General features: G+C 38.4%; 2 protein-coding genes and 2 non-coding genes across 4 annotated transcripts; 1 reads left to right on the top strand and 3 right to left on the bottom strand.

Moving 5' to 3' along the window:
* Window positions 1-40,655: 40,655 nt before the first annotated feature.
* LOC109181086 (spermidine hydroxycinnamoyl transferase-like) lies at window positions 40,656-44,062 on the bottom strand. The gene is made up of 2 exons (XM_019330843.1): window positions 43,257-44,062; window positions 40,656-41,412 (listed from the first exon to the last, which is right to left on the bottom strand). Exons 1-2 carry the CDS (start codon window positions 44,060-44,062, stop codon window positions 40,848-40,850), a joined length of 1,371 nt encoding a protein of 456 aa, XP_019186388.1. The 3' UTR covers window positions 40,656-40,847.
* Window positions 44,063-50,509: 6,447 nt separating this feature from the next.
* TRNAD-GUC lies at window positions 50,510-50,581 on the top strand. Its single transcript has one exon. It is a non-coding gene; the product is annotated as a tRNA-Asp (tRNA).
* Window positions 50,582-50,630: 49 nt separating this feature from the next.
* Window positions 50,631-50,715, bottom strand: TRNAY-GUA. The gene is given in 2 exon segments: window positions 50,631-50,666; window positions 50,679-50,715. It is a non-coding gene; the product is annotated as a tRNA-Tyr (tRNA).
* Window positions 50,716-69,442: 18,727 nt separating this feature from the next.
* LOC109180988 (nicotianamine synthase-like) lies at window positions 69,443-70,718 on the bottom strand. The gene has a single exon (XM_019330726.1). It carries the CDS (start codon window positions 70,660-70,662, stop codon window positions 69,691-69,693), a length of 972 nt encoding a protein of 323 aa, XP_019186271.1. The 5' UTR covers window positions 70,663-70,718; the 3' UTR covers window positions 69,443-69,690.
* Between the last annotated feature and the right edge of the window lie 1,371 nt (window positions 70,719-72,089).

Genomic DNA, 72,089 nt, shown 5'->3' with positions numbered 1-72,089 from the left:
ATACCTTACACTGAGGCTCAAAACCTAGACCTCCCACATAAAGGAGCAATCGGATATCAGTGGACCACAAGCCACTTGGTAAAAATCTAACTAATTAATTACTCCCTCCGTCCCATTTTATGTGTCGGGTTCGGTTAACGAGGCTTGATTGAAGTTATTTTTAATTCAATTTTTCATAAAATTAAGTTTAATATTAGTATACAAAATTTATATATTTAGAAACTACACTAAAAGTACTATTGAACACAAAAAATCAAATTTAAAAATAAGTAAAAAATACTAAAGAAAATAAATAGAGGGAGTATCTACTAATTATTTATATCAAATCAGAAGTGTACTCCATATATATTTATACTACAAGTCACTTAAATGTCATTTATGCTAAAATTTCTAACAAAAATACCCCAACAATTACGAGAAAACACGCAGTCCACAAAGATATGGAGGGGATCTTCAACGTCAGTATCTCCATGAACACAACTTAAGTCACAATTCACTTTTTATTTTATTTTATTTTATTTTATTTTATTTTATTATTTTTTATTTTATCCACAAGGCATCTGTTGTGGACTTGTGGGGATACATGCTAAATTTTTACTTTTCTAAAAATAATTATCTAAATATTTATTGTAGTTATGACATTAGACAGTAGATACTATTTTATGTACAATTGAATTACTGGTGCTAGTTTACAAAAGGAACATATTTGAATGTAAAATAGGTCAACAATATTATTGTTAATTTTAGGTGATTGTTGTTTTAGTTACCTTCTTCCAAAAGGTTGAACCCCAACCCTAAGGGCCCCCACACCCCGGCCCGACAGAGTATTTGGGAGGATGTAAATCATAGTCACTCAACTGAACATGAACCACAGAGGTTAGACCTTTGCTCACTGGTCACTTTGTTGTTTTAGTTTCATAATTATATATATTAGATTTAAAGGTGTTGGCTTTATTGTATAAGTTGCAAACATGAATAGTGTTAGAAGAATGATTACGCATTACTTGCACAAATTGAATAATATATATATATATATATATATATATATATATATATATATATATATATATATATATATATATATATATATATATATAGGCGAGTTCAGGTGCGGCAGTGTCTTAATTACGGTGCGGCAACACCAATAGTTCAACAAATATGCACTATCAACGTTAGGAAAATACACCACAAAAAACAAAGTAAACAGAGCCCTGCATCACCAAACACACACCATTAGGTGTGAGTAAAAACACCATACACTGTTCAGAAATACACCATTGGGAGTGGTGAGTTATATGGTGTATTTTTTTTGAGTCTGTTGTGTATTCTCTGATGTTTTATTGCATTTCATTGTGGTGTGTTTTTCTAACACTGTTGGTGTATATTGTTAACACTGTTGGTGTATTCTGGAATTCCGCCGCACCGCCGCACAGGAAGACCCCGCCGCATTTGAACTTTATTCTATATATATATATATATATATATATATATATATATATATATATATATATATATATATATATATATATATATATATATATATATATATATATGTGTGTGTGTGTGTGTGTGTGTGTGTGCCAATACAAGTTATGTCCTTGATTTTTGTCCCTCTTTTATATGCTAATAAATATATACATTTTGCTTTATAAATTGTTGTACATTTCATTTGTATTTGACAAAACCACCCTTACACCGTTATAACACCGTTAGTATTTAATATATCCACCAATCTTACAATACACTTACATCTATCATATCTTTTTCCTATTTTTAATTATCATTTTATTAAAATTATCATATAACAATTAATTTAATTATAAATTATATTTTAATTAAATATTTATATGAATGTTAAATTATATGTGTGTATCATATATATATATACACACACGCGCGCGCGCGCACACACACACACACCAAAAGAAGTGATAGAGAATGAGCAAAATCATATCATGAGCGCAGTGGCGGATCCAGAAAAAATTGTCAGTGGGGGCAAAACATTATAGTTTGAAAAACAATGAAACACTTAAGAAATATAGTCATAAAATTATTGGATATAGACAAAAAATAAAACACATTAAAACTTTATAAAAATATTCATAACAAAATATGAAACATAATTAATTTAATAAAATAATTCAAATAAAAAACACATTATAAATTATACATGGTCTCAACACATTATAAAGAAACACTTATGTTGAAAGTAAGTGATTTAATGAAGCAATTAATGAAACCCTTATGTTGAGCCATAAAGAAACACTTATGTTGAAAGTAAGTGATTTAATGAAGCAATTAATGAAACCCTTATGTTGAGCCATAATGAAACAGAAACAGTTAGGAAAGGGATGGGATTAATGTTGAGAGAGGAAGAATTCGAACCACAGACGTTTCCCAAGCCCAAAAACGCCTTTACCAACTCGTCCAACTTAACTATTGGTCACCTTTATCAGTTTTTAAATATTTATATGTAAAACATGTACTATATATACATATATACATACAAAGGCTATATATGGGGTGGGGGTGGGGTGAGTGGGGGCAGCTTCCCCCACTGCCCCCATGCTAAATCCGCCCCTGCATGAGCGTATATCTTTCACTTATATCTGCGAGAGGGCTAAGCTAAAGGGAGCCAATGATGCACACTACCTTCAACCTGATACGCCCAACCAAAAAAACACTTGAAGGCTCGACAAATTTTCCAACTCTAGAGGAATCAATCTTGAAATTTGGTTTGTATAAAGCTGTAAATCTACAATGGTACTAAACTTTTTGCATATGATAGACTAAAGGGGATTGAACCAGAAACATTGTTGTTACTAAGGAAGAGCCACCACCATTTAACAAGTTGTTTGGTTGGATGTAATTGAAATTCTTTTCCAATGCAATTCAATAGGGAAAGAAACTACATTAATATTGTTTGGTTGGAGGGAATTGCAATTCCCTCCATCTATTGAATTGGAATTCATATATTACCCCTACCCATGAATTCTAATTCAATGGAAGTAGGAAAAGGGAAAAATGGGGAATTGAAATATTTTTCCTCTGTTGTTGTTGTTGTTGTTGTTGTTACACCACAAGGGCATTTTAGTCTTTATATCATTTCTTCCCTTCTCATTCTTAATAATTCTATGCATTCCTACCAAACAATGTAATTTGAATTCGTACTTTATTGTCATGTTATTCTTTCCCCACGGAATTACAATTCTTTTCTTTCCTAATTCCTTCCTCCCAACCAAAGATCTTGACTGGTGAGGCTCAACCTTAGATAATTGTATCTGCTGCATAATACCACAACAACTACAATAAGTATTTAGATAATTGATTTTAGAAAAGTGCAGACATTAATTTTAATGTCAACTATATATAATGAACTTCTCATATATAATCTTGTATGATATACTTTGAATCACTTATTTAAATTCAAACATTGGGCAATAAATCAGTCGCGCAACGTGTGTATAAAAATTACTAGTTATATGCATATAAAAGAAAATACTGAAATAATAACTCTTTGTGCTTCAGTAAATTAATAAAGTTGTTATGAATATATATTGCATTGTAACAGAGTTAGTATATATTACTCAAAAAATAATAATAATAACTCTTTAATTTACCCCATTCATGGATAGCGTTTTAAAACTTGTGTTAAACACTCAAACTAAACGATACAAAACTCTCTCTTACATATTGTAAAATATATATATGATAGCCTCCCGCCTTCGGGACTTAATATAGTTGATTCGTTGCCTGATTTAAAGATCATGACTAGAGATTATAATATGGGATTTGAATCTCACTGGAAACCTGTATGAAAAAAAAAAAAAAACATTAAATCCCTTATGTATACCTGAAAATTAAGATCTGACGGGTAGCGTCATTGGGCAACTCATAGTGAAAAATGATGGATTTACCCTTCAATGAGTCATATGTAATACACCTTATTGGGCAACTCACACTGAAAAATGATGGATTTAACCTTCAATGAGTCATATGTAATACATCTGGCATATCTTAGTTGCTAAGCTAGATGTCTTACCGGATGGAAGTTTCAGGCCTATAAAATTCCATAAAAGAAATAATGTATGTTGAAAATGTTTTGTGTTATTTTGTTTTATTCATTTTAACGCGAGGGAACATCATAAATTATTTAAAATATTTTAATATCAAGAAAGTTTAAACTTTTTAAATAATAGATCCAAAATATGTTGTGGAAAATGGTTTACTAGAAGTCATTCAATTAATTAAAGGCGGCTCATTTCACTAGAAACTTTATATTTATCCGGCTAAAGTGTCATCCCGCACCCTGAACCATTTGTGATTATTCATCCCGCACCATGAACTGTAAAAAGTGATATTTCGAGCCATCAACCAAATTTTTTTTTTCACCTAGCACTTTTTATAGGTTGTCCGGTAATAACGATGACATGGCACCGGTTTCAACTGCTGATGTGGCCTTTTTATCTAGTCAACGAGTTGTTAGTGTCATCCCGCACCCTGAACCATTTGTGATTATTCATCCCGCACCATAAACTGTAAAAAGTGATATTTCGAGCCATCAACTAATTATTTTTTTTCACCTAGCACTTTTTATAGATTGTCCAGTAATAACGATGACAAAGATGGAACCTATAAAAAGTGCTAGGTGAAAAAAAATAATTAGTTGATGGCTCGAAATATCACTTTTTACAGTTCATGGTGCGGGATGAATAATCACAAATGGTTCAGGTGCGGGATGACACTAACAACTCGTTGACTAGATAAAAAGGCCACATCAGCAGTTGAAACCGGTGCCATGTCATCGTTATTACCGGACAAACTATAAAAAGTGCTAGGTGAAAAAAAAATTTGGTTGATGGCTCGAAATATCACTTTTTACAGTTCATGGTGCGGGATTAATAATCACAAATGGTTCAGGGTGCGGGATGACACTTTAGCCTATTTATCCTTATGATATTAGGTGGATCCAATTAACAGATAAAGTGTTGATTATATTGATTGCATTTAAACTCTCAACTTTTTTAAAAAGATGAGAATGCACGACTATTCAGGCAAACTAAGTTGATTACGGAGCATTAGTTTTAGTTTTTATTAACTTAAGCAAAATTTCTTCTTCGCCAAGCACATTGTGCTTAGATGGCACGTAGTCACCTCTCCTATACGGGAGTTCATGAGATCGAACCTTAATAGAGGCGTTGTTGACTCTTTGTGTTTCAATAGGTTGAGAAAGTATATTTGAACAGATACTACAATGTAATAGAGTCCATAGCATTCAAAAAAAACAAAATTTCTTCTCCAAAAGGTAGAATCGTCAACTTTAAAGGCGTCACACCCCCCCAACCTGACAAAACATAAGATGTAAGTTCAGTAACTCAGTGGTTTAGTAGATATGGTCAAATGGCGGTGCACTAAAGAATCTGTTTATTTTAGATATAATTTCCATACTTTTGTTGTTTAATTTTACACATTAATTTATTTCCTCAAATACTATTTACTGAACTAGTGAGTTAAGTCTGTGCTACCAATTAAGCAAAATTTTTAGAGAGGCGGGAAGAAGTGTATCTGTGTATGATCCCTATGTCGAGGCGTATTTATAATTTTGAGGTTACAACATTGAAAGCTACATGGGCAACGACACTTGCCCTATACTAGTAGCATGATTATATATATATATATATATATATATATATATATATATATATATATATATATATATATAAATCACTTAAATACGTGTATAAATTAAATTATTAAAATAAAAAATGATTTTTGAATAAAAAGAAAAAATATTATATATGACAGAGAAAATGGTCAAATAAGTCCCTAAACATTACTCAAAAAGTTAATTAGGTCATATGAACTTTCAAAAGGTGTAATTAAGCCTTAAACATATTATTTTAGAGCAATGAGGCCCAAAAATCGGTTGGTGACCTACAATTATAGGTCAAAAGGGTTCTGGCGATATTCCAACAACATTCCAGCAAAAAAACTGGCGAAACGTTCGCCGGTGTGATTTGGCTGCCTCCTCCGGCGAAGGAGAAGGCAGACCAACTGCTTTGGTCAGCCTTCTCCAGCGAAAGAGAAGGCAGGCCAACTGCTTTGGTCAGCCTTCTCCGGCAACTAGAGAAGGCGACCAGATTGGTGGCCTTCTCCAGTTGCCGGAGAAGCCTTCTCCTCACTGGTCAGCTAGAATATTGCTTATTAGTTTGTGTGTTTGCACTTGAATATCTTGTTTGTAAATTTGACCAGCACCACATTCATACTTGAATGTAGGTATTTTAAAAACAATTTGAAATTTGTCCGTTCGAGGAAAAATAAATTTTAAATGTCTATTATCCTTTGTAAAATAACCAATTGTACGGAAGTTAGGTTGCTTTTTCAAATTTCCAGTCGTTGTGCCTACTTTATGTGCTTGCACCTTACTTTTTGCACTACACCTTTTGTCTAGGTCTTTTTGGAAAATCTTTCTTGGGATATGTACCTTTGACTCATTTTCTATGGTAACATTCTGGCCTCTTTGCAATTTCAGATTTTGAAGATGATAACTGTTCGTTCGTAGAATGTCCAAACAGTAGACACAAAAAGGTAACAAGTGACTTCTCATGGTTAACCTTTCGGATCTTTCATCAGCAATCATTTGGACTTGTCTTTCCTTAGTCAATCATTTACCTCTCCTAAGTTAACGTTTCATCTAAGTTAACCTTTCGATCTCCAACTAACATTCTGGGTATGGTTGGCCCTTCCAATTATCGGCCATTGTTCCTTCCGGTCCTCAACTCTTTGGTCTTTGATTCTTCGACTCTTCGACTTCTCGAATCTTTGGCTTTGAAGACTTGAGCTTTAACTTCTCATAGTTGACCTTTCTAAAGTTACCATTTAACCTTCCGAGTTTGAACTATCATGAGGTTACTTTTTGAACTTAGTTTACTTTCCGGTTAGTAAAGTTCATTCTAAAAGCGAACCTTTTGGATTTACATTTCGCAAAACTACTAAGTTTAGAAGAAAAAATAATTGTGGACTAAAATTTCCTAACTTTTTGGTATCATTAAAATATAATTTACACTTGTTCCTAACATAAATTGACACATATTCTTGCATAAATCCCTGAGACCTTCCATTTGGAATGGTAAAAGTGATGCATGCCATTAGATCACAAGTTACTTGGTCATTATTCATCTTTTAATAATTAATCCAATATATATGTGATATACAAAGTCCCAATTAATTTATAAGCCAATTGAGTATGAAGAGATATAATAGTATCAATCTTCTCTAGTAATGTTAACAGTTACTTATTTACAACAAACATAAGAAATTTTAAGAAATGTAATTGATGGGGTTATGGGAGATTGAGCTTGTTATTTGTTTAATTTTATTGGACTAGAGGAAGGCCCATGAGGGAGGGGGTACAAGAGCCCAAGAGAGAGAGGTGTAAGGCAGGGCTTCGAGGCGGTGGCAGGCGTCGGTGGGGTCGCTGGAGGGCGCGACCGCCGCCTGGGGCCGCAGTGCCCCAGGAGCACCGATTTTGCCACTCAGCGCCCTGCTGGCGCGCTCTGGCACCATGGTGGCGGGTGGTCGTACCGTCGCCCGGGGGCGTCCGTGCGCGCACACGTACCCTGCGCTTTAGTCTGTATAAGAGACACTTGAAGACATAGATACTCCTCTGGTCTCCTCCCTCATGCTGGTATACCTTAGTTTGTTTATTTATTCTTTTGGGTCGATCTATTGGGCTTTGTATATATTTTATCGGGCTTCACGCCCCTAGCAATAAGATTATTATTTTCGTACCCCTGTGTTATATTCCTATACTTGGTTTATGGTGGATCTAGTCCCGATAAAACCATCATTAGCGCCGTCTGTGGGGACCGTTACAAAAAGCGTAAGTTCCTAGTCTTTACCCATTCCATTTAAGTTTTTAGTACGTCAGAATGGCGCGACGGTGCTGTTGGCATGGTTGGCTTGCGATATGGTAATGTGGATAGGTGGTGTAGTGATCGTAAGGTCTAGTTGGTTGGTGGTGAATGATGTATTTGGAGGAGTAGTAAAGAAGGAAGTGAAGGCATACCGTGAAGGGGATTGATGTGGGTTTTGCGAGGAGTTGATTTGATTTGGTTCCATGGGATATGGGAGGTAGGTCAGATGGTTAGAGATGCACAGGTGGTTGCTAGATAAGAGGAAGACTGGGGAAATTAGTTTGGGGGTGAGGTATTTAAGGTAAGAGAAGGAGGTTCTAGGGTTCTCCTATTGGATTTGGAAAAAAGGGCTTGTTAGTGGGCCCATCTCTAAAATATACTTCTCCTAATCATTATGCAATGAATAGAAGAAGTGGGGGACTTATGATGGGGTTATGGCCTTATGGGAGAATGGGCTTGTTATTTGTTTAATTTTAATTGGACTGGAGGATGTCCCAGGAGGGAGGGGGTCTTGCCCAAGAGAGAGGGGTGCAAGGTAGAATGCCGCAAGGCAAGGCGCTTGGGCGCGCCGCGCCGGTGGGGGGTTTGTCAGAGGGCACGCCCAAGCGACGTGCTCTGGCGCCTGGGGTGGCGGCAAAAGGGGTGTGGGGCGGGGGGTCTCATCTGTATAAGAGACACCTAAAGACATAGATACTCCTCTGATCGAGTGGGTTGGTTTCTTCCCTCCTACTGGTATACCTGGGTTTGAATCCTTGGTAACATATTTAGTTTTATTTCCTTAGTTTGTTTATTTATTCTTTTTGCTTTGTATATATTTTATCGGGTCTCACGCCCCTGACAATAAGATTATTATTTTTCTATTCCTGTGTTATATTTCTATACCCAATTTATGGTGGACCCAATCCCGATAAAACCATCAGTAATATAACTTAGGTGCTAGATTTTTATTTTATTTTTTGGATTTTTGTTTTTTGTTTTTGTTTTGTTTTGTTTTTTTTTTTGTTTTGTTTTGTTTTTTTGTTTTGTTTTGTTTTTTTTTTCGTTTTTTTTTTTTTTTTTTTTTTTTGGTTTTTTAATGAAATTCAATCATGGCAAATGGCGGACACATGAACATGCAAATGATTCAGACGAATTCTTAGCTTGCTCGTGGTTTTATTCAAATTAAAATTAATTGATTACCGAAATTAACAAATTAAAAAGAAGAAGCTGATCAGAGACTGGCATGGATCATGCAGGCAAATATTATATAATGACCTCATCTAACTGCTGTCAAATCATTTGTTTTACTTCTGTCTTTTGAATGCGTAAACTATAATTAGAATCTTACTGAATTATACGTTCACATTCTTCTGTTCATACTTATAATTAATGATGAATGAAAGTGTGACATGTTTAAATGCATTGGCTAATATTTGTATTACTGGTGTAAGGCTATTGCATCCATGATCCATGTAACGAACTTTCAATTTTAAAATCAAACAGTATTACTATATTATCATATTTATAATTTATCACTATTCACAAGTGACGGTTTTCTTTGGGCCAGCTTCCGTGCCTCTCGGAGCAAACGAGAATTAGTTTGGTGGACCTGAACCGTTAAACATACAGAAAAAGATCCGGCGCACCTCATGGTTTAATTTACACCAAAAAAATAATAATTTATCACTATTCATCTACATTTATTAAGTTCCAATTTACTTTTAAAAGTGGATCAACTTTCTACAATAATAATAATAATAATAATAATAATAATAATAATAATAATAATAATAATAATTGCCCGTACCGCACAACTGAAGTATCATTTTAATTTAACTACTGTTTTATGTGACATTATACACTCAATATGCGAGACATGTTATTTAATTTCATTTTATACACATTATAATTTTATTAAAATTAACACTACTAAAGTATAATTCTAATTCAACTGCAGTTTTATTCGATAATATACACTCAAATATGTGAAACCTATTATTTAGTTTAATTTTATATAAACCGTAGTTTCACAACATAACTAAAGTATAATTTTAATATAACTACAGTTTCATTTGACAATATGCACTCAATATGTGAGATCTGTTATTCAGTTTGATTTTATACATACTATAGTTTCATTACATCACAACTAAAGTATCATTTTAATTCAACTAAAGTTTCATTTAACAATATACACTTTTAGTCCTTTCGATGACTTTTTCGGTGAAATCCTATTTTAGGCAATGGTATTTTTGTCTCTTCGATTTTTTTTTTCCAATGAGTTAATTCCATTGAAAGTCTCTTATCTTTGGTGGCAATTCCAAATTTAATTTAGTCCAAGACAATCGTTTTTGTCATTTAACAATCCAGACTATCATATTTTGAACACTTCCGGTCTTTCCGATAACTTTTTCAAGTGAACCCCTATTTTAGGTAAGGGCATTTTTGTTTCTACAATTTTTTTTAACAGTTTTTCGCGTAAGTTATTTTTTTCCAATTTTCGTCTCTTGAGTTGTGGATTGCGCCATCTCCTTCACCCGACTCTTGTCTTCATCTGAACTCCTTCAACCCGATCCCAAACCGTCCATCGTCAATGGCGATACCGAGTACGTGACGACCTCCGGGTGCGAGAGAATCATTTTGCAATGCAGTTGGAAAGCTCAGGATGTCGCCACCCGCTCGACTTCAATCTGACGCTATGGTTTTAGTCCATAATTATGTGAATCATCTACTATAGTGGTTGAGAAAAAAAAATATTTTTTTTAAAAGAGAAGTATTTTCTTTGTCATCGGAAAATACTCTTTCCTAAAATAGGGTTTCACCAGAAAAAAGTTATCAGAATGATCAAAACTGTCAAAAATATGATAGAGTGGGTGTTAAATGGCAAAAAGGGTAGTCTATGACTAAATTTGGAATTGCTATCAAAGACGGTGTGTGTGTGTGTGGACAAATCCAAACCATTGATCTAATAAATCTAACGGTTGAAAATAAACAAAACTTTGTAATATATATGAAAATGACTCCGCTCATTTTTTACTTGATTTTCCATCCATCAGATCTTGCAGATCAATAGTTTAGATTTGTCTACAAGTTCTTATCTGGGAAGTAGTTCTCATATGATTAGTGTATATATATATATATATATATATATATATATATATATATATATCCAATTGAAAGTTTTATTGATTTTTTAGCATAAGAGTTAACGTTGGCTGGAAATATTTCATAAGAGTTATCTACCATGCAATAATGACATGTTTGGTTCATGGAATATGTCAGGAATGAAATAACATTCCTTAGAATATACACATTCCATTGTTTGGTTGGTCATTTTGTCATGGGAATAACATTCCTAGGAATGAGCTATTACCTTTGCAATGGGAATAGTCATTCTTAGGGGGCCTTTGGAATTGGTATTAACTATTCTCATGCTCTTGGGAATAGCTTTTATATCACAAATACCAAAAATACCCTTTGCACATTATTTAATGTTTAGATTTAATAAATATAATGTATTATATACATGTATATATTTAATTAATTATAATTTTTATCTATCAATAAATATATATTTAAATAAACTACATGTATATGTATATATATTATTAATATTAATGAGTACTACTCACTCTATTACATTGTAGTACTGAATCAATCGACGGATGCGATGGAGGAGTCTGACTCACCACCGGACGCTAGATTGTTAACGAGACGCTGGTGGAGGAGATGGTGGAGGCTGACGCAACGGATCCCATGTAGGCGTCAAGGGATTCGAATGAAGAAACGTCGTTAACGATACATGTTTTGTCGCAGGTACCGACGCCACCCCAGCGGACGTACGCTGAGAGCATGACAGGTCATGTCGCTGTATCAATGTTGCCGGCCAGGGGAGATGCAGAGAAGGATCCGGTGGATGTTTCCGATGATGAGGATGACGATCCCCTTTGCCCAACATTCCGGCTGACGGAGGTGGAGGTGGATGTGATCTGGGCTCCATGGTGGAAGGCGCTCATTATTAAGGTGATGGGCAAGTCGGTGGGGTATGCGTATTTGATGCGATGGCTAACCTCCATGTGGAAGCTGAAGGGGAGTCTGGACCTCATAGCCATCGACAACGACTATTTTCTAGTGCGTTTTGGATCGGTGGAGGACCTAGAATTTGCTATGTATGAGGGTCCATGGATTGTTTTGAACCATTATCTAATCGTGAAGCCATGGGTGCCTAACTTTGATCCATTTTTGGATACCACGGAGAATGTGCTGGTTTGGGAAAGAATCCCATGTATTACTGATGAATATTATAACCTCATTTTTCTCATGAAATTAGGGAACAAAGTTGGCAAAACGCTCAGAGTGGATCAGGCTACAAGTTTGGTATCGCAGGGGAAATTTGCCAGAATCGGCGTCGAAGTGGATATTACAAAATTGCTGATTTCGAAATTTAAATAAAATGATCGAGTGCGATCAGTGGCCTACGAGGGCATCCACATGGTTTGCTTCACCTGTGGAATCTATGGCCACTCTTCAGAGGCATGCCCTACCACGATCAAAACTGCGGCTGAACAAGAGGGAGCCGGCTAGGGGGGAGCGTTGAGGTAGACTGGAGCTGCGTCACAGATGGCGAAGGGAAACCGTTCAGACCATGTAGGCGAGGCCCCTTTTGGCACATGGATGATCGCGCCTGGATGGAGGTCGAGGAATGGGGTGAAGCCACCGGAAAGAATCCAACAAGCAACGGGCGAAAAACGAGCATCGAGTAACGCCACTCGCGAAGGAGGTGTCCATGTATCCTGTTTTGTTCCCTTGTCTGTGCAGGGTGGTGGGGGAGAGATCCAGATGGATGCGGTGGTGGAGTCTGAGGCAGAGCTGGTGGCTGACGAGACTCGCAGAGAGACTGGAACGGAGCGACCGCGACGGGCGAATGTGCAGACAGCTTCGACCTTGGGAGGATGAACGCGAAGGCCGAATGTCATAGCAATCGAGAAACAAATATTGAACGAGCCAAATGACGGGAGTACTTCACAGGCCAAAGCGGCTAAACCTACTATAAGTGTCCAGAGAGGGAGTGGGGCGGGTCCTAGGCGTGCGGAGGAGGAGAATGAACACGTGGTAACGAGAGGCGAACAAGGGGGGTTAGTGATCCGCTCATCGAGGCTGTATATAGGTGAGACGGCAGGTGATCTACCATCGCCAGTATGGCAGCCAACCAGTGAGCGTCACGTCGACCCAGCAGGACGGTTTGATGAGGAAGGTGATGTGGTGATGGATTTTGAGGGGATCCTGGTGCAATCTGAGGCTCCAGGGGCCACGAGGGCCAAATGTGTTTTGTCTTCTTTGCGGTTTTTTCTCGGCTGTGTTTTTTTGCCTCTGCTTTTCTTCTTTCTATTTCTGTTTGTTTTTATGGATATGTTGTTATGGAATTGTTAAGGGCCGAGTGGAAAGCCGGTTCACCGCGCCCTTAAAAACCTTGTAAAGGTTTATAAGCCTAGTACCCTGGGGCTTTTTGAACTAAAAGTTTACGAGGTTCATGCTAACGCCATTTGCTGCAAACTCGGGTTTTTTGATTGGATCCGCGTGGAAACAATCGGCTTCAGCGGTGTCATCTGGGATTTCTGGAAGGACCCCTGGTGCAGATTGATGTGATTTTTACACATCCACAATTTATTCTTTTCCAGGTCGTCAAGGCGGGTTTTCCCCCGTGGTTTTTTGCCCCGGTTTATGCAAGCCCAGCCCACTAGGTGCGTCGTTGCCTTTGGAGAGACTTAGGACAGTCTAACAGACCTATCTCGGGGCCATGGTTGGTGGCGGGTCATTTTAACTCAGTAGTGCACTGGGAGGAAACTTTGAACTATACATCTTTTTCCATGCAACGGAACACTGATTTTGTTAACTAGATTTAGGAAGATGGCCTTATTGATTTGGGCTTTTCGGGCCTAAAGCTTACTTGGGTCAAAGACGGGTCCAGGGACCACCTTAAAGGGGCCCGACAAGACCGGGCTATGTGCAATACTGATTGGCGGACCAGATTCCCAAAAGCATGTGTTTATCACCTCCCCCGAATTGCCTCTGATCACTCCCCAATTCTAATTCAAGTTGAGGGGCAACGCCAACGACTTAAACCCTCTCGTTTCTTTTTTCAGGATGTTTGGTTAAGCCACCCGGACATTCGTAAAGTGGTAGATCACTCTTGGAACAGTGACCGGGGCATTCAATTAAACGTCCAAAACCTTGTAGGCACTTTAGCTGATTGGAACAAGTGTGAGTTTGGCAATATCTTTAAGCGCAAAACGATCCTACTGGCTAGGTAAGGGGGAATCCAATGTAGACTCACGGAATCCTATCATGGGGGTTTGATAAGGCTCGACAGAAAACTTCAGGAAGAGCTTGATGAAACTCTGTATCAAGAAGAATTGTTGTGCTTTCAGCGTTCTCGCGAAGAATAGATAGCTTTTGGTGATAGAAATACTGCTTTCTAGAATACCGTCACCAGGATGATGGATGATCACGGGAATTGGATTTTGGAGGAGGATGAGCTTAAAAGGCACAATCAAAACAATTATTTTCAACTCTTTGCTAGAGAAAGTGGTGTAGGTGTTGGAAATGAATTGGAGTCGGCGTTCCCTCAAGTCTTACAGTTGGATTGGCGCATTTTTAATAGGCCAGTCACAAAAGAAGAAGTTCACAAAGCCCTCTTAGATATGAAACCATTCAAGGCCCCGGGCCCGGATGGCTTTCTTGTAGCTTTCTACCAGCACATGTGGGAGGAAACAGGAGATAGTATGTTCAACATGGTTAATGAGGCCATAACGTCCGGCCAACTCCCCGGGGGAGTTAATGAAACGCTTATTCCCAAAGTTAGACTCCCGGAAACCATCAAGCAATTCAGGCCAATTAGCCTTTGCAACGTGAGCTACAAGATTCTAACGAAGACTATCACAAACAGACTGAAGAATATTTTACTAAGTATTGTGGGCCCTTTTTAGAGCTCGTTTATCCCGGGGAGACAAATATCAGATAATGTCATTATTGACCAAGAGGTCATGCATACCATGTGCGAAAGGCGGGGGTCGGTAGGTTTCATGGCAATAAAGTTGGATCTCGAGAAAGCCTATGACCGGCTGTCTTGGGATTATATTAAGGACACCCTTGAGCGAGCTGGTTTTCAAGACATCTGGATTAGGATCATGATGATGTGTATCCGGACATCGAGGCTGTCTATTGCTTGGAGCGGGGATCGTCTTACCTCTTTTAACCCAGGCAGGGGTATCCGTCAGAGCGACGCAATGTCCCCCGCCATCTTTGTGCTCTGCATGGAGCACCTTAGCCATTTAATTGTTTCGGAAGTCGGCAACAATAATTGGAAAGGAATTAAACTTGCTGCCCATGGACGAATCCTTTCTCATCTTTGTTTTGCAGATGATATGGTGATATTCTCGGAGGCTTTTATTGATCAGGTGGAAGTCATTCAAGCATGCTTAGATTGTTTCTGCCAGGCCTCTAGACAGAAAATTAGCCTGGATAAATCTCATATCCATTTCTCGCGCAACACGGAGCCGGTTCTTGCCACAGAAATCGCTAGCAGACTTGGAATTGCGGAAACGAGTGACCTTGGAAGATATTTAGGCGCGCCTTCATTGCACGGTCGGGTAACCTGCAACACCTTCAGTGGCCTACTTGACCGGGTCTCGGCTCGTTTGGAAGGTTAGAAGACCAAAACTCTATCAATGGCGGGGCGGCTAGTGCTCGCCAAGTCTGTCCCGAATGCCATCCCCGTGTATACTATGCAAACAGCTTTTCTCCCTAAAAGCTTTTGTCTAGAGCTAGAGAAAAGAACCAGGAATTTCATCTGGGGCGCTACCATTGTAGGAGGTAATAAAATTGGTCTCACTAACAGGCAAGTGGTCACTTCGGAAAAGGAGATGGGCGGTCTTGGCATTCTAGGCTCCATGACTTGAATATCGCCTATATGATCAAACTAGGGTGGATACTTCAGAAGGAAGCGGGAAGCTTGTGGGCCCGCACGCTTGCTACGAAGTACAATCATGCTACGGCTACTCAGGGATCAAACAAGGGAAGGAAAAATGCGTCTAACACATGGAGATGAATTACTACTACATGGGATTATCTGGAGGGTACCATTAGTCTGGTTCATAATGGAAACTCCATGCATTTCTGGATGGACAAGTGGTTACTGCCATCGCCTTTGTATGACCAGCTTCTAACCCCATTGAGCCTCCCGGATCTCTATGCCAATGTTGAGGATTATTGGGACTGCCATCGAGGGTGGAAGTGGGAGAAACTGGACCGTGCACTCCCGAAGGCAACTCAGGAACGCCTTGCAGGTTTTTTGCTAGCGGAGGAAAGCTTGGACGACAACATAGGATGGGCACCAAATGTAAATAGGCACTTCTCTGTGCGATCCGGTTGGGTCTCCGAGGGGATGCGAAGTTGGGTCTTGGAGGAGGATGGCCTGAACGGTTTGGCATTCGTCTGTGGTGGCTCTGGAAGTAGAGAAATGACGAGGTGTTCAGACACACGTTGATACCTTACGACTAGCGAATGTCGTGGCTCCTCAGCTACGATGCGGAGGTGAAAGCAGCCTTTAAAAAGTGCAAAATTGCTGGATCAAGCTCCGCACATCCTGCCGAGTTAACAGTCGCTTGGAGCAAGCCTTCACTGGGGTGGATGAAGATTAATGTTGATGGTTGCCGCAAGGAGAATGGAGCAGCGAGTTGTGGTGGTTTACTGAGGGATTTGAGCAGGAATTGGCGCGGAGGATTTACATATAACATTGGACGCTGTCAGATCGAGGAGGTAGAGGCTTGGGCGGTGCTTCAGGGCATTCAAATGGCGAAGCAGCTTGGTGTCGCAAAGTTGGAGGTTGAAGGTGACTCGCTTACCACGATTTGCAGTCTGTGGACTCGCCCCCAGTAGTGTAACAATATTATCCGTCGTTGCATTATGGAAGCTGAGAGTATGGATGAAGTGGTTTATAAGCATATGTTCAGATAGCAAAACAAGGTGGCTGATAGACTATCATCGATGACGCTCTTGCATCAAATTGGTCTTCGTGTGCTAGACACCCCGCCTCAGAGTTTACAAGACGCTATCCAACATGATCAGTTAGGAGTCCGTTTCCCTCGTCGGAATCCCCATGCTAGAGCAAGGGGAAGTGGTAGTTCTTACTGTTTTTTGATAAAAAAAAAAAAGAAGAAAAACATTGTAGTATTTGTTCATCTATACTTTCTCAACTTGTTGAAGCACAAAGAGTCCACACCACCTACATTGAGGCTCGATCTCATGATCTCCCATATGGGAGAATTACTATATGTCATTTGAGCACAAAGTGCTTGGATTATTATTATTATTATGATCATCATCATCATCATCATCATCATCATCATCATCATCATCATTCATCATCATCATCATCATTCATCATCATCATCATCATCATCATCATTCATCATCATCATCATCATCATCATCATCATCATCATCATCATCATCATCATCATCATCATCATCATCATCATCATCATCATCATCATCATCATCATCATCATCATTCATCATCATCATCATCATCATCATCATCATCATCATCATCATCATCATCATCTATCATCATCATCATCATCATCATCATCATCATCATCATCATTCATCATCATCATCATCATCATCATCATCATCATCATCATTCATCATCATCATCATCATCATCATCATCATCATCATCATTCATCATCATCATCATCATCATCATCATCATTAATATTATCATTATCATTATCATTATCATTATTATGCACATGTATGTTTATTTATATCTGAGTTGTCCTTAATTAATAACTCTTTAATATAAATATGTATTTCTTTTATAATATGACGTAATAATAATAATAATTATTGTTGGTGTGGTTGTTATTCTATCGATCACACACACACACACACACCACACACACACACACACACACACACACACACACACACACACACACACACACACACCACACACACACACACACACATATATATATATATATATATATATATATATATATATATATATATATATATATATATATATATTCATATTAGACTAGGACTATATTATTCGTGTTAGACTAGGATTCTATCTAGCATCTCTACATATTCGCTCCCTGTACTTTCAGACATTATTATTGAATACAACACAATTATATTCTCATCTGGTATCAGTTAGCTAGGGTTTTCTTTTCCAACATCCATGTTCCTCACTTCGTAGCTGTAACACCCCGTGTTACGGCCTTCAATCTCGGATTAATTATTTAATTAATTCCGATAATAATAATTAAATATGATTTAATTCGGTTAGGTTTCCCTCTAATTAATTAATAAAGGCCAACCATGAATCGGGGACCCTTGCCTAAATTAGAGTCTTAAGCCTACTAGGAATAAAGAAAGTAAACCTTTTACTATTCAGATTATGATTAGGATTCTCTTTAATTAATTAATATGATCCACTATGGACCATGGACCATTATCCCTAAAACAAGCCCTTAGTCCTATAAGGAATAGAATTAGTAAACACATACCATTCAGGCCCTAATTAGGAGTCTTAAATATATAAATAGGGACATAGGAGGCACCTAGAACCCCCACCACAATAATCTCTCACCACACAAGAAGTTCCAAGAATTCCCCTAGGAGAAATCAAGAAAGAAGGAAGCTTCAAGAAAGACCCTTCATAGCCAAGAAAATTAATTAAGGCTAAAAGGTAACCCATGTCTCAACAAAACCTATTTTTATAGCTATGATTTCCCTCTCAGGATTTCCCCATATTATTGTGTATTGATGATTTGTGATATTATTATTGATGATTAGTGTGATGATTCCATGGGTGATCTTGATGATGAGAGGTTCTTTATAATTATGGTGTTCTTGATGATTATATGACGTTCTTGATGATTATATGATGTTCTTGATGCTTGTAGGATGTTCTTGGTGTTTATGTGATATTCTTACCAAATCTTGATATTAGAAGATGAATTGTGTCCTGGTTGATTTAAAAGTGATTAGAACCCTAGGTTGTGTCGTATGATATTATTCTTGGTGTATTGGGTGGGAAATCGCATGTTTGGGTGTTAATTATGTTTAGAAAAGCATGATAGGTTATGTGCCGTATGTTTCTCGCTTTGATCCGTTAATTGTCTACGTGTTGTTGTCAATTGTGTTTAAAAGTGTCTAAGCTTGGTTCCGGGTTCCACAAAGGTTCCCGGGGCGTTTTTGGTGATGAAAGAGTCAGTGGGGGATAGGGGACCCGCCACCTACCCACGGCTAAAGATGGCGTCGCCGGCAGCGGGCAGCCGGCGGGCGGGCAGCTGCCCGCCGGGCACCCGCTGCCCGAAAAGGCTGCCACCGGCGGGTGAACCCTCACCCACCGGCTACCCGCTGGAAAATACCCCAACCCGGGATTTTGGCTTCCCCGTTTGATGTTCCCCCGACCCCCGTGGTGTCCCAACGGACTCCGTCTATCGTGCCTATGTCTAGTTTGATATTTCGGGTACCGTTCGTAGGTTGTACGAGTCTTATATATTGCATGCTAGTTGAATTGGTATCCCGTTGACCTAGGTGAAAGAAGTATGAACCCCTTAGGATTATTCTTAGTATGTGAAGGATCACGCATAGGTTTTGTTATACGTTTTCTCCCCATTCCCAATGTGTTAATGCGGGTTGCATGTGCTTGCTATGTGTTATGTGTGCATGATACCCCAATTTGGTTGCGATCAAATTGGCTATACGGGCAGTTGGATGGGTTGAGAACCATACTGACTGTTAACCAGGCCGGTTGCGATCGGTCAGGTATATAAATATTATATAGGGCTGCGGTCCACCGTTTTGTTGCGATCAAATGGATTATACGGGCAGTCGGATGGGTTGAGAACCATACTGACTGTTAACCAGGCCGGTTGCGATCGGTCAGGTATATAAATATTATATAGGGCTGCGGTCCACCATTCTACATGAGCTGCGGTTCATTTTCCTGGCTGCGGTCAGATGACATACTCTTGGGCTGCGGTCCACTGTTTGGTTGCGATCAAACTATGATGAGCTGCGGTTCATCGGTCGGTTGCGATCGACCCCTCCGTATTGTGAGACGGGGCAGGGTGGTGCGGGGCCGTGTCAGAGCTATATGCGCTGACCCTCATGTATGGGCATGCGATTGGTCCTGTGGCGCCAACAAAGTGTGCTTATGTGATGAGATATGGATGAGTTTTGATTATGAGTATCTTGGGGTTGTGACTACGGGATTTACGTTGGGGATTGTTTATGTTGGATTATGATTATTGATTATGCTCAGCCTTATCTACCTTGCCTGTTGCGAACTATATATGCTTGCTATAACTGCCGTTTGTGCTTAGCTCTATGTGTCGAGTCTATCCCTGTTTTAAAAGCTAGAGTTCGTAGGATATATCTTCATGTTCAAAATGAATTTCGTATATCTATATATATCTCTATATGTATTGTATTTCAACGCGTTGGAGTGGGTTACCAGCATCTCTCACTAAACAAATATATTTGGCTTTCAGGCACATAAGAGTAGACACTGGAGCGCGCTAGAATTGTGGAGCATAGAAGTAGATAGTTTCCCTTTCGGCCTACGTGCCACGGTTATGCATTTACTTTGTTGAGGATATTAGTTAGTTAGCATGTGCACCTGAGTTCTCTAGCTCAAGTGTGGCATAGCACCCCGTACTCTTTATATTATGTTTGGGATTTAATGAGATTTTACCTTCTTTATATAAGTTTCAAAAGTTTCGAAAATCTGGGGTGTTACAGTTGGTATCAGAGCCTAAGCTTGACCCTAGGATAAGACTATTAAGACAGACCTTAGGACATTAGGCTTGAACTCTAGGTACTTAGGAACATAGGATTCAGGAACCTTAGGACGCGCGGTGAGACTGTGAAAGCTACATATAACCTCCCCTCACTTTATCCCTCTCTAACTTAAAAGAACTTCCCCTACGCTTACCACACCAAGGTAAGGGTGCAGCACACTGACTCATCATTATAATAAATATTGGCCTTGAAAACCAGCAGCATAGCGCCAACAAGAAGACAGTCAAGGATCGCACACTCCTCGAAGAATGAATCCGAACCTTCAACAAAATCCTCGGGTTAGTGGAATGCCTAGAGGAACGCCGCGTAGAGATAGCCTCATTCTACTTCAAGACACGAGGCTAATCTTTGATAAATCCACGAAGAACCTACTTATGGGCAACAACCGGGGGTTCAACTAGGAGTGCCTAGGGGCACGGCTACGAGGACAATTCCACCCCGCACCCATAAGGGCAACCATGTACAAGGAAATTCTCCACCTAAAACAAGGGATGGCCACCATCAGGGAATACCACAAACAATTCCTCCAGCTGGCTCGTTTCGCGCCTGAATTAGATCCTACAGAGACAACCAAGATAAAGAAGTCGGTGACAGACCCCAAACTACGAAACCCAGAAGGCCCTAATTGTAAGAAAACCCTGAACACCCAACAAAGCCTACACCAGTAAACGCCAACTTCTACGAACGGGGAAATTCAGGAACAAATCCGAAAGAAGAAGTAACAGAAGTGGGAGACCGCTCCCTCCAGCATGAGCGAACCCTTTCGTAACTGGTTAAGAATGGGCGCAACTATCCCAGCTCGGAGACTGGGAACGCCAATTAAATGTAAGAAAGTAAAGTAGTACGTAAACAACATCTTTCCTTAATCGTTAGCACGAATTGTCGAAAGGGGGCTCAATATGACAAGAAGAGGCAACAGACACATGGAAAGTATCATACAACTAGAGCCTCCCGGCGATAAGGGTCTTACCTTGGAACAAGGACCTTGATGGTTTTAAGGCACCGTAAGAAGTACATGTAACACACAAAATCGCCAAAACACCATGCGACGTCAAGGGCAGTCAATCAAATGCATTCCAAGGAAGAGAAATGCATCGCCAAGCACTTGGTCACCAAAGGATTGAACAAAGGACGAGCGACAAGCCGAACACCAAGATAAACCAAGAAGGCTTAACATTAATCAAACAAGGAAAAGACAAAGTTGGCTTATAACCAACTACCCGATGAAGATGACGAGGTCGCTAAATTGGGAACCGGACCCGACCTACTGAAGGGAAAGAACATACGAGAGTCTTGACTCATCTAGAACTCGTACTTAAGGATCAATAACACTGTACGATGGGTCATCCTATGTATTCGAGTCCCTTTTTATTGTGCACATGGGCATGGGGCTTGTCGGGACTGGAATCTATGCATTCTTGGGATTTTTGCCGAAGGAATTCGCCCTTCATAGTCACCTTCCCGCGGGTCCCCAACGGGACCTTGATGGGACCCCAACGGGACCTTGACGGGGCCCTGACAGGAGCTTGGCAGGCGGACGACCGCCCACCTCGCGCCCACTGGTACAATGTGCTGATTTCTTGACTCCTCATTTTATTGATTCATGGCGCACTTGTGTGCCTCGATTGATGAACGCGAGTCTTGGGTAAGGAACTATGGGTTGCCCAAACATGGTGTCATCGGTAAAAGACCTTGACACACAAGACACCGTCGGAAAAGCACAACCGATTGCATTACACGTGGAGTTGAAGTTGGGCTCTACGATGCAACCGACTAGGGATGATTGGCATAAAGGATTGTGCAAACCAAGGAGGCGAGTTGGGAACTCGTGCTAAGGACTCACAGAAGGCCTTACAAGTCAAAATGCTAAGGATGGATCGGGACTCCTTCAAACCATAGATATCGTTCAAGCAAATCAGAGGACTCCTTACAAGTTGTATGGAATCAAGAGCGACGTAGTCCGTGGTGCTAGGCAAAAAGTAAAGAGCACATTTGTGCCAAGATTTCAAGGGTCATTAAGGACCTACAAGGAAATGAGATGACTCGTAAACTCACCGTGTCATTCCACAACGAGATTAGGTAACCAACTGCGCTTCAAGAAGAAAAAGAGCATGCAAGGACACCTTCATCACTAAAAGTAACACAAAAGGGCACAACAAGCCGAACCTCGGGGAAGACATGAAGTCTTACTAAGAATTTCATTCCCTAAAGAGGAGATGAAATTCAATAAGAAGAGCAAGTCAACCCAAAGTTTATCAATTCCCAAGAAACTTTGGGAAGAATTTGGGAAGTGCGCCCTAAGAGATTGGCTTGGTTGACCAAGCTTGGTCAAGACCTTGGACGCATTAAAGAAGTAAGTGTTAAATCATCACGGGAGATTCCCTCAAGATAGGAGAGAAGGACGAAACTTTAGCCTGGGAAGCAAGGTCTAACAAGGATCTTAAAGTCAAGCAAGTGCCAACACCAAGGAAGAAGGATCATCAATTCGTCAAATACGTCGTGATCAAAGCATCAAACCAGAATAGTCACTTAAGATCGAGAACCCTTAACTCATCCTAGCCGAATTCCTTTCCCTCCCTCGGAAAATCGGCCCCCCTCCTTATTTCAAAACCCTTTCTACCCTTCAAACCACATTCTTGATTCCCTATTTTAACGATTCCATACAAGGTGGCAACCTCACACCCTAAGTTGCAACCTTGAAAACTTTGATCCTAATTCCTGAATCCACTTTGTCCTCAAGTTTGAAACCCACTCTCTTAATCCATTTAACCCAATCGTTCCCAAAAAAAAAACCCAGTACACATAGATATACTATTATATATTCTCCCCATAGAATACATTCTCTCTATATGACCACCATATTACTTTTGACTCGTTATCCCTGAAATGATTTCTAAGCTTCGGGGACGAAGCTTCTCGTAAGGGGGGGGGGGGGGGGGGGGGGGGAGAGTGTAACACCCCGTGTTACGGCCTTCAATCCCGGATTAATTATTTAATTAATCCCGTTAATAATAATTAAATATGATTTAATTCGGTTAGGTTTCCCTTTAATTAATTAATAAAGGCCCACCATGAACCGTGGACCCTTGCCTAAATTAGAGTCTTAAGCCTACTAGGAATAAAGAAAGTAAACCTTTTACTATTCAGATTATGATTAGGATTCTCTTTAATTAATTAATATGGTCCACTATGGATCATGGACCCTTATCCCTAAAACAAGCCCTTAGTCCTATAAGGAATAGAATTAGTAAACCCATACCATTCAGGCCCTAATTAGGAGTCTTAAATATATAAATAGGGACATAGGAAGCTCCTAGAACCCCCACCACAATAATCCCTCACCACACAAGAAGTTCCAAGAATTCCCCTAGGAGAAATCAAGAAAGAAGGAAGCTTCAAGAAAGACCCTTCATAGCCAAGGAAATTAATTAAGGCTAAAAGGTAACCCATGTCTCAACAAAACCTATTTTTATAGCTATGATTTCCCTCTCAGGATTTCCCCATATTATTGTGTATTGATGATTTGTGATATTATTATTGATGATTAGTGTGATGATTCCATGGGTGATCTTGATGATGAGAGGTTCTTTATAATTATGGTGTTCTTGATGATTATATGACGTTCTTGATGATTATATGATGTTCTTGATGCTTGTAGGATGTTCTTGGTGTTTATGTGATATTCTTACCAAATCTTGATATTAGAAGATGAATTGTGTCCTGGTTGATTTAAAAGTGATTAGAACCCTAGGTTGTGTCGTATGATATTATTCTTGGTGTATTGGGTGGGAAATCGCATGTTTGGGTGTTAATTATGTTTAGAAAAGCATGATAGGTTATGTGCCGTATGTTTCTCGCTTTGATCCGTTAATTGTCTACGTGTTGTTGTCAATTGTGTTTAAAAGTGTCTAAGCTTGGTTCCGGGTTCCACAAAGGTTCCCGGGGCGTTTTTGGTGATGAAAGAGTCAGTGGGGGGTAGGGGACCCGCCACCTACCCACGGCTAATGATGGCGTCGCCGGCAGCGGGCAGCTGCCCGCCGGGCACCCGCTGCCCGAAAAGGCTGCCACCGGCGGGTGAACCCTCACCCACCGACTACCCGCTGGAAAATACCCCAACCCGGGATTTTGGCTTCCCCGTTTGATGTTCCCCCGACCCCCGTGGTGTCCCAACGGACTCCGTCTATCGTGCCTATGTCTAGTTTGATATTTCGGGTACCGTTCGTAGGTTGTACGAGTCTTATATATTGCATGCTAGTTGAATTGGTATCCCGTTGACCTAGGTGAAAGAAGTATGAACCCCTTAGGATTATTCTTAGTATGTGAAGGATCACGCATAGGTTTTGTTATACGTTTTCTCCCCCTTCCCAATGTGTTAATGTGGGTCGCATGTGCTTGCTATGTGTTATGTGTGCATGATACCCCAATTTGGTTGCGATCAAATTGGCTATACGGGCAGTTGGATGGGTTGAGAACCATACTGACTGTTAACCAGGCCGGTTGCGATCGGTCAGGTATATAAATATTATATAGGGCTGCGGTCCACCGTTTGGTTGCGATCAAATGGATTATACGGGCAGTCGGATGTGTTGAGAACCATACTGACTGTTAACCAGGCCGGTTGCGATCGGTCAGGTATATAAATATTATATAGGGCTGCGGTCCACCATTTTACATGAGCTGCGGTTCATTTTCCTGGCTGCGTTCAGATGACATACTCTTGGGCTGCGGTCCATTGTTTGGTTGCGATCAAACTATGATGAGCTGCGGTTCATCGGTCGGTTGCGATCGACCCCTCCGTATTGTGAGACGGGGCAGGGTGGTGCGGGGCCGTGTCAGAGCTATATGCGCTGACCCTCATGTATGGGCATGTGATTGGTCCTGTGGCGCCAACAAAGTGTGCTTATGTGATGAGATATGGATGAGTTGTGATTATGAGTATCTTGGGGTTGTGACTACGGGATTTACGTTGGGGATTGTTTATGTTGGGTTATGATTATTGATTATGCTCAGCCTTATCTACCTTGCCTGTTGCGAACTATATATGCTTGCTATAACTGCCGTTTGTGCTTAGCTCTATGTGTCGAATCTATCCCTGTTTTAAAAGCTAGAGTTCGTAGGATATATCTTCATGTTCAAAATGGTTTTCGTATATCTATATATATATCTCTATATGTACTGTATTTCAACGCGTTGGAGTGGGTTACCAGCATCTCTCACTGAACAGATATATTTGGCTTTCAGGCACAGAAGAGTAGACACTGGAGCGCGCTAGAATCGTGGAGCATAGAAGTAGATAGTTTCCCTTTCGGCCTGCGTGCCACGGTTATGCATTTACTTTGTTGAGGATATTAGTTAGTTAGCCTGTGCACCTGAGTTCTCTAGCTCAAGTGTGGCATAGCACCCCGTACTCTTTATATTATGTTTGGAATTTAATGAGATTTTACCTTCTTTATATAAGTTTCAAAAGTTTCGAAAATCTGGGGAGTTACAGTAGCAATAGCCGATGACATCGAACCAAGATACACCGTATGAGAAGCGGTCCGGTCAACGACGTGAAATTGATGATCCGTGTCAAATTTGTAAAGGTTTCGACAACATGGGAGCCAATTGTGTTTGGCGTTATGATGATCCGTGTCAAATTTGTAAATGTTTTGGTCACACGGGAGCCAACTGTTTTCGGTGTTATTCAGGGGCTCCGAGTTTTCAGGCTAATGTGGCCGTCTCTGGTGATAATGATGATTCAAACGGTCCTCATCAGTGGTTCCCTGACACTGGTGCTACAAATCATGCTACGCCTGATTCTTCTTTGATGACTTCTGTGACAAGTTATGATGGCCCGGAGACTCTGCGAGTCGGCAATGGTACAAGTTTGCCTTGTTAATGTTGGTTCTGCTTCGTTAGCTACTGATTCTATGTCTTTTAAGTTACATGATGTTTTGCATGTCCCTGGACTCTCTTCTTCTCTATTATCTGTCCAGTGTTTTGCAAAGGACAATAATGTTTTCTTTGAGTTTCGCCCTCTTTGTTTCTATGTGAAAGACATTTTGACCAAGAAGGTTCTTTTTAAGGGATATGCGTCTGGGGGTCTCTACACATGGCCTTCGTCTCCTGCTTCCCCTGCTGCATTTTTTGCTGCACGGTCCTCTTACGTTTGGCACATGTGGTTGGGGCATCCTCATTCTCGAGTCTTACGTAAAATTTTAGTGTCTTCGTCTGTTGGTACATTTAATTCTAGTGATATTCCCAATGTCTGTTCCTCTTGTCAATTAGAAAAATCTTCTCGTTTTCCTTTGTCTCATGTCGAAACTACTAGTACGCATCCTTTGGAATTAATTTATTCAGATATTTGGGGCCCTGCGCCATTACTTTCTGCGTCTGGCTTTAAATATTTTGTGTTGTTTTTGGATGATCACACTCGTTATATGCGGTATTATCCCATGCGCGCTAAATATCATTTGTATACTATATTTGATAAGTTTCGGTCACTAGTTGAACATTCCTTTTCTCACAAGATTATTTCTTTTCAATCTGATTTAGGGGGAGAATATAAAAAGCTTGGTTCCACTCTTGCGTCCTTAGGTATTCGTCACAGGCAATCCTATGCGTATACTCATGAACAAAATGGCAGGGTAGAACGTAAGCATAGGCATGTTGTTGAAACGGGATTAGCATTAATGGCTCAATGCTCTGTTCCGTCTCGTTTTTGGGATTATACTTTTGAAACTGCGGTTTATCTAATCAATAAAATGCACACTCCTGTCTTATCTGATAAATCTCCTCATTATCTTTTGCATCGGTCTCCTCCATCTTATTCATATCTGCGTGTTTTTGGGTGTTTATGCTTTCCAAATCTGTGTCCCTATAATCGCAACAAACTACAGTTTCGGTCATCCCCTTGTGTCTTTCTAGGATATCCTCCATCTTTTCGTGGCTATCGTTGTTTAGACACTAACACTAACAAGGTTTTTATCTGTCGCCATGTGCGATTCGATGAGGGTGTCTTTCCTTTTGTTTCTTCTGTGAATTCGCAGGTTCCAAAACCACGCCTGGAGACGTGGGGTGTTGCACCAATTGTTTCTGGTGGTGATCCGACTATTGTCACGGCTCGTGACCCTCCTGCCGCGCCCATAGCCGCTTCTGACCACCACCGCCAGCAGCCTGCTACTGCCGAGAAGGCGGCCTCGTGGTCGGTCTTTTCCCGCGCCCTCACCCGTTCGCTCTCATGAAATGAATACGAGAAGTTCGGGACCACATGATCATGTTGCTTTATCTGCTGCTGTTACTCCTGAGCCTACATGTTTTACTCAAGCGGTTAAATTTCCTGAATGGCGAGATGCAATGGATTTGGAATTTAATGTCTTGGTGCACAACAATACATGGAGGCTTGTGTAACACCCCGTGTTACGACCCCTAAGATCAATTAAATCATTTAATCAATTACCCAAAAGAAAGAATTAAATCACAATAATTAATTAGGAAGGCCCACCATAGTCCACGGGCCCTTATCCCTAAACCCAATCCTTAGTCCCAAAAGAAATAGAACTAGCAAGCCCATAATATTAGTTCCTAACGAGGACACCTAAATATATAAATAGGGGACTTAAGGGGCACCTAGAAACCCCCACCACAAGAATAACGCCCACCACCCCAAAGAGCTCCAAGAATCCCCCTAGAAGAAATCAAGAAAGCAAGAAAGCTTAAAGAAAGACCCTTCATAGCCAAGGAATTAATTAAGGCTAAGAGGTAACCCATGTCTCAAAAAAACCTATTTTCATAGCTATGATTTCCCCCGTAGGATTTCCCCATATTATTGTGTATTGATGATTTGTGATGTTATTATTGATGACTGATGGGATAATTCCATGGGTGATCTTGATATCGGGAGATTCTTGATAATTATGGTGTTCTTAACGATTACGTGGAGTTCTTGATAATTGTATGTTGTTCTTGATAATTGTATGGCGTTCTTGATACTTATGTGTTATTTGTACCGAATCCTGTAATTAGAAGACGAATCGAATTCTTGTTGGCATAAAAGTGATTAGAACCCTAGGTTGTATCGTATGGAATTATTCTAGGTATATTGGGTGGGAATTCGCATGATTGGGTGTTTATTATGTTTAGAAAAGCATGATAGGTTATGTGCCGATTGCTTCCTGATTTTGATCTGTTAATTGTCTACGTGTGTTATCAATTGCGTTTGAAAGTGTCCAAGCATGATTTCGGGTTCCACAAAGGTTCCCGGGGCGTTTCTTGATGAAAAGAGTCAGTGGGGAGTAGGGGACCCGCCACCTACCCGCGGCCTCCTTGGGCAACGCCGGCAGCGGGCAGCCGGCGGGCGGGCAGCTGCCCGTCGGGCACCCGCTGCCCGGTTTTGTTACCGCCGGCGGGCAGCCGGCGGGTGATCCCTCACCCACCAGCTACCCGCTGGTTTGCACCCCAGTTGGGGATCTTGGCTTCCCCGTTTGATGTTTCCCCGACCCCCGTAGGTGGAGTTCTTGATAATTGTATGGCGTTCTTGATACTTATGTGTTATTTATACCGAATCCTGTAATTAGAAGACGAATCGAATTCTTGTTGGCATAAAAGTGATTAGAACCCTAGGTTGTATCGTATGGAATTATTCTTGGTATATTGGGTGGGAATTCGCATGATTGGGTGTTTATTATGTTTAGAAAAGCATGATAGGTTATGTGCCGATTGTTTCCTGATTTTGATCCGTTAATTGTATACGTGTGTTATCAATTGCGTTTGAAAGTGTCCAAGCATGGTTTCGGGTTCCACAAAGGTTCCCGGGGCGTTTCTTGATGAAAAGAGTCAGTGGGGGGTAGGTGGGGGTAGGGGACCCGCCACCTACCCGCGGCCTCCTTGGGCAACGCCGGCAGCGGGCAGCCGGCGGGCGGGCAGCTGCCCGCCGGGCACCCGCTGCCCGGTTTTGTTACCGCCGGCGGGTGATCCCTCACCCACCGGCTACCCGCTGGTTTGCACCCTAGTTAGGGATCTTGGCTTCCCTGTTTGATGTTACCCCGACCCCCGTGGTGTCCCAACGGACTCCGTCTATCGTGCCTATGTCTAGTTTGATATTTCGGGTACCGTTCGTAGGTTGTATGAGTCTTATATATTGCATGCTAGTTGAATTGGTATCCCGCTGACCTAGGTGAAAGGAGTATGAACCCCTTAGGACTATTCTTAGCATGTGAAGGATCACGCATAGGTTTTGTTATACGTTTCCTCCCCTTCCCAATATGTTAATGTGGGTTGCATGTGCTTGCTACGTGTTATGTGTGCGTGTCACCCCGAATTGGTTGAGATCAATCGGGCTATACGGGCAGTCGGGTGGGCTGAGAACCATACCGGCTGTTAACCAGGCTGGTAGAGACCGGTCAGGTATATAAATATTATATAGGACTAAGTTCCACTATACGGGCAGTCGGATGGGCTGAGAACCATACCGGCTGTTAACCAGGCTGGTAGAGACCGGTCAGGTATATAAATATTATATAGGACAAAGGTCCACTATACGGGCAGTTGAATGGGCTGAGAACCATCCCAACTGTTAACCAGGCTGGTAAAGACCGGTCAGGTATATAAATATTATGTAGGACAAAGGTCCATCAGTCGGTTGCGATCGGCTCCTCCGTAATGTGAGACGGGGCAGGGTGCTGCGGGGCCGTGTCAGAGCTATATGCGCTGACCCTCATGTATGGGCATGCGATTGGTCCTGTGGCGCCAACAAAGTGTGCTATGTGATGAGATATGGAGGAGTTGTGTTTATGAGTATATTGGGGGATGTGACTAAGGGATTTATCTGGGGATTGTTTATGTTGGGTTATGATTATTAATTATGCTCAGCTTTATCTGTCTTACCTGTTGTGGATTGTATACGCCTGTTATGACTGTCGCTTCTGTCTAGCCTTGTCTGTCGAGTCATTCCCGGTTTTAAAAGCTAGAGTCTCATAGGATATATCTTCATGCTTCAAAATGGTTTTCGTATATCTATATATATCTCTATATGTATTGTATTTCAACGCGTTGGAGTGGGTTACCAGCATCTCTCGCTGAACAGATATATTTGGCTTTCAGGCACAACGAGTAGTTCACTGGAGCGCGCTAGAAGCTTGGACGTAGCTTAGATAGTTTTTCCCTTTCGGCCTGCGTGCCATGATTTAGTACTGATACTATTTGAGGATATTAGTCAGTTAGCCTGTGCACCTGAGTTCTCTAGCTTAGGTGTGGCATAGCACCCCATACTCTTGTACTATGTTTTGGGATTCAACGAGATTTCACCTTTATTTTATAAGTTTTAAATGTCCTGAAAATCTGGGGTGTTACAGTTGGTATCAGAGCCTAAAAGTTGACCCTAGGATAAGACTCTTAAGATCAGACCTTAGGACCTTAAGCTTAAACACTAGGTACTTAGGAACATAGGATTTAGGAATCTTAGGACGCGCGGTGAGATTGTGAAACCTACACATAACCTCTCCTCACTTTATCCCTTTCTAAACTTAAAGAAACTCCCCCTTCACTTATTGCATCAAGGTAAGGACGCAAAATAACATCGACCTATGAACTCCAGGATGGCACCGAGAAGGAGACAGGTAGGAACACCGAAACTCCCCACCGAGGAATTCCTGACTCAGAATCTGCAACGCCTGGCCCAAATTGCCCAGGCACTAAGTACTACCGCTCCCCAGCCTTTACCAAACGAGAACTTGGAGATCCACCAACAAATCTCGACGCACCAACCACCCACCCTCTCAGGAAACGAAGATCCCACGACCCTCGAGGAGTGGATCGGAACTTTCGACAAGATATTCAGGGCAACTAAATGCCCCGAGGACCACCAAGTAAGAATGGCCTCCTTCTACTTCAGACACGAGACCGACACCTGGTGGACTCACGAAGGACCCACCTGCGAACAAGACCCCGGATTCAACTGGGAAACCCTAAAAGCGCGGCTACGAGAACAATTCTATCCCAACCACCTAAGGGCCACCATATACGAAGAATTCCTCTACCTAAGACAAGGTGCAACCTCGATCGCGGAATACTACCAACAATTCCGCCGACTGGCTCGCCTCGTCCCCGAGCTAGTACCCACCGAAAGGATCAGGATCGAAAGGATCATAACAGGCCTTGACCCCGAATATCAAAAAGTCCTGGCCACACAAGAGCCAGGAACCCTCAGGGAAACCTATGACAAGGCATCCCAACTACAACAAGTGCCAAACCAACCCCGGGAAACACGCCTGGGAAACAAAAGGAAATCAGAAGGAAATCACATGAACCCCACCCGCGGCCTAAAAAGCCCCAGGGCCGCCTCACCCCGCCAAGTCACAGCGCCAACCGCTCAAGGAAGAATCCTTACTCTAAGCAAAGCCAAAATTGGGGATAGCAACATAGTCTCCGGAACCTTCCTAGTACACGCCACCCCCGCCACAGTGTTATTTGACTCGGGGGCTACCAACTCGTTTATAGCAACCGAGTTTGCCACTCGGCTCGGCCTCAACACCAGCACCAAGGTCCGACTCCAGGTCAAAGTGGCCTCCGGCTAAATCCTAGAATGCGACCGCATGTACGAGAATATAATGATCACCATACAGGGGGTGGAATTTCCCAGCCACTTAATCTAATTCAAACTGGATGGGGTACAAGTGATTTTGGGCATGGATTGGCTAGGGAAATACCAAGCACAAATCCTATGCGGAGAACAAAAAATGGTCCTACGGGGACTAAACGGTAAGAGGGTATCTTACCATGGAACCCACCAGGAAGCCGGGATCAAAGTGGTGAACATGATGAAAATGAAGAAATACCTAAACAAGGGAAGCGAGGCCTTCCTATGTTCGGTCGAGGACCTCAGCACCAAAACCCCCGAACCACAAACCATCCCAGTGGTAAACGAATTCACCGACGTCTTCCCGGACGAAATCCCCGGGGCACCCCCAGTCAGAGAAGTCGAGTTCACCATAGATCTCGTACCAGGCGCTGCCCCAATTTCTAAACCTCCCTACCGATTAGCACCAAAAGAAATGAAGGAACTAAAGACGCAACTGCAAGAATTGCTAGACAAGGACTACATCCGTCCTAGCACCTCCCCATGGGGAGCGCCAGTGTTGTTTGTTAAAAAGAAAGATGGGAGCATGCGCCTATGCATCGACTACAGGGAACTTAACCAAGTCACGATAAAGAATAAGTACCCCCTTCCCCGAATCGACGACTTGTTCGACCAACTTAAAGGGGCAGGGGTATTCTCAAAGATTGATCTAAGATCCGGATATCACCAAATACAGGTGGCCAAACCGGACATTCAGAAAATAGCCTTCCGGACACGTTACGGTCACTATGAATTCACCGTAATACCCTTCGGACTCACCAACGCGCCTGCCATATTCATGGACCTCATGAATCGAGTATTCCGACCCCACTTGGATGACTTCGTCATTGTATTCATTGATGACATCCTAGTCTACTCCCGAAACAAGGAAGAACATAAAAGACACCTCCGCATAACCCTGCAAACTCTAAGGGAGCACCAACTATACGCCAAATTCTCTAAATGCGAATTTTGGAAAGACAGCGTGGCCTTCCTGGGTCACGTGATAACCAAGGAAGGGATTAAGGTGGACCCCGCCAAGATCCGTGCCGTTAAAGAATGGACCACACCAAGCTCACTCACCAAAGTCCGAAGCTTCCTAGGCTTGGCGGGCTACTACAGGAGATTTGTACCCGACTTCACCAGGATAGCCCAACCCCTCAACAAACTCATGAAAAAGGAAACCCCCTTCCAATGGGACAACGACTGCGTCTCGGCCTTTCAAGAATTGAAGGATAAGTTAACCACGGCACCTGTACTCGCCATCCCCTCCGGGGAGGAAGGATTCGAGGTCTTCAGTGACGCATCCAAGAAGGGGCTGGGGTGCGTGCTAATGCAAAAAGGCCGAGTAATAGCCTACGTATCCAGGCAGCTCAAAACCCATGAGGAAAACTACCCCACCCACGACCTCGAGCTAGCCACCATCGTGTTCGCATTAAAAATTTGGAGGCATTACTTATACGGGGTGCAATGCAAGATTTACACGGACCATAATAGCCTAAAGTACATTTTCACCCAAAAAGACCTAAACATGAGACAACGGAGGTGGTTAGAACTCATAAAGGATTACGACCTGGACATCCAATACCATGAGGGAAAAGCTAACGTGGTGGCGGATGCACTAAGCAGGAAGACTAACCACTCCCTCAACATCACTTGGATCCTACCGGACCAACTATACAGGGACTTCCAAAGACTGAATTTGGAAATAATAAAACAAGGTCAAAACCACCCCGACATCCACTTATTCAACACACGAGTCATGCCTACGCTCTTCGAGGAAATCAAAATAGGGCAACAGCAGGATCCGGAACTAGATAAAATCCGCCTCGACCTAACCCAGGGGAAGGAAGGACCCTTTAAAATACACGAAGACGGCAGTCTCCGTTACCAAGGTAGGTGGTGCGTGCCCTCAACGCACCCCCACTTGAAGCAACAAATCTTGGAGGAAGGACACAACTCCCCATACTCGGTTCACCCAGGGGGTGACAAACTATACCAAGATGTAAAAAGGTCGTTTTGGTGGCCCAACATGAAAAAGGAAATCGCGGATTTCGTGGCCAGGTGTCTGAATTGCCAAAGGGTGAAGGCCGAACGATGCAAGCCCAAGGGACTCGTACAACCCCTTGAGATACCACAAGGAAATTGGGATTCCATATCCATGGATTTCGTCGGAGGACTACCCCCAACGAAGACCGGCAAGGATAAGATTTGGGTCATAGTGGACCGACTAACCAAAACAGCGCGATTCATCGCCATGAAGGAAACGTGGACAATGACACAACTGGCCCAAGCCTACTTGAGCCGAGTAGTGAAGTATCACGGAGTCCCCCGAAACATCGTATCCGATAGAGACTCCAGGTTCCTCTCACAATTCTGGAAATCACTGCAATTAGCCTTGGGGACACAACTAAAACTAAGCACGGACGGCCAAACCGAGAGGACCATTCAGACTCTCGAAGACATGCTAAGAGCCTGCGTGTTGGACTTTCAAGGGACATGGGAGGAACACCTAGACCTTATTGAATTCTCGTACAACAACAGCTACCACGCGAGCATTCGTATGGCACCCTACGAAGCTCTATACGGACAAAAGTGCAGAACCCCCTTATGTTGGGAAGACATGGTCGACCCAATAACACTAGGGCCCCAACACCTACAGGACACAATCACCAAGGTCAAGCACATCCGGGAGAGGATGAAGGCTGCCCAGGACCGCCAAAAGTCCTATGCCGACCTAAAGAGAAAACAAGCCGAGTTCAACACCGGGGACAAGGTCTGGTTGAGAATCTCGCCCACACGAAGGGTGATGAGATTCGGAAGGAAAGGAAAGCTCAGCCCTCGATTTATCGGCCCCTATGAAATCATAGAAAAAGTTGGGAACCTAGCCTATCGCCTCGCCCTACCCGTCGAACTAGAACGAGTACACAACGTATTCCACATATCCCAGCTAAAGAAATACGTACACGACCCGAGCCACTTGCTTCAACCCGAGGTCGTGAACCTCGACGAGTCACTAGTATACGAAGAAAGACCCGTGAGGATCCTGGACACCAAGACAAGAAACACCCGTCGCCGAGCCATAGAAATGGTGAAAGTCCTCTGGACCAACCATGGGACCGAGGAAGCAACGTGGGAGCTCAAAGACACAATGAGGGAACGCTACCCCGAACTTTTCACACCAGGTAACTAAGAGAAAGTCACTCGGCAAGGACCAAGCTTCGGGGACGAAGCTTCCCAATAAGGGGGGGAGAGTGTAACACCCCGTGTTACGACCCCTAAGATCAATTAAATCATTTAATCAATTACCCAAAAGAAAGAATTAAATCACAATAATTAATTAGGAAGGCCCACCATAGTCCACGGGCCCTTATCCCTAAACCCAATCCTTAGTCCCAAAAGAAATAGAACTAGCAAGCCCATAATATTAGTTCCTAACGAGGACACCTAAATATATAAATAGGGGACTTAAGGGGCACCTAGAAACCCCCACCACAAGAATAACGCCCACCACCCCAAAGAGCTCCAAGAATCCCCCTAGAAGAAATCAAGAAAGCAAGAAAGCTTAAAGAAAGACCCTTCATAGCCAAGGAATTAATTAAGGCTAAGAGGTAACCCATGTCTCAAAAAAACCTATTTTCATAGCTATGATTTCCCCCGTAGGATTTCCCCATATTATTGTGTATTGATGATTTGTGATGTTATTATTGATGACTGATGGGATAATTCCATGGGTGATCTTGATATCGGGAGATTCTTGATAATTATGGTGTTCTTAACGATTACGTGGAGTTCTTGATAATTGTATGTTGTTCTTGATAATTGTATGGCGTTCTTGATACTTATGTGTTATTTGTACCGAATCCTGTAATTAGAAGACGAATCGAATTCTTGTTGGCATAAAAGTGATTAGAACCCTAGGTTGTATCGTATGGAATTATTCTTGGTATATTGGGTGGGAATTCGCATGATTGGGTGTTTATTATGTTTAGAAAAGCATGATAGGTTATGTGCCGATTGCTTCCTGATTTTGATCTGTTAATTGTCTACGTGTGTTATCAATTGCGTTTGAAAGTGTCCAAGCATGATTTCGGGTTCCACAAAGGTTCCCGGGGCGTTTCTTGATGAAAAGAGTCAGTGGGGGGTAGGGGACCCGCCACCTACCCGCGGCCTCCTTGGGCAACGCCGGCAGCGGGCAGCCGGCGGGCGGGCAGCTGCCCGTCGGGCACCCGCTGCCCGGTTTTGTTACCGCCGGCGGGCAGCCGGCGGGTGATCCCTCACCCACCAGCTACCCGCTGGTTTGCACCCCAGTTGGGGATCTTGGCTTCCCCGTTTGATGTTTCCCCGACCCCCGTAGGTGGAGTTCTTGATAATTGTATGGCGTTCTTGATACTTATGTGTTATTTATACCGAATCCTGTAATTAGAAGACGAATCGAATTCTTGTTGGCATAAAAGTGATTAGAACCCTAGGTTGTATCGTATGGAATTATTCTTGGTATATTGGGTGGGAATTCGCATGATTGGGTGTTTATTATGTTTAGAAAAGCATGATAGGTTATGTGCCGATTGTTTCCTGATTTTGATCCGTTAATTGTATACGTGTGTTATCAATTGCGTTTGAAAGTGTCCAAGCATGGTTTCGGGTTCCACAAAGGTTCCCGGGGCGTTTCTTGATGAAAAGAGTCAGTGGGGGGTAGGTGGGGGTAGGGGACCCGCCACCTACCCGCGGCCTCCTTGGGCAACGCCGGCAGCGGGCAGCCGGCGGGCGGGCAGCTGCCCGCCGGGCACCCGCTGCCCGGTTTTGTTACCGCCGGCGGGTGATCCCTCACCCACCGGCTACCCGCTGGTTTGCACCCTAGTTAGGGATCTTGGCTTCCCTGTTTGATGTTACCCCGACCCCCGTGGTGTCCCAACGGACTCCGTCTATCGTGCCTATGTCTAGTTTGATATTTCGGGTACCGTTCGTAGGTTGTATGAGTCTTATATATTGCATGCTAGTTGAATTGGTATCCCGCTGACCTAGGTGAAAGGAGTATGAACCCCTTAGGACTATTCTTAGCATGTGAAGGATCACGCATAGGTTTTGTTATACGTTTCCTCCCCTTCCCAATATGTTAATGTGGGTTGCATGTGCTTGCTACGTGTTATGTGTGCGTGTCACCCCGAATTGGTTGAGATCAATCGGGCTATACGGGCAGTCGGGTGGGCTGAGAACCATACCGGCTGTTAACCAGGCTGGTAGAGACCGGTCAGGTATATAAATATTATATAGGACTAAGTTCCACTATACGGGCAGTCGGATGGGCTGAGAACCATACCGGCTGTTAACCAGGCTGGTAGAGACCGGTCAGGTATATAAATATTATATAGGACAAAGGTCCACTATACGGGCAGTTGAATGGGCTGAGAACCATCCCAACTGTTAACCAGGCTGGTAAAGACCGGTCAGGTATATAAATATTATGTAGGACAAAGGTCCATCAGTCGGTTGCGATCGGCTCCTCCGTAATGTGAGACGGGGCAGGGTGCTGCGGGGCCGTGTCAGAGCTATATGCGCTGACCCTCATGTATGGGCATGCGATTGGTCCTGTGGCGCCAACAAAGTGTGCTATGTGATGAGATATGGAGGAGTTGTGTTTATGAGTATATTGGGGGATGTGACTAAGGGATTTATCTGGGGATTGTTTATGTTGGGTTATGATTATTAATTATGCTCAGCTTTATCTGTCTTACCTGTTGTGGATTGTATACGCCTGTTATGACTGTCGCTTCTGTCTAGCCTTGTCTGTCGAGTCATTCCCGGTTTTAAAAGCTAGAGTCTCATAGGATATATCTTCATGCTTCAAAATGGTTTTCGTATATCTATATATATCTCTATATGTATTGTATTTCAACGCGTTGGAGTGGGTTACCAGCATCTCTCGCTGAACAGATATATTTGGCTTTCAGGCACAACGAGTAGTTCACTGGAGCGCGCTAGAAGCTTGGACGTAGCTTAGATAGTTTTTCCCTTTCGGCCTGCGTGCCATGATTTAGTACTGATACTATTTGAGGATATTAGTCAGTTAGCCTGTGCACCTGAGTTCTCTAGCTTAGGTGTGGCATAGCACCCCATACTCTTGTACTATGTTTTGGGATTCAACGAGATTTCACCTTTATTTTATAAGTTTTAAATATCCTGAAAATCTGGGGTGTTACAGCTTGTTCCCTTTAAATCAAGTATGAATGTAGTTGGATGTAAGTGGGTGTTTAGAACCAAGAGAAAGGCTGATGGTTGGATTGAGCGTTACAAGGTTCGGTTAGTTGCCAAGGGATTCAATCAGATTGCTGGTGATGATTTCTTTGAGACCTTTAGTCCCGTTGTTAAACCGACTACGGTACGTCTTCTCTTATCCCTAGCTATTTCTCGTGGATGGACTATTCGACAGCTAGACATACACAATGCTTTCCTAAACAGCAATCCCACTGAGACAGTTTATATGCGCCAGCCCCCTGGCTATGAAGACAAAACGATGCCCGGGCACGTTTGTCTCCTTCAACGTTCTTTGTATGGGCTTAAGCAAGCTACCCGTGCTTGGTTCACACGTTTGCATGATTTTCTGATTTCTGTTGGTTTCTCACCTTCCAAGAGTAATATAATATATCTTTATTTATATGTTCACATGGCAATACTCGTCTATATTTTCTGGTTTATGTGGATGATATTTTGGTTATGGGTTCTGATTCGGCTCATGTGACTGATCTTATTGACAAGTTGGCTCTTGAATTTAAAGTTCGTGATATGGGAGTGCCCTCTTTTTTCCTGGGTATTGAGACTATTCCGTTGTCTGGTAGCATGCTTCTGTCTCAACAACGGTACATGAAAGATATTTTAAAATGGGCAGGTATAGTTGATTGCAAGCCCGTGGCCACTCCGGTTTCAACCGCAAAGGCCGTGACTGGTGCCGTGGTGCCATATGCTGATCCCACTCAGTATCACAGCTTTTCAGGTGCTCTACAATATCTTACGGTAACTCGTCCTGATCTTTGCTATGCAGCCAATCGTTTGTGTCAGCACATGCACTCTCCCTCCACTGCGGATTGGGCGGCTCTCAAGAGGGTGTTACGGTATGTAAATGGGACACTACATCTCGGTCTTAAAATTACTTCCTCTCCCTCTCTGGATATTCATGCTTATTCTGATTCCGATTGGGCTGGCAATCCTGATGAACGAAAATCTACCAGTGCTTTTGCTGTGTTTTTGGGGACCAATCTTGTCTCATGGGTTTGTCGAAAACAGCGTATTGTGGCTCGTTCCTCAACTGAGGCAGAATACAAAGGACTCGCTGATGTTTCTGCAGAGGTTACTTGGCTCGTATCTCTGATGAAGGAACTCGGGTTTGCGCCACCTTCTGCGCCCAAACTCTAGTGTGATCATCTGGGTGCTACTTATCTATGTGTTAATCCGGTGTTTCATGCTCGCACCAAACACATTGAGATCGACTACCACTTTGTTCGCGATAAAGTAGCAAAGAAGGAATTACAAGTTAATTTTATTTCTACCAAAGATCAGATAGCGGATATTTTTACTAAGTCTCTTTCGTTTGTACGTTTTAATTTACTCCGTTCCAAGTTCAATGTTTTGGCTGACCAAACTTGTGCTTGGAGTATTAGGACTCTATTATTCATATTAGACTAGGACTATATTATTCGTGTTAGACAAGGACTCTATCTAGCATCTCTATATATTCACTCCATGTCCTCTCAGACATTATTATTGAATACAACACAATTATATTCTCATCATAACACTCGGTATAACATAATATCATATTCATAATCATTATTATTTTGTATAAGGGTATTTATGTCTTTAAAACCTATTCAATTTCTATTTCTTTAACCATCCAAAGACTAGAATATATACAATTCCTAAAGTCTATTACCAACCAAACAATATAATATAATTTCTGTTCTGTTCCTTACCATTTCAATTCCTTGTGGAATAGCAATCATATTCCCTCCAAATTCATTTCGTGAACCAAACATGCTGTAAATATAATATCAATTGAATCTACATACATGATATATACATCGACCAGTAAGTACAGTCTCAGCAAATTATATCGTGAACTAGGGCGCACAATGCATTGTGCGCCATAGCAAAAACGATGTCGTTGTATCTTCTTTTTTTTTTTTTTTTTTTTTTTTTTGAAATTTCGTTTCCCGTTTCTGCCATTAACTTCTAAAAAGAAAATTGTATTTCGAATGTACAGAATTGTATAGTCAAATACATATAAACTCATAACATAATACACATAATCTAACATAATACATAATACACATAAACTCTTAACATAATACAAATAAACTTTTAACAGAATACACATAAACTCTTAATATAATACACATAGAATCTTAACATAAAAAACGACATCGTTTTGATTGTGCGCCCTGGTGTACGTTATAACGATTCTACAGCCTGCTCTACAAATTGTTGATATCTTCATAGAAATATTTATTGAAATCTTGAATGTGATCGACTTGAAAACATGCCGCAACCAGTAATGAGCCTTCCCCATCCCCACCAATTCCATCTGGAAGGATCAAAACGTCCCCATCACAGTCATGACCAGGGCTCATATGAATCTCTTTCCCCCACCCCAAATCCAGTCCGTGATTCGGAAGACCCACCCAGTTTATAACGCTCAGATTTGGATTCCCAACAAAGAAGGTTCCTAATTCTTGCCTCTTAATCACATCCCCTTCATTTCTATAAAAATCTATTGCACAATTCACGTACTCCGAGGTTACACCATCGATTGCATCACGTATTTTAGAAGCCACGTCTTGTAGTGGCCTGGAGATAATCTCCCCCGAGACGCCATGGATCACCACATCAATGATCGCATTCCCGAAATAGGAATCCGGCAATGGAGGCTCCATTCGCCTGCGGATGTCCACACAGAAGCTTAAATTCGTCGGCTGCTGGGGTTTATGGCTTCGCGCTTTGCATGCGCACCTCCATATGTGGGCAGTTATCACCTCGTACCTGAATTCAAATAAATTCAATACCAATCTGAATTCCATTTTTTTAATGGGGTGTTTGTAAATAGATGTTAAATTACCTGATTTGATTACTGTGTTTAGTTAGTTGATAGCATTATCTGATTATAAAAAATTATTTTGGTAAATTAGTTGTTAGCTGTCACTACTGGAAATTCTGAAATTTCCGACCACCTGAAAGTGATCATAAATCAAGTTGAAAGTCTTGTTCCGACCACTTTTGGTATCCGGAAAAACCTTTGTTGCTATTTCCGACCACTTTTTGGACTTTTTGGTATCAACTTAATTTAAGATCATTTTCAGGTGGTCGGAAATTTCAGAATTTCCAGTAGTGTGTTAGCTATTATATACAAAAAGATTTTTCATAATAATAATAATAATAATAATAATAATAATAATAATAATAATAATAATATTATTATTATTATTATTATTATTATTATTATTATGCATACATACACACATGTATGTTTGTTTATATCTGAGTTGTCCTTAATTAATAACTCTTTAATATAAATATGTATATTTATTATAATATGGAATAATAATAATAATAATAATAATAATAATAATAATAATAATAATAATAATTATTATTATTATTATTATTATTATTATTATTATTATAATAAGTTAATACAATCTGAGGTCCTCCAAGTATAGTGGTTGACTTTTAAATTTAACCATTCGTGGTCTAAATTAACCACCCATGGCCTTTCAAGTTTCGAAATTTAACCAGCCATAGTCTTCTTGAAAGGACCATGGTTGGTTAAAATTTAATAGTTGAAGGACCATGGGTGGTTAACTTGGACCACAGATGGTTAAATTTGAAAGTAGAAGGACCACAGATGAGCACTCTAAAAATTTAGGACCAAACGTAGCAAAATCACTATAATCAGAGGACCCCATGTGACATTATTGTCGATGTGGTTGTTATTCTATCTCTCTCACACACATATGTGGACGCTTTATCACCTCGTACCTGCATTCAAATAAGGGAAAATGACACTTTTTCCCCCTAAGTTATATCATTATAGCACTTTTTCCCCCTCAATTATTTATGTAAGCACATTAGCCCCCTCAATTATTTTAAAAGTGGTGGTTTTTCCCCCTGATATATTAAATTGACATTTCTACCCTTAAAGTAAACATTTTATTTATTTTACTTCTCCAACAAATCATTGCGTATATGTAGCGATGACCACGGTTCGGTTCATACTGAACCGGACACTATAACAATCGAATTAAAATTTTTCTGTTATGATTCAGATCTAGAACCAAATATTTGAATTTCAATTTATTAAATTTATGAATAAAAAAAACTGGATCCTGAATCGTGAACCGACGGTTCCAGATCCGGTTCGCGATTTTGAACCGTTTTTAGTTTAAAATTTTATTTTTTATTTTAAAATAGTCTAAATTCAATAATAAATGTATTTTATTTTTTCAGTTCGGAACATGAACCGGCCATTCCGATTCACGATTTTAATAAACTCTAAATATCGTGTTTTGATTCTAAATTGTAATTGGAATATTTTGGTTTGGTTGCTATAGTATCTGTTTGGTTTGAATCAAATTATAGTAATAATTTGTTGGAGAAGAAAAATAAATGAAATATTTATTTTAAATATTTATTTTAAGGGTAAATATGTCCATTTAACATTTCAAGGGGAAAAAGAGCCACTTAAATAATTGAGGGGGAAAAAATGCTATAAGTATACAACTCAGGGGTAAAAAGCGCCACTTTCCCTTCAAATAAATCAAATACTAAATATATTTCGATTCAAGTTTTTTAATTATGAATATGAATTAAAGTCAATACTCCACTACCTGGTATAGCCTCGCAGTTTGGCGTTACAACTCCGACCATTGTTGTCGGCAGCTTTGAGTGCATGAATCTGTGGTTTACTTAATCTCAGTGTGGATACTTTGGTTTCCTTCATCCTCTCGCTTTCGTTGCTGGACTGGCCAATGATAAGCGGAGGAGAATGATGGAAAATCCGACGACCTCCCTGGGGAGATGATGATGATGATGATTCTCCTGCCCGGAGAAGTCTCCGGTCATGAAAAGGGGCGGAGCTCAATGGTTTCCCGGAGGCAAGATTAGCCCACTCGAAGAGAAAATGGGAGATGCCTTGTCCGTCAGCCACAACGTGAGATATCGCAAACCCAAGGCTGATCCCTCCACATCTGAACTTAGTGAGCTGCCCCGCGAACAAGGGAATATCTGGAATAGGATCAACACCGCTGTAGTCTACGCTAGGAACCAAGTGGTTAAACTCGGGGCCGGGCGAGAAGTCCCCGAGATCGGCCAACACGGCGTCGGATTCCGCCTCTACGAGGACGGCGCCATTGCCGTTGCAGTTGAGCGCGAGGGCTGTGCCGCCGCCGGAGGCGGCAGTAGTCCAGCTCAGGCGACCGGCAAAGGGGTAAAAATGCACCAGGACTTGGCTGAGAGAGAGCCGCAAGGAGTGGATAATGGCGTCTGGGGATAATGTGGAAGGAGTAGTGTAAAAATAGAGGATTTTAACGTACATCATAGTTCCGATCTGATCGAGCTCGGATAAGGAGAGAAGCCCACTCCATGTTGGCTCTGATGGTTTTACTACGTAAGACCTCTTAACTTTCACCTTCATTATATATATATGTATTTTTTTTTTCTACTTAAAAAAGTTGGAATAATTCTTGATTGTATTTGAGGGACTTATTATCGATTAGACAGTTGAAAAATTTAATTTTTTGGTTGAAAAATTCAATGATGAAAAGACCATTCTCGCAGCTTTGTCGGCAATTGATGAATGTGGGCTTAGTCCTGCACTTATCTTCTTATTCCCTATTTTTTAAAAAATTACACTTTTCATTCATAACTTATAGGCAATTGTATAATTCGTTCATATTTATTGATTATGTTCAATTCTCGTCACTTTAAGGTATAATTAGCGTTGCAAATTTTATCCCTAATGTTTTATTAGAAAAATGACGAAATTTGTAACGTTAGTTATAACTTAGGGATAAGAAATGAGCACGACTAACAAGTAAAGACAAATCCTATAATTATCTTATAACTTAGGAATAAAAATACAAATTTTCACCAAATCTAATGGAAGTAACGATATTATATTATACCTAGGCGTTCACGATGTGAATTTTGAATTCTAGTTCAGATTATATATTTACAGTTGCTAAGCACCTTGTACGGGTTCAGATGACAAGCAGTGACTCTCCCATATGAGAAGTCATGAGATCGAGCCTTAGTGGGGGGCAGTGTTTACATAATATAAATTAAGGTGCACAATAAGCATGGAAAATCTTGATCCATGATATAATTTATAATAAAAGTTGGAGTGAATTTCATTTTTAGTCCTACTATTATAGGGGTCTTTCCAATTTTTGTCCACCATAATTATTTTTGCCACATTACACCCACTATTATTAAAAGTGTTTCAATTTTAGTCCACATTAGGAGGATTTTCCGTCAAGAAGCTATTTTATTGTGGAGGAAAAGCCAAGCAAGAAATTTCTAGCGCCTTATTATGTCCTCGGCATCCAACGGCGTCGGAGAGGCGGCAATGGAATTAACGGTGAACCTCTGGCGTCTATGGAAAACCATCAAACCACAATCTGTTTAGAAAGAGCAGCAAAAGAAAAACCACCAAACCACAATATGTTTTTCGCCGCCACCGCCAATCAACCACCAAACCACCATCTCACTCCTCAAGCACACCGCTTCCAAGGCTGTGCTATAGTACTCGTGAGTAACCGGTAACCATTGTTTACCATATACTATCATGGATATCTCCTTCTCCTTTCCAACACCAACCGGATAAAACAAATCACTAATTACCTCCTCATCCCTCAACCCGTCACCGGATAAAACAAATCACTAATTACCTCCTCATCCCTCAACCCGTTTGTCCTGCTTCATTACCAACCGGATAAAACAAATCACTAATTACCTCCTCATCCTCATCCCATTGTCTTACCTCCTCATCCCATTGTCCTGCTTCATTACCAACCGGATAAAACAAATCACTAATTACCTCCTCATCCTCATCCCATTGTCCTGCTTCATTACCAACCGGATAAAACAAATCACTAATTACCTCCTCATCCCATTGTCCTGCTTCATTGCACAAATTAATCACTCGTGCATCACTCAACCCGTCAACACATTCAGTCTCTAAAACTGGATTGGTGTGATCCAACAGCTAGGGCCAACCCCAACCCAGCGTGTCTGCACCGTTTCCCTTTCCAACACCAACCGGATAAAACAAATCACTAATTACCTCCTCATCCCCGTTTCCCTTTCCAACACCAACCGGATAAAACAAATCACTAATTACCTCCTCATCCCATTGTCCTGCTTCATTGCACAAATTAATCACCCGTGCATCCCTCAACCCGTCAACACATTCAGTCTCTAAAACTGGATTAGTGTGATCCAACAGCTAGGGCCAGCCCCAACCCAGCGTGTCTGCACCGTTTCCCACCCAACAGCTAGGGCCAGCCCCAACCCAGCGTGTCTGCACCGTTTCCCACCTGCGAATAACACCCTGACGAAGTAAAGTGCACCGTTTCCTACCCTGCGAATAACACCCTGATGAAGTAAAGTTTGTCCCGCATGAATGCTCCGCCAGATATAACTCGGATTACTCCCAATGTTGACATTTAAAAAATGATCATTAGGAAAATACCTGGCTTTCAAAACTCCGGTCATCAAAGCATGAGGCGAGGTCAATGGACGACATCCTTGTTTCGCCAGCAATGCTACATTCAACTCGTGTAAGCGCTTAAACCCAAGCCCACCTTGCATTTTAGGCACAACCATGCGTGCCCAACTCAACCCGTGAATGCCTCGGCTTGTGGATCCTCCATGCTGCCACCAATACTTGTTCATGATATTCTCAATGGATGTACATACAGAAACAAGTAGCAGAAAGACTGACATCGAGAAGATCAGCATTGCCTGCACAACACTCTTCAGTAGCACCTCTTTGCCCGCACGGGATAGGAACTTCTTCTGCCATGAGCACACCCTCTCACGCACTTTCTGCTCAATGTACCTGAACACGGCTATTCGGTTCCGCCTAAGGAATGAGGGCAATCCCAAGTATCCACAAAAATCCTGAACCTCCCATACACAAAAAATCGCCGCCACATGACTTCTTATTCCCGGCGCTGTGTTACCGATGAACATAATGCTTGATTTGTCAAAGTTTACCATCTACCCGGAAACCTCCCCATACCACGCTAAGCAGTCCCGTACCACGAGTGCCTCCACACCGATAGCTTTGAAATATAAGAGGCTGTCGTCCGCAAAGAAAAGGTGCAAAATTGGCGGAACACTTCTCGCAACCTTCACATCGTGAACGAACCCTTGGGCCTCTTTCTGTTGCAGTAACAGCGACAAACCTTTTGCACAAACGATGAACAAATAGGGCGATAAGGGATCGCCCTAGCGTATCCCTCTCGTAGGAGTAACCAACCCAACAGACTCCCCATTTACTAGAACACTGTAATTGATGGACGTGACACAGAGTAGCACAAGATCAACCCACCCATGGGCAGATCCTAGTTCTACTAGAATACCCTCTAAAAACCCCCCCATTCCATTTTGTTGTAGGCCTTCACTATGTCCAGCTTCAAAGCCGCCCAGCCTGTAAGCCCATCCCATTTCCTTCTCAAATAATGTCCTACCTCACCTGCAACCATTATATTATCAGTTATAAGGCGATTCGGGACAAATGCAATCTAGGATGGCGATATAATCGAATCCAGACCCCTTTCATTCGGTTAGCTATAACCTTTGCAAAAACCTTGTACGCCACGTTGCACAACACTATTGGCCTCAAATCCGAGACCTTCTCGGGCACTTTTTTCTTCGGTATTAAGCAGATGTTAGTGTCATTCATTCCCTGGGGCAGACTACAGCTAACAAAGCAGGCTTTCACGAAATCAACCAAGTCATTCCAAAACGACTAATAAAAAGACGGTGACATCTCGTTCAGTCCCGGTGCTTTCTCAGATGCCATAGAGATCAAAGCAGCCTTCACCTCAACAACTTCAAGAGGCTTTAACAGCTGGTTGTTACAATCAGCACTCACACGGCTAGCGACCAGATTCAACAAATCACCCACACTGTTATTAGAAGCAAATATCGAATTAAAGTACCTTAAAACCTCCTACTTCATGGCGTTGCCCTCCACCCACAAGCCCGCAGGGTACTGCAGGCGGCTAAGGTGATTACCTTATAACATTCTTTATTTTATATTAATAATGAGATGTGTAATTTATAATGTGTTTCTATTCAAATTATTTTATCAAATTAATTATGTTTCATATTTTGTTATGAATATTTTTATAAACTTTCGATTTGTTTTATTTTTCGCTCATATCGAACAATATTTACAACTATATTTCTTAGGTAATTTATTTATTTTTTTAAATTATCTCTTTTGTTTTAATGTTTCGCCTTTATTGAAAAAATTTCTTGAATCCATCCCTACTTTTTCGCCTCTCCTCAACCGAATTTTTGGCTCCGTCCCTGCCAATGAGAGAGATAGAAGATGAATAGTTCCAAGTTTTTGGATTATATTAGAATATGAAAACAGACAAGGCACTACTGTAGGAACAATTAATCCTTGGAGCCTCATGCATGTACTAAACTACCCCTAAACATGAGTTGTTATACCATGGACCAAGGTGGACCCTGGTCCTAAACAATGATTTGACGATCCTGTATTGTATTCACAAACTCATTCCTACATCTGTTATGTGTTTTGATGACTTAAAAATACAATTTATATTTTAAAAGTTCACAATTGCTATATCAAAAATACATAATTTATAATCTCTTAATATTGTGTGACTGCAGTATTTGAAAGGAACTTGTGAATACAAAACAAGGTAATCAATTATATATATGTTAAAAGTGTGTGTTCTTAATATACAAATTATGAAAATTTAAAAGATATATTGTAAAGATTTAGTATGTAAATTGTGAACATTAGGATATGGGTTCACCTTGATATATGGAAGAAGAAATCCACTAGATTACAAAGAGAAACCAATCAAAAAATGCACTAATTCAATCCTATCTTGTCCCATGCATGAACGGCCCCTAATATATACAAAAATAAAAACTACAAATACAAAAATCTCAGAGTCAATTCCACTAAAATTCCCTTGAATATTGATTTTTTTTTTTTCATATTTGCTTCTCACCTTTAAAATCATTTACTTGGTAAAAATTTATGTGAGACCGCCTCATAGATCTTTGTTCGTAAGACAGGTCGGGTTAATATGAAAATGTAATACTTATACTGTAATACTTATATTAAAAAATACAAAGCAAAAACTTATGTAGGACCGTCTCACCGTGAGACGGGTCGGGTCAGAATGAAAATGGAATACTTATATGCACAAATGGAATAAAGTATTTATTGCTTATATGGGTAAACACAATACTTTTAAGGAAAAATGTAACACTTTTATATTTTGATTTAAAAGTATTATATTTTCCTTTATAAGTAATAAACACTTGCCAACATTACTTACTAGGAAAAATGTAATAATTTTGATGAAAAATATAATAATTTTACATCGAAATGTAAAAGTATTACATTTTTCCTCAAAAATATTACATTTTCCTTTATAAGTAACAAACACAGTATTCCTTATTAGTATTACATTTGAGCATATAAGTACGACATTTGTGCATATAAGTATTACATTTGCATGTTGACCGGGCTCGATCTGACCCGTATCATGAATAAGGATCTATGAGACAGTCTCACACAAGTGTGACCCAAAATATAATACTAATCAGAAAAAATGTAATACTTTTGAAGTAAAATTTAATCCTTTAATTATTAAAATTTTTTGAGATCCAATCCACCTTAATTAGCAAATCTATTGGCCAGTTATCAAATTTAAGGGGAAAGTCGTAATTCTTATGTGTTCGCACGTTGAAACCTTTGTTAGTTAGTGTACACAATCAAAATCTCTGTGGTATGTTTGGTTAAGGGTTTACACATTAGGAATGTGAATTAAAATTATAGTTAGTGTTTGGTTGATAATTTTTTAAAATACAATTATAAGATTTGATTAGTTTACAATTAAAAATCTCATTCCTTAATTAAAAACGAGTATCATTTCATCTTATTGGTCATTTGATTTTTAAGTTTAGATTAATACATTTTTACTTTTGTTTTGATTTTTTTTGTTCATTTTGGTATTTTGAATGTCATTATATTAGGATCAATTATCTTAATTTTTTAATTTTGTATTTTTAAAACCTTTATTCTCGTAATTTGAAGTTTTAGTTGTTTTAAGCAAAAGAGTAAATACCCAAAATGGTCCCTCGACTATAGCTAAATTCACAAATTGGTCCTCGACTTTCAATTTCAACTAATTAAGTCCTTAACTTTGTAATTTTAACACAATTTGATCCTCTGTTTGTTTGACCGTTTGTTGACTGTGATTTTTGAGGATATATATGTAATTTCATGGTCCATCGTCAATTTTTTAAGGTTCTAGTTGCATTTCCAGACCGCACTGTTACATTTGAATCCACTGCCGAAAGCAATCTACCAAATCTGATCGTCTTTCTTCATCCTCCATTTGGATTCAATGTAGTTGAGTTCGTACCAGAGTGAAGAAGACGACGTGTTTCTGAACCAGTGCAACGTCATCCTGGATGCCTCCACGTGCTCCGACGAGAGCTGAAGGTTATTCTGGAGATCGTCGATCACGGTCAACAAACAGTCAAATAGATGGAGGACCAAATTGTGTCAAAATTACAAAGTTAAGGACTTAATTGGTTGAAATTGAAAGTCGAGGATCAATTTGTGAATTTAGCTATAGTCGAGGGACTATTTTAGATATTTACTCTAAGCAAAATGACGATGGCCAAGTATTTTGTGCTTAAATAACACCTCGTTGATAGTATTTTGACTATTTGAGTTGCACACGTCCTTTACCACATTTTATGAATTATATCGTCTTAATTGAACATGGTATTTGATGTGAGATTTGAACAGAAATATTTATAATCTATGAAGTTTTTAAAATAAAGAGCAAAAGTCGTTGTAGTATAGTGGTAAGTATTCCCGCCTGTCACGCGGGTGACCCGGGTTCAATCCCCGGCAACGGCGATATTCGTGATTTTATATAGTATGAACGAAAATATATACAAAAACGAAATCCGACCTGCCGGATTCGAACCAGCGACCTAAGGATTAACAGCACTCACTACAGTCCTCCGCTCTACCAACTGAGCTAAGGTCGGGTTTAAAGTAAACACTCGAACTTTTTGATATTTATATGAGGATCAATGGCTTCAACGTGCCAACATAAGGGAATTAAAACTTTACTCTTAAATTTGGTGTCTTGAATACTTAGGGTGTGTTAGGTTTAAACATGGGAATTGGAATGAGAATGAATAAAGGTTTTTTTTTTTTTTTTTTTTTTTTTATGAAAATGAGAAACTTCGATTACTTAAATCTCAGGCTCCAAAATATTAACAAGTAAGGAAAAGGTGATCAAGAAACAGTCCACATGATTAGACTTGAATAAGGCATCCCTAGCAAGAAAATAGGACACCCTGTTCGCATATCATTTAGCAAACACAAAGCTAAGATTAACAAAATCTCTAGCTATTTTCCCCAATGTCATTAATAATAAGATCGAAAGATGCCATCGTCGAGGTATTCTGGATTCCTTTGATCACTTTCAGTGAATCAGACTCAACTTCCACGTGGTTCTCATTGAGTTCTTTAAGCCACTTCAGTGCTTCCTTCACACCCATCGCCTCTACTTCAGCTGGCTTAAAGACACCGTAGCACGACACATGTCTAGCAGCAATGAAAGTTCCTTCACCATCTCTAAGGACCAGCTCAAAGCCCATCTTGTTGTTTGTAGAATCCACAGCTGCATCAACATTTATCTTCTTTAAACCAGCTGGGAGTTTGGTCCAGTGAACAACTTGCTCGCCTAGAATGATGGGGCATGTCTCTCCCCAAAAGTAACAGCCTGCTACTCTTGTAGGAAAGTCTGCGCCTCTCGGACAATAATATAAGTTGGAATATTAATCAGATTCCAGACCTTCTCATTACACGCACTCCAAAATTTCCAATAGATGGTGATTAAAAAGCACAATTGGTTAGCTGGTAGTGTCTTGAATTACATTTCCATCCACTCAGCAAAAGAATGACAGCCACAATAATCAATTCCACCAACACAATCCCAACACTGTCTCGCCCATGGACATCGCACAAATAGATGAAAAGTTGATTCGTCCTCAGAGGCACACAATGGGCAAAATGAAGGGACTTGCACACATTTCATTCTTAAATGATCAGTGGTTGGGAGGGAGCCAGAGCACAACTACCAAATAAAAAGCTTAATCTTAGAAGCAAGTTTCATCTTCCACATAGCAGTCCAGAAAGGGATCTGCTGAGAATTAAAGGTTCCCTGGAGCTTCCTATAACAACTCTTGACGGAATAATCACATTTCTCCTCCTCCTTCTAGATAAGCTTATCCTCATGTTTACCCTCGGCAATAGGGATATTCCTTATCAGAACCACATCCTCATGAACAAAGATATCTTCAAGCAGCTCCATATCCCAATTAGTTTTTTCCATATTCAACAGATTCTTCACCTTGGCTTCTCTCAGATAATCTGCCAAAGGAGTTCGAATTAAAGACAATCATCATTAGGCAACCAAGGTTCATTCCAGACTGAAATAGATGCACCATCACCTACCCTCCACCTAACGCCACTTCTTAGCACATTCTAAGACTCAAGGATACTCCTCTAGATGAAAGAAGGGTTCCCGCCAAGTTTAGCATAAAAAAAAATAAAAAAAAAAAAAGTCATGGTTTGGGTAATATCTGGATTTGTAAACTCTAGCTAGAAGAGACTCGTGGTAATGGATCAATTTCCATGCTTATTTCCCAAATAGAGCAATATTAAACTCACGTATCCTCCTAAAAACCAATCACCCCCATTGTTTTATTATGCATAAAGCTTCCCAACCCTTCCATCTAATACCCCTACATCTCTCCCCTTCATAACCCTACCAATAAGCATTCATGATTTTTTCAATCTCCTTCCCCAACTCAACCGGGATAAGAAAAACACTCATAGCATAAAATGGGATGGCTTGTATGACATTCTTAAGGAAGACTTCGTGACTAGCTCTAGAAAGGAATTTGGCAGCCAACCCTTAATTCTACCCATAACCTTATCACGAATGAAACCCAAGATTTCTCTTTTGTTTATACCAATTAGAGAGGGCAAACCCAAGTAGTTACCAATCAAATTTCCTTCCCTCATGCCCAAGCTAACACACACAACTACCCTTAGCTCCTTGGGAACATATTTTTACTAAAAGAAATATCAGATTTAACAGCATTTGTAGACTGTCCAGAGGCTTCAAAGAAGGACTAAATAATATTTTTTTAGGACATTGCATTTAGTTGGAGAGGCTCTACAAAAGATAAAGTAGTCATCCGCAAAGAAAAGATTGGTAATAATGGGTGCACCCCTAGCAACAGAAACACCATGTAGAAGACCCTCCCTAACCTTACTTTGGATAATAGAATCAAAATTTTCCAGAACAAGAATGAACAAGTAAGGGGATAAAGGATCTCCCTAACGCAAACCCCTCTTAGGAATAACATCCCCAACTTCCCTCCCTTCAAGTAGAAACCTATACTCAACCGAGGAAATTGACTCCCAGATGAATTGCACCACCCAATCTGAAAAGCCCATCTTGTATAGAACAACCCTTAGGAATTCCCATCTGACCTTGTCATAAGCTTTGTTCATATCAAGCTTGACCCCTACAAAACCAGTTTTCCCCTGTGCTTTCATTTTTAAGTAGTGGTTAACCTCATACGCAACCATGACATTATCTGTAATCAACATACCCGGAATAAAAGTTGTTTGAGACTCAGAGACAAGGGAATGGAGTAAAGGTTTTAGACGATTGGCAAGGATCTCCGACACAATTTTATACAGGATATTGCAAAGGGAAATTGGACGCAAATCCCATACATTCAGGCTTAGCGTTTTTAGGGATAAGGACAATCTGGGTGAGATTAAGATGACCCAGGATGGAACATTTTCTAAAACATTCATTGTAGAAGATCAACAATTTAGGGCCTAAAATATCCCAAAAACATTGAAAGAAACTCGGGTTTCATGTAAAAAATAGCGAACTTGACTTCTTGCAAAACCACCCTCGCCCAGGACATAATTTTTTTCAATTGAAACTTTTGACACAACATTATAAAGAATAGGATCCATACGACCCTTGACAGGACTCAATAATTTATCAAAATAGGAGATAACCAGAGAGTCGAAGTTATTACCTCTCTCGACCCAATCTCCATTGTCATCACGCAATCTGGGAATATGATTATTCTGCCACCTCCTTCGCACTGTGTTGTGGAAATATGATGAGTTACTGTTCTCCTCCTGAAGCCATAACTGTTTAGCTCGTTGGCGCCAATAATCATTTTGATGGTGTATGACACGAATGTACTAGGCTTGAGCTTCCTTAAATAGAGATATCCCATGTGAATCGCGTCTGCCCTTCGTCCTCTCCATATGGGTATTCCTGTACTGTAACTTTCTATTGAAATCCTTAGCAAAATATTTGCCCCAATTCCAAATCGCCTCCACCATGCCAATAAGGTGTTGGCCACTTGATCTGGACCAACTTTCAATCATTATCTCTCTACTCGTTGTATCCCTCAACCACAAATTCACAAAGCGGAATCTGCCTTTGGGGCGAATGGAACACTTGGGGTGAATTTCAAGATAGAGTGGCATATGGTCACTTTTGGAGGCAATGGTCGAATTCGCTTTCGCCTGAGGAAATAGATCACACCATGCGTCCGAAGCAAGTATACTCCGTAATATATTTTCTATTCGAATTATTTTATCTAATTAATTATATTTCATATTTTTGAATATTTTTATCTCATTTTGACGTATTTTAATTTTTTATCCTAATTAACAATATTTATGACTTGACCTCGCTCTAAGTATTTTTTTTTTTCAAAATACCTCATTGATTTTTAATCTTACGCCCCCACTGACAAAAATTTCTGGATCTACCCCTGAGTCCAATCTACTATCTCAACAGCAAATCATACATACAGTAAGAGAACACATTCTCAACCCAATGTGCGATATACCTCACACGATATGAACCCTATTTGATGAAGCTATAGAGGATTATCGAAGTCAGAAGTGCCATGCTTCAGTTGTCCAAAAAATCCCTTTTTGGAGATCCGAATTGTTGCTGTCTGTCTCACTAACTCACTCACCACTGCACCACAGTAGTATAGAATAGGGTCCAAGAATAAAGGTTTGTAGAGTTTTCTTCTCAAGAGACTTCTCAACTTCATATCATCAGTAATGTCTTGAGAAAATGATTTCTTCGAGTATATCTCTTGTAAACCGTAAAGAGAGTTTCTTGATATTCAAATCTTGAAGATTATCACTTGTAGTACTTTCTCCTTTGTTGAAGTCTCTCCCTAACCAATATATATAATACTCTGGAGCTGAGCTTGTAAGACAAGTAATCATAAGATATTTCATATAGCATGAATTGTTGTCTTACCATTGAGGTATTTCAGCCAGAGATGGATATTCTTGTAAAATAACCTCAGGGCGCGTAACTGCTCTCTGGCCAGCTGTAGAAGGTAAGTCGATCAGTGTAGTTAGTTTCCAAAGGCTCTTGTGTAGATTCTGTTCTGCCATATCTTCAATCAGCATACTAACTAGTACTAGACCGATCTAACCTATCTATTTTGCCATTATAATCTTGTCAATTACAAATTGGGGTTTACGAGACTAAGCTCTAACACATACCTTCTTGATCCTTCATTATTAGTTATTTTTTATTTCCATTTCCACCTTCATCACATTAGTCCAAGACTTGGTGAAATGCAGCCATTGAACGTATTATAGTATTATACTAGTAAGGAATACTATAGATGTGCTTACATGCTAATTTTTCAATCATTCCATTTTTCAAAATGATTTTTGATAAATGCATATGTACTAATTTTGAATATAAGGATCAACCTAGTAATCAAGAGGGATTGAGTCAAACTAAGTCACGTCCTCTAATATCACTTGCGTCCCAAATGAGTTAAAGCCTAAAAGGGGTGGGAGAATATATTAATTTAAAGATTTTTTTTAAACATCTTTTATGTGTAAGACTTAATGAGAACTTTTTCAATAATACAATTGAAGCATTATTATTGAACTCGTTCAATTCAATCTTTTATTTAAGCATTGTAAGCATGGAAAATTTAAATGATACTATTGAGTTGGGGTGGATATCTAATTATTAAATTAATTATTTTGATTGGACTAATTGGATTAATATTTATTTGATTGGATTAATTAAATCAATCGTTATACCGTGCACTAGGGTGCACATAGCAAAGTGCGCCCCACACCTCCCAAAACGACATCGTTTTGTTAATTTCAGGTATAAAATTCTATGCATTCTATTATATAATTCTGTACATTCGAAACATGAGAATTTTCAGTTATAAAATTCTATGTTTCTAAGTATAAAATTCTATGTTTCTAAGTATAAAATTATATGTTTTCAGGTATAAAATTATGTGCATTGTATTATATAATTATGCACATTCGAAACATTGATTTTTTTTTAAAGAGTTAAGAGTTTATGTGTATTATGTTAAGAGTTTATGTATATTATGTATTATGTTAGATTATGTGTATTATCCTTTTAAAAAAGATTATGTGTATTCAGTTATAAAATTCTGTGTTTTCAGGTATAAAATTCTGTGCATTCTATTATACAATTCTGTACATTCGAAACATGAATTTTTTTTAAGGAGTTAACAGCAAATACGCGAAAAGGTACAAAACGACGTCGTTTTGGGCCCATGCATTGTGCGCCCTGGTGCACGGTATAATTTGCCTAATTAAATGGCTCATTAAATATTTAATTAGTTTAATTACTTAATTAAGAGTATTGTAATTGGATGTTGGATTATTTGGCCCAAGATGATGGAGTATTTAATGGAATTGGACCTGGCTCTTTGGATTAATTGGGCTGCATAGTTGACGGGTTTGACTTGGTTTTGGCCCATCAAAATTAAATTATATGTGGATGATATAATTTTGAGGAAATTGGATAATTTGATATTATTTGAAGTTTGATGAAATGATGAACCTGAACATAATGGTGTCCCGGTACATTCCTTAATTTAATTAAAATAATTAAATTAAATTTATGAATTATCCAAAGAGATAGAGTTGGTTAGAGATTTTCCCTACACCCACCACTATAAATAGTGGTTTCATTTTGAAGGAAAGGGAACTCTGCCGGAATCTCGTCGATGATATCGTTTGGACACCCACAATTTAAGTACCGGAAGCCCTTCTTTGAAGATCAAGCTGCATAAAGATTGCATAATAGCCCTTCATTAAATAACAAGGAACTACTTCGAACTCGGCATACTTCCAGTTCGACATACTTCGAACTCGGCAAACTTCCAGTTCGACATACTTCGAACTCGGCATACTTCCAGTTCGACATACTTCGAACTCGGCATACTTCCAGTTCAGCATACTCTGAACCCGGCATACTTCCAATTCAGCATACTCTGAACCCGGCATACTTCTAATTCAGCATACTCTGAACCCGGCATACTTCCAATTCAGCATACTCCGAATTCGACATACTTTCATTTCGACATACTTCTAGTAGAGAATCAGAGGACTTCTCATATCCAGAGATTGTACCCCTTCCCGTTGGATACATACTACTTGTAAGTTGTAACTGACACTTTGAATATACCATTCAAATTTTTCGCGTTTACAAGCATATACATATGTGAATAGGTTTTTGCAAACAATGTTGTTACACACACATACATATATTTATGTGTTTGAAATTAATATTATTACTATTAGTTGGTGTAAATATAGTTGTTAATAGTCAAAAATAGTTCTATAGGGTTGTTTTATTTTATTTTTCTTTTCTAAAAGCTTTTAAGCATGCATGTTTTCTAACACCTTACAAATATTGATAAATGTGTTTGAGATAAATATAAGTAATATTATTTAATTATTTCGATAAAAGTTTTGATGACATAAATAATTGAGTTCAAGTTCGAACCGTGTTAAATACTTAAATGGGTGAACGTACGTAACGCTCCGGCCACTATCATCCCGAGACGTTGAGACTTCGTAGGCCATCCAATTCAAGTTGGAATAGTGGGTTATTCGTTCAACCTATTTCCCTATTGCGTGCAAGCTATTTTTTGCGCATCTGTGGTAGGAGATCCTGCGTTCACACGGAAGGAACAGTGACGATTTTTATAGAATCTTGATTAAATAAATAAAAACAATCTTGCCAAGCATCTTGTGCTCAGGGGTGGGAATAGGCCAGGCCCCTTGTAAGGGCCTATGTCCCTAATTAGGCCTAGCTCGTTTAGTAAAAAGGTCAGGCTTGAACCAATTTCAAAACCTATTAAACTAAACAGGCCAGGCCTATATATACCAGGCTCGACCTTCAGACCTACAAGCCTGGCCTAGGCAAATTATTGTATGGACCATGGTCCATACAATGTTATGTGGACCATAACAAAAAATACATTTTTAATATACTAAATGTACATTATTTTTGTATTGAGTGTACATTATACAATATAATGTACACTCAGTACAAAAATAATGTACATCCCCTGAATACAATATACATTATTTTTGTGCTGAGTGTACATTATTTTTGTACTGAATGTACATTATTTTATAGTATATAAAATATGGTCCACACAACTTGTATGGACCATGGTCCACACAATAATGATTGCCTGGCCTATATATATATATATATATATATATATATATATATATATATATATATATATATATATATATATATTATTTATACCTAATATTTATATATTTACAATATAACCTCAAGTATATATTATTTAGATATACTAAAGTTTTTAAAAAGTCTTAACATGTAGGCTTTAATAGGCTAAGGTAGGACATACTTTGAAGCATTTGTAATGACCTAAATATTAAACAGGCTTTTAAAAAGGCTTAAGGCCAGGCCTAATTTTTCAAAGCTCCGCTCGGCTCGGCCTATTTCCACCCCTACCGGCTCAGATGGCATGTAGTGACCTTTTTGTGTGAGAGGTCATGAGATCGAGCCTTGATGGAAGCGTTGTTGACTCTTTGTGTCTCAAAAAAAAAAAAAAAAAAAAAAATCCTATAACTCTGTCAAGACAAGAAAGTCACTAGTTCGAATCTTTGCCCTCACATGTAAATTAGGTAGGCGAGGTGTGCCTACACTCGAAAGAGTGTAGTGGTTTTTTAGTTTCATTTTTCACACATACTAGTTTCATTATATCAATATAATACTAAAGTATCATTTTAATTCTACTACAGTTTCATTGACAATATACATTGTTGCATGAGCTCTATTTTTTTACTTTCATTTTTCACACACTAGTTTAATTATAGTAACGTTGAAATATTATTTGTTGGGTAATATGGTTGAAAAATCCCAAAATAATAATTCTACAGAAAAATTATTATTATATGGAAAAAAATAGAAAACTGGGAAGAAAAAGGTGGAGTGATTGGATAAAGTTCTTAAACGTGCTACGATTCTTTGTTTAAGCACCTAAACAAAGCAAGACCAACCAATATCCAAACGACATTCATGCTCGCAAGTGCTGGTGAGCTCAGGCTTGAATCAAGCCTTTTCGATCTCATCTACATGCTTCAAAAGAGCTCTTGTATATAAGGGGGGCAAATCTTCTTTCCAAACCAATGTGGGACAAAGTCCACTATTTCCCTTTATTTCCCAACTCAAATGGGTCTACTTTGAGAATCAATATCTCATTCACCCATTATCCGTTTTGAGCGTACAATATATCAATCTCTTCGTCTCACTACGAAGAACCCGAATCCACTTTGACCCGACCCAAATCGAAAGTGGACCCCACTGATAATTGTACCACAAAATAGCTACTTAATATGTCATTTTAAGCTAATTTTTCCAACATTATTTTAGTTACACTTCAGGTTCATTTGACAATATATGTTATTGTATAGCTCTGGATTTTAATTTTATTTTTCACACACACTAGTTTCATTATAGCAATACTAAAGTATCATTTTAATTATACTATAGTTTCATTTAATATATCATTATAGCAATACTAAAGTATCATTTTAATTATATTATAGTTTCATTTAACATTATATGTTATTGATAAACTCTTTTTTTTTTTTTTTTTTTTTTGTTTTATACTTCACACACTACTTTTATTATAACAATATTAAAATATTATTTTTAATTTTATTACAATTTTATTTAATGGCGATCATGGTCCATACACAAACTGTGTGAATATTGAATAATGTTCCAATATCAACTGTCAAATGACTTTAACGTCGTATTCAAAAACTGTGCAAGTGACATTGTGATGGGTTCAGATTTAGCCACACGTACGTTCATGTCCGAAAGTTTCCAAACATGCATGTCCATTATGATAATTAAGTTGGATTCTTCTTTGCCAAATAATTTCAATGCGTTACGCAACCGAATGTTGAACCCCATAATTGTTGATTCATTTTCAGATTTTAATAATTTTAATTAACATTTAATTCAAATAAAAAATTAATATTTATCAAATTAAACAAATTATTCATCAAAATTTTAGAAGTGTAATCGATCAAAGACTTATATGAACTTTAAAAATATTTTTAAAATAATAGATTTTAAATGGCTTTATAAATGTTCTCTTAAATTTTATTAATATTGTAAAACTTTATCAAAGTATTTAGGACAAATATTTATAGACGATTATTAACACTTAAAAACTTTTTCATATTAAAAAATTTACAAAAGTTATTAAAAATTTTAAAATTAATACACTCTTACAAACATTTCATAACTTTAAATTTAATACACTCTTACAAACATTTCATAACTTTTATTAATATATTGTTTATAATTTTCTTAGAAATTTGTTTATAATATATTTTTGTAAATCATAAATAAATATATGTAATGAAAAAAAATAAAACTAAAATTGATTGCCACAAAAAACATATAATTGCAATATAATTTTATATAAAAACATATATATTTGTATAAAAATAGGAAAAAAAAAAGTCAAATAAACCATCGAACTTTTACTATTCGTGCAATTGAATCACCGAACAAAAAAGTGCACAATTGAATGATCTAACTCTATAAATTTATGGGAGTAACATTTCTAGCAGGTTATTCGATCCAGGTAGGTTATTCGATCCAGGTAGAACTGGTTAAGTTTTTTTTTTTTTTTTTTTTTTAATCGATTGAGGACGGATGAGGAGACAGGCTACCTCCTCCATCCACGTCGCCGGCGAATTGAGGAGGAGATAGCCTACGAACTTCAAGTCGCTGACGTATAGAGGCAGCTTTACCTCCTCCTCCACCTATTTTATTTTCTAGGTAACATACTAACATGACATTGAAAAAGGTGAGCGGAAACCCATGTTGTCTACTTGTAAAAAATGTCAATTGCACACTTTTTAATTTTATTAATATATTAAATGATTCAATTACACATTTTTTAGTTTAATGGTCCAATTACAGAAATAGTAAAAATTCGGTGACCTATTTTACATTTTTCTATAAAAATAATTCAAATGGGTGGTCACATGATCGAACATGGTGATGTGCCTTTGATTCTTTAGTATAAAACAGATATTATCTTGTAAAGAATCATAAGTGTTTCCAAAAAAAAAAAAAAACCTTAATGCATTTAGTTTATTAAAAACCTTAACGCATTTAGTTTATTAAAGGTAAGTTTTATGTGAAACCATCTTATATATCTTTATTTTGTGAAACATGTTGTGTGTAGATGAAAATGTAATATTTATGCTAGAAAATGTAATACTAATAATGAATAAATTGTTTTTTTTTTTTTTACTTATAAGGGAAATTTTAATACTTTTGAGAAAAAAGTATAATAATTTTAAACCAAAATACGCTCCGTAATATTTAAAGGTTTAACAGTTACTTATGCAAAAAAAAGTATCATAGATAAATTAATTAATTGGTACTTGTGAGAGGCAGTATAATACGTAAGAAAAAATATATAATACTTTTAAATCAAATTTTAATATTAGGGGTTGAAGAGTTACTTATGATAAAAATTGTAATACTTATGAAAAAACACGATTTGTCATATCAATAAGACGATCTGATAAGAGATTTTAAATTCGGTGGATGAAATATATGGCAGAGCAACTTGGTAACATAGCATAAGACATTAAGTCATTGAGTACCGATGTCATTGATGAAAGTTAATTGTATCAACAAGTGATGACAATAGGTGCATGTTGACTTTCATGAGGATGACTTGTGTAAAACATTTGAATTTCTAATGACAAATGAAGTTCAAGCTAGAATTCTCAAGGTGAAGAGTACAAGTTTAAAAGGAAATAGATTGAGAGCTTTATTTCTTCTTTGAGTTAGATTGTGTATGGCTTTGAAGTTGGTTATGTTGGATTTTATGACTTTATCTTGAATTGTAAGACTTTCATGTTGAATTGCTAGTTTGTTATTTTGATATCTTAATTTGGATTGTAAGACGTTGAATGAGATGATCACTTGTTTATTTTATTTTGTTACTTTCAATTGCAATACTTTGGTTAGTTATTTTGATATTTTATTAGTCATTTATTGATTATACTGAAAATTGTTATTATAAATGTTGTTATATATCTAAACAAAATAATTAAAATATTTAATTATACAATTCTACTCGTTTTTCTTAAAATGAACCAAACACACTAAGAAAGTTTTCTGAAAGGTAACATTACAACCAAACACTAGAAATAAAAATCTTTTTTTGAAAAATGACTTATTTTCAAAAAAAATATTTTTTAGAAGTCATTTTCCTGATTTTCAAACACACCCTAAGTTGATTCTGCAATATCTTCCAAACAAATATATAAAAATAAAATTATGAATTCCCAAAAAAAAATGAAGATATAATAATCGTGTGGAACAAGAAAATAGGATTCAATACGAAGATAATGTTATACGTATGGTGTAAATGGCGCTTCATTGATATTATTGTATTTCAATTCATATTCGATTTATTATACCTTTTAAAACTAGTACTAGTAAGTGTCTCGTGCGATGCACGGATTATTATTAATTTAACAAATAAGCAAATTATACTTTTCGTCCTATGACTATAGGGGGCATATTAATTTCGCTCAATGACTTTTAAAATTAACAATTTAGTCTTTTAACTATGTTTTTTTATAGCAAATTTGGTTCTTCCGGCCAAATCACAGGTGTAAATTGACCGGAAAAACTTAAATCTTTTTAAATTTTTTATTCATGAGGACAAAATATTCTTTTTACGTAAGTTGCTTCTTCTTCTTCTTCGCGTTCATGAGCTACGGCTAACAGTTGCCTCTGCTTCCAAGAAAGAACAGCTCCAAGAATCGAAGCCCCAAGTTCAGAAGCAATGTATGATTTTTATTTTTTATCCTCAACTTTCTCTTCATGTCTACTGCGCATTTCTTGATTCATCTTCCCCATATCGCATGGTATAAAACTCTATAAGATATCTAAACTCCCAGAAATATTCTTCTCCCTATTCTAGCCACAACCATCCTCCCAATTCCAGCCACGACCGAACATAATTGTAGTACGTATCGGTTGTGGCCCTGTGGATGATAGTTTATTTATAGTGTTGAAGTAGGTATAGATGTTCATGTAAATATTGATTATGAATTTTAAATTTATCTCCAATCAATTAATGTTAGAAACATAACATAATTATTGCAATGTTAATTCTCAATTATGGATCAACAATTATTACTCAAATTAATTTTGTGAATTACTCTCTTATCCACTAATTTTTTTTTTTTCTTATTATTTACTTTGATTTTATTTTCATCTTTATTTAATTATTTATGATGATTATGATTAGTGAAATTTTTTTCTTAATCATTTTGCTTTAATATATATAGACATGTTATATTAACTAATTTAATAATTATGTTGATGTTGATTTGATATCTTTTTGCTTATTATTCACTTTGATTTTTTTTCATCTTTATTTAATTATTTATTATGATTATGATTAGGGAAAACAATTTGGTTCTGCAATAACTTCCAAACAAATATATAAAAATAAAATTATGAATTCCAAAAAAAAAAATGAAGATATAATAATCGTGTGGGAGAAGAAAATAGGATTCAATACGAAGATAATGTTATATACGTATGGTGTAAATGGCGCTTCATTGATATTTATTGTATTTCAATTCATATTCGATTTATTATACTTTTTAAAATTATGGATCACATTAATTACAACATTCATCATTGTGGACAACAATTACAATATCAATGAATATAATTTATAATTATTTGCACCCAATGTATACAGAATATCGGAGTCGTTCTCTTTTTTTTTTTTTTTTTTTTTTTTTTTTTTTTTTTTTTTCAATTTTTGAAAAGCCAAATATGAAGCATTGTTTCTAGTTTTTAGTAAATAAGCAGAATTTCTAGGGAGTTGGGAAGAAGTGTATGATCCCAATGTCGAGGCATATTTATGATTTTGAGGTTACACAACATTTAAAGCTACAAGGCAACCATGAACCACCGATGCAGCATCATTTTCTCTTTTCTTCTTCTTTATTAAAGTTATTTTAGCCTAATTTTAAAGTGTGCAATTCAAAATCCAATGAAATAAATGAAAAACAACTTCATAAATAAATTAAAAGATAAAAGTTTATGCTAATTACCGTGTAGTCTGATCACTGTAATAACATTCTAATTATTATTCTAAAATAAGTTTAAATTTCAATGGTAAAGAATTATGAGTATTTTAAAATTAAAATAAAATAAAATTGTATTTTTTTTTTTATGACAAGAAAGGTTATTATATCAAACAAATTTCTAAAAGTTCCATTTAATTTAGTAGGTATCGTATTTCAAAACGGTTACATTCTAAACAAATGCAAATTAGCTTTTCTAATAATTTTCTTTTTCTATTCTAATTACCATTTTAACGTACATCTATGCAATAAAATATGTAATGAGAATATTTTGTTGATAATAAGTCAATAATACATATACACACCAAATAAGAGAAATGAAATACAAATTAAACTCTTTTTGAAAAAGTAAGTATTTAATTTAAGAAAATTTTTAAAAAAATTAAAAAAAAAAAAAAGAAAACTAAATTTTCAAATGAGGAATCGTATTCAATACACATTATTCATTAATTGATAACTATTATCAAGTTAAGGTATCTAAAATTTAAATATACATACGTAGGGCAACAACCTCAACAAAATTGGTTAGACTGGGAAACGACAACCCTCGAGGACGCCCCAACGGAGCTGACTAGGCTTCTTCATTCTGATGCTTGTAATACGCCTTACATAAGGATTAGGTAATGCTCCATTGTAGGGGCATCAATTTCACCAAAAAAAAAAAAAAAATCTCAACAAAATTGGTTAGACTGTTGACTTAGTAACTACACAGTTACAAATTTGACACCTAACGGGAGTGGTCTATTGATCTTCTTGGTTTGAGACAATCAGCTATTGGCAACCTAACATAGTTTAATTTACCTCCTTGCGGTCATTTGTCAGCTAAGATTATGTACAAAGTGTGATTTACTCAATACACACCCTCGGGTAGTAGTTACGGGATTCTCTCGTCACCTAAAAATATACACATATGTATGTGATCGACGAGGGAATTAGATGTGACGGAATAATTGAATAAGTGTTCGGGGTCAGAGTGCAATTTAGGTGATCAATTGTAACGATCACTTGAGACAGATGCTTGAATCTTGTACTCAGAACTATTAGCAATACAATCACTTAATTCCTTGTATATTTAGTCTTACATTTATATTTTATTTCCAGTTAATAACATGTTTACCGTCATGATATAATTGTCATGTGTTATAAATGTTTTGTTTTAAATTATCAAATTTAAAATATTTAGATATAATTATTGCAAGATATAAAATTTTTAGATTGTGATGTGTATCAATTAAAATAAAAAATGATACTTGATAACAAGGTGAGGTATAATTTAACATTATCAACTTAGCCTAGTGGTAGCTTTCAGTGCATTTTTGTCATTAATTCCTTATCTTTTACATAGTCGAAGCTGTTTCACAAATAATTGCCCATGGATCATGTCAATAGTTTATATATGCACCATAATAAAATATATGGTACTTATAGTTTTCAATTCGGTGATATTGAATGCATACATGTTTTACATTAATGTTTAATTTTGGTTTATTCGTACAAAAAAAAACAACAATCATTTCTGCCTTATAACAATTATATTCAAATCTTTTAAACTTAGTAAAATAAAATTCAAACTTTTATATTTTGTGATAATTATAAACAATTATATACAGTGTTTAATTTTAAAATAATTGAATTCTCTTGATTTATGTATCATTAGTGGCTATAATATTATAGTGTGCTTTTATATATGTAACATGTTTTATCTAAAGAGTTCAATTTTAAAGTTTTATTTGTATTTAATTTGACTCTATTTGTTAGAACTTACTTTAGAGCTTATAACTTATTTTAAACTACATATAAATAAGTTATAATAAGTTCTATTTGGTAAAAGATTGTGAACGTAAAATATTAAGCGGTGTTTGGATGTACATGGAAAATTCAGTCAACGGAAATAAGGTCATTTTGGCAGAAAATGACTTCCGCCAAACATACAACAAGGTTTCCGGTGGAAACCAGTGATATTTTTTTTAATAAATAAAATTATATTTAATATTATTATAATTATTTTTATATTCTAAATAAAATAATTAAAATGTTTAATTATACAATTCTACTCATTTTAAAAGAAATGAACCAAACACACCAAGACACTTTTTCATAATGCAACCAAACACTAGAAAGGAAAATATTTTCAGCTGGGAAATGATTAATTTTCCAAAAATCATTTTCCATAAGTCATTTTCTTGCTTTTTAAACGAACCATTATTTTGAAACGCTATCCCAAGCAGTGTTTCAAAATAAGCTCCTTAAAATGTAAGTTGAGATGGCTGGGTTGGTCTAAGGCACTAGATTAAGATTCTGGTCCAAAAGGGCAAATTAAAGGCTGGCTCTTTAGTTTTAATTAGTCAACTTATTAACCATAATGTTTTTTTTATATATATATTATACTTTTTAAAAATGATATTATATACTTGAATTGAAAATTATAATTGTTATAAAATACAAATATTTATATTAATTTGTCAATTTTTAAAGATTTTAATATAATTATTATGCATACTTGGATATAATTATTACAAAGATTTTGTCAATAAGACTTCATTTTTTTTTTTTTTTATGGGTTACCCCTACATCACACGCAAGTTATTAATAAAAACATTGTAAAGCCAGGTCAACATATATGAAATTATTTTATTATATTTTCATATTTTCTCCAATAAATTTCTCATATCCTTCGTAAAAATAATTATGAGATAGATTTTAAAAAAAAAATAAAAATAAAAATGCTCATTTACCACAAACGTTTGCATAAATAATGTGTTAAACCACTTGACTTGTGATAAATATCGAATTATAACTTATAAGTTCTCTGCAAATTAAATGGTTTAATATTATTGAATTAATTAATAAGACGAAAACATATCAAATAATAATTGAAATGTTAGTTATTGGGTTATTACCACCAAATAACGTACAAGTTCTCTACCTTGTCACAGTTTGGAATGAGAATTACTACGTTCATAAAGAATGAGGTGGCTTATATTGATTGTATCTTATCATAAAGTAATTAATCAAATAAACATATTTAGTTGAGTTACCATGATTTACATCCCCTCAAATGGTCTGTCGAGTCGGAGTGTGGGGCCCCTTAGAGTTGGGTTCAACCTTTTGTTAGAATTAATCAAATTAAATCAAGACATTTAAAACAATATTTATTGCATAACATAAAACTATTAATAAATATAACATTATTTTTACATAATATTTTGTTCTATGTAATTTAATCTTGGGAAATGGCGACCACACGAAGATTCTCTAAATTCAAATTAAAGTTATTTAATTTTTGAAATTAATAAATTAAAAGATGCAGCTGATCAGGAAATGGCATGAATCATGAATGCAATGATGTAAATATATGCAATAATGAAAGACTTAATTAACTGCATGGATAGCTCAGTTGGTCACATGAGTGAAGTTTGAAAATAATGACCTCTCAAAGTGTCGCTGGGGGCCGGGCAACCTCTCAAAGTGAGGAAGGCTCTTTGTGGGCGTAAACAAAGGTCTAACATCTGTGTTCAACAGAGTTACCATGATTTGCATTCTCCCAAATACTCTGTCGGGCCAGGTTGAAGATTTAACATTTTGGGAACAACAATAATGATAGACTTATCAATTGTTATATCGTGCATTGTGCGCCCTAAAAATCCCCTATTTAGTATGTACATAATTGTATAGTAGAATACACATAAAGTCCTAACATAATACACATAATCTAACTTAATACATAATACACATAATCTAACATAATACATAATACACATAAACACTTAACATAATACATATAACTCTTTAGGGCATTTGCCTCGACTTATTAAATACAAAATGTGCGCTCATTAATAATGCATCTCATTAAATTGAGACTAATTTTTAAGCCATAATAGACCCATTTCTCTTAATCTTTATTGAGAATTTTTGGATCTCAATTACGAACTAATATTGATCAATATTGAAACACAGCATTACAACGCAAGTTGTAACACCTTGAAAGGTCGAAAGTACTCGACAATTTTTAATGCATTTCAAATGAAAGTTCTATTCTACCCGATAAACACCCTAAGGTGCAAGTCAAATCCACTATAACCCGATTTAAAGTACAAGATTGAGTTTGGATCTTTTACATAATTGAATATTTTCTTATCTATCAATTGAAACCCTATACGGCTATACCTATACTAGTATACTATAGCGGACTTAGACGACACAAGATATCACAATGAGTCTTTTCTTCTTCTTCCCTTGCTTCTTTTATAGATTGACGATGACTTTGCAATTTTTCTTGTTGGTGTCTAAATGTTTGATTTCTAATTTGTTTTAATCTTGTTTCCCATTTTTCCGTGGGGCACTCATTTCTTTTTACTAACATGGTTTTTTTTTTTTTTTAACCAAAACAAATTGACTAATAATTCTAACATTTATCAAAATGTTTTCATAAAGTACCGTCCATTTAAACAGAGGAAAAAAGAACAAAAACTAGATGTTATGTGCAAAATGTAAACAATATAAATTGATATTAAATTTTAAGGCGCTACATAGTCATTTCTCTTAGTATTTTATAGATGTAAGCCATGAGTCTTCTTCTTCGTTACTTGCTTCTTTTATAGATTGATGATGACTTTGCAATTTTTCTAGCTTGTTGGTGTAAAAATGTTTGATTCCTAATTTGCTTTGATCTTGTTTTCCTTTCTTCCGCGGAACACTTATTTCCATTTCTAACATGGTTTTTTTAACCAAAACAAATTGACTAATATATAGTTATCAAAATGTTTTCATAAAGTACTTTCCATTTAAACAGAGGAATAAAGAACAAAAACTAGATGTGATGTGCAAAATGCAAACAGTATTTAGGGAATGAAGTGAATATCATGAAATTGATACTAAATTTCAAGGCGCTACGCTACGCTACACATACACAAAGTCATTTCCCTTATCTTTTATCTGAAACGTGTTCATAAAGTACCATCCATTTAAACAGAGAAAACAGATTAGAAACTAAACATGAGGTGCAAAATGATTTTTAAAAAAAATTGGGATAGATTGAGAAATGAAGTGGATGTCAAGAAGATCAACAAAAACAAGAATTTAATTTGCATCCAAATGAAAACTTCAAAAGGTAGGCCATGCCCCATTTCCCATTCTTGAAATTGATTGAGAGTAGCATACACACATATAGAAAGGATAGGAACACAAATAGGGTAGGAGACAATGTATTGTATGAAACTAAGACCATATAAGGCAAAACAGTTAGACATGCAGAGGAAACTAACAACAAAAACAACAACAACAACAAATTGATAATTGATTAACCAAATAATCAATGGAAATAGAGGGAGATTGATTAGGCCCACTCCCCTTCTGATCTTGGATCAATTCAAGAAAGTTATTAGTCATTCTTGATCAAGCGAAAACTCTTCAATCATGCTCAACTTGTTGAGCGGATTGAAGGCGTGAATCTCCGCACAAGAACACTTGCTTGGGAGCACCATCGACCCCTCCCGATTATCATACGAATGAACGGCGGCGGCCGGCAGCGGCAGCGCCATCTTCCGCGCCACGATCACCGAGTTAATAACGTCATCCGTCGGATGGTACACCGTAAGAACCTCGAATCCTCGGAGATCACAAGGCTCCACCACAGGGTAAAGAAAGGCCCGTGCCCCGTGGGCGCTCCGAACCACAAGGAGCGACCCGGGAGCCATGTATTTAGCCAAGTGGTCTATAGCTCGCTCCTTCTCCTCCTTATCCATACCCACCAGCGCCGCCAGGAACACCACATCGTACTCCTTCAAGTCGCACGTAACGCCCATGATGTCCGCGGTGTGGAAGAACATGCGCCCGGAGAGGCCGGGATCCGACCCCACCAACCGCGCCGCCATGGCGTTCGCCGCGGGATCAATGTCGTAGTTGTGGAAATCCGTGGCCGTGAGGTGGCAGGTGGCCAGGACTATCGACGAGAGCGGCAAGGGGCCGGACCCGACAAACGCGAGGCGACGCGGCGCGCCGCCGCTGTAATGCCTGCTGAGAAGATCAAACTCGAGGAGGCTTAGTTTGAGGTAATTGTTGAAGTAAGGGAAAAGAGAGAGATTTTTTAGGGGGTCCGGGAGAGAAGCAAGAATTGTGGAGTAATGGGATTCAAGAAGACCCTCGGCTTCACCACACAACCTTATGAGGTTGGACCTCATTTCTTGGATCTTGGAACAGAGCTTAGAGACATCTATAGGGTTTGGTGGGATGCACGTGTGGACTAGCTGTGTGAACAGCGTGTCGACATCCTCGGAGGGCTTCAGGTTCTCCAACCTCGAAATCTCATCGTACAATTCGCAGATTTTTTGTACTACTGGGTTTTTCTGGCAAACCATGTTGACACTATGAGGTTAAATTACGCAAAATGGCTAAATAGTTTGAAAATTGTTGATGTTCTAGGATCTGAGGCCTCCGCAAGTCTATTTATTGATGTTTGTGGGGTCCATGGAAGAGGGGTTGGGGGGTGGGGGAGTGGGGGGATGATACAAAGCCAGAAAGGAGCCATTGCTAATGCCTAATGCGGTTAGTTTTTGTAATTTTGCCTACTTTCATTTTGTTCTCTTAATTAGGGGATAGGAAAAAGTGTCCTTTATGTTATTTGAATGGCCACCCTAGATATAATCCAATAACTATCTACTACATTGTGTAGCGTTGACATCTGGATTGGTTTTGGAATTTTTGATTTAGACACGCATAAATAGAAATTTAACTTTAATTTTAATTTATAGCGTGTCTACTATGAAGACAAAATTTTTAATTAACAAAATCTCATGAGAATTGTGGTATAATCTAGGTCATTGAAATTAGGTAATCCACGCCTATTATCAAATTATCATAATATACTAATTAGGGTTAATTAAGATACAAATTAATAAGGACAACTGTTTTGAATTAAAGGGTAATTTGGTCACCATGATATCATTAATCCGCAACAAAATAATGTAAATATCTCCCACCATACTTTTTAAACAACTCTGTATCTCTAAGCTTCCTAACCTTCTATGTTACCATCCAATTCTAGACTCATCCAACGTAACTATTCCAGCCACCATATCGACATTGCATCCTCATGGTCAGAAGAAAAAAAAAAAAAAAGGCTATGAATTCATTGTAGTACAAGTACCAACCATGTGCATTCATACAATACTCATTGTGCATTCGTATCGCTTTGCTCGTGTATGACTAAGTTTTCCCGTCCAAACTCAGGGTTATTTTAATAATAATGTAATATCAAACATTTCGACTACAATGTCATTTTGAATTAGTAATTAAAAATTTGAAGTAAGTAATTGAATACAATTCAGACGTTAGTATGATTATGATCTTAATTCATCCTTTTTATTTTACTTTCTGATGAGTCACCTTTAAAGCCATCTTCATCTTCTCCATTTTCATTGGTGTTGACCTGCCAAAATGGTAATAAATATAATTATTATGCTAATAATAATGTTTTCTTCATTTTTATTATTATTCCAATTAAGGAATTAAAGAATAAGAAATTACGGAATTAATTGTAATTAAACTAATAATGGTCCAGACTTCATATTAGTATACAAATATTTCTATTATTACGCCATTTTCTGTCCTTTTATTAGATGTTTTTATACTCTTAATATTATGCTAATTAAGAAATTAAGAAAGTAAGGAATTATGTAATTAATTGCATAAATTTTATAATAATTGAGTAATAATTATTACTTATTAGAACCAATAATAATTAGTATGGTAAATAAATAAATAAATAATTACTCAAATATTACGG

This window comes from Ipomoea nil, unplaced genomic scaffold, assembly GCF_001879475.1.
Source record: "Ipomoea nil cultivar Tokyo-kokei standard unplaced genomic scaffold, Asagao_1.1 scaffold1043, whole genome shotgun sequence".
NCBI classification, from domain to species: Eukaryota; Viridiplantae; Streptophyta; class Magnoliopsida; order Solanales; family Convolvulaceae; genus Ipomoea; species Ipomoea nil.
The sequence above is the reverse complement of the archived record's forward strand: the minus strand, read 5'-3'. Positions and strand labels throughout refer to the sequence as shown.

Bases quoted from the DNA above. Each gene is read 5' to 3' on its own strand.
- LOC109181086 (XM_019330843.1), bottom strand. From the start codon at position 44,062: ATGAAGGTGAAAGTTAAGAGGTCTTACGTAGTAAAACCATCAGAGCCA. The intron at 41,413-43,256 runs GTAGTGGAGTAT...ATTTGAATTCAG, and splicing joins AAACTGCGAGGCTATACCAG to GTACGAGGTGATAACTGCCC.
- LOC109180988 (XM_019330726.1), bottom strand. From the start codon at position 70,662: ATGGTTTGCCAGAAAAACCCAGTAGTACAAAAAATCTGCGAATTGTAC.